Source organism: Salvelinus alpinus, chromosome 7 (genome assembly GCF_045679555.1).
Source record: "Salvelinus alpinus chromosome 7, SLU_Salpinus.1, whole genome shotgun sequence".
NCBI classification, from domain to species: Eukaryota; Metazoa; Chordata; class Actinopteri; order Salmoniformes; family Salmonidae; genus Salvelinus; species Salvelinus alpinus.
This window is the reverse complement of record NC_092092.1, coordinates 10,442,316-10,503,263: the sequence shown is the minus strand read 5'-3', so window position 1 is coordinate 10,503,263 and position 60,948 is coordinate 10,442,316. Positions and strand designations below refer to the sequence as shown.

The following is a 60,948-nucleotide window of genomic DNA, read 5'->3' as shown; positions in this document are numbered from 1 at the left end:
TAAAGAACATAGTGTACTTTTTACCCCATACATTTTCCCTGACACCCAAAAGTACTCATTCTATTTTGAATGCTTAGAAGGACAGGAAATTGGTCCAATTCACACACTTATCAAGAGAACATCCCTGGTCATCCCTACTGCCGCTGATCTGGCGGACTCACTAAACACATATGCTTAGTTTGTAAATTAGGACTTTTTGGAGTGTGCCCCTGGCTTAAGAATAAGAAAATGGTGCTGTCTGGTTTGCTTAAGATAAGGAATTTGAAATTATTTATACTTTTACTTTTGATACTTAAGTGTATTTGAGCAATTACATTATATTTTTTATACTTATGTATATTTAAAACCAAATGCTCTTAGACTTTTACTCCAGTAGTGTTTTACTGGGTGACTTTTACTTTTACTTGAGTCATTTTCAATTAAGGTATCTTTACTTTTACACAAGTATAGCAATTGTGTACTTTTTCCACAACTGGTTATTGACATGCACAAATTAGCATCTCCAAGACGTACACATGTCTGTGATGCCCCTTCACTTCACAACAAGATAGAAAAGTGTCTTATTAACAGCCTTCCTCTCAGGGGAAGACAAATATAGAGACACAAATACATTGCTGAGTTGTTACACTGATGGATGACCTTTTTTGTAAGATCAATGCTATTTTTATCTTACCAAAAGCCAGTTGTTGGAAAGTTGTTAACGATTGTGAGGCAATCAACCAGAGACCACTTCAAACTCAATCAAATATGATTTTGTGCAATTGAAGGGCTACAAAAAGGCATTAACCCTGACTTGAGCTTTTTTTGACTCTTTGTTCACACCCTAAGAGTTACACACGGTTGACTGTGTCTATAGGGAGACATCCCATGCTTATATAGTGCAGTATATTGATTGATCAGTATACACTGTTCAGTACACTGACTGGCCGGCAGAACAGATGTTTGCTAGAAGATTCCTCGATTTTTCAACAGGTCCCAGCAATAGAATACCACTCAGAGGCCTTTTTGGTGCTAATAGATTACTGGACTTGCCCTCTCCATTAATTTGCGACAGTGCATTTGTGGCCAAGGTAAAGATAGAGCCTGCGATACCTCTGGGTACAGCCAGCTGTGAGATGTAGGTATAAAATAAGAGACAGTAGGTTACGTTGAAATACTCAAACAGGTAGTTAAAGATGATCTTTCTCCTCATATGTCTTGGTGTGTGGTGAAATACTACTAAATATCCTCCCACTGGGACTCAACAATGGCATACTTTTGTATGAGTTGCCCTCAAGCCTATAAAAACAATACCATATATGACCATCAATGGTATTGCTGCAGAAAGGCTTTGAGCACTTTGTTTCTTTTGCATCAAAAATGTGAATACTTTGTTCATGAATTATGTATTAGTACGATTAGCAGTGGCATATATACAGTACCTCATTCCAATTACCAGGCTTCTGGGCAACGGCAACGGTTGAAATGTCTCTGAATTGCTCTCATTTTTCTTATTATACAATTCAGAGACTTTTCAACCATTAAAGAGCCCTGTGTGTTGTGACAGTTACCTGATTTCCTTCCCTGATCATGGGGAGATTCTCAATCGGTTTTGCTAACTCCTCCGTCCTGATCATGGTGATTGCTTTATCTTTCTCCTCAGAGGGAGGCTCCCTGCCTTCCTGGTAATGACCTGCTGCTGACCTGCTCCATAGCCTTTATTGACTTGTTGACAGGTAACTGTCACGACACACAGGGTTTTATTGATCACTTAAGTATGGAAAGTCTTTATATCAATTACCCACCAGCCACCACCCTGGCCAAACGGCTACTAGTGTTATGTTGATGATCAAATATACAGAATGATAGTTACTTGAGGCACTAAAACTAAATACATGTTTCAAACACTGTGGTTTATGAATGGAGCAACGGTTGGAATGAGTGACATCATGTTGGTGCCTGGCAGATTTCTTTGAATAGGAACCACAAATAATTGTGTTTTCTTTCCACCATTCCTGTTTGGCCGCATGGTCAAAAGTTACAATACGATCTGTCCATTCCTTTTATGAATCCAAATTGAACAGATTCTCAATCTAATGGAGGGAGCTGGTACCATGACTCTTGCCTTGGGAGATACTGCCATCTTCTGGGTAGAATATAGAACATCATATTGGAAAATTGTATCTCTCGTGGTCAGACTACACATTTGACTGATTACGTGATATTTTAGTTCTGGATTACCCGAGATGACTGACAATTAAACATTACATCTTTACTGATCGGACAGTTGGATTACCATTTGAACATAAAACAGCAGTTTGTTATGTTGTATGTCATTCTAAATACTACAAATATATCACTAATTACTAAATAATGAATGGTCATTGGAAAGTAATATCCACATTAATATGTGATACATTTTTGTCACTGTGAATGATCACCGAAATACATCTTGGGTGATCAGATCATCTTGATATATCTTAATCTATGTATTCCATGCATTTTGCTAGTAATGCATTCATACAAACAGAGGTGTCACCAGAGACGGAAGAGGAAGCGAGACATCCTACTCCCAAATGTTTTCTGATTCATATACAGCCACCCCGTTAAGCAGACCGGAACTGATCTTTTTTAATGGTAAACGGCCTGAGTGGGACATCTTAATTCATCCACCATCTTTGGTGTCACTCACTTAAACCACTTCCTGAATGTCTTGCATGCCATTTGCTACACGAGGCCAGGGATTGGCCGGCCTGTGTAGGCTTGTTCCTCCCCATCAGCAGAACCATTCCTGCCCCTCCTCAAACAGGAGACTCCTCCTCCGCCCTCATCGACCCCTCTCATCTGCTGCCCGTATGTGTACTATGTGCTCCGAGTTGTTCCACTGGGCGACATTCCCTCTTCTCTGCCTGTGACTGACTGCAGAGGGATGAGGCTCCCTCAGTACCAAGGCCCAATGCAGCACACCCAACAGACCCCAACCCAGCCAGGCAAGATCTGGAGTTACTGAGTCAGTCTGAGCCCATCTGAAACAAGCCAAGCAGTGTGCTGCTGCTATTGTTGCTCTGCCTGAGGTAAGTCAGCACTATTTTCATCAGAGTCCAGACAGACAGTCCAGTGGTTCATTTAGTACTAGTGTATAATGTTAATTAGTCTATGTTCAGTGAACATTCTACAAGAGAACACAGAAGGGAGGATGTTACAGTGTAGAGTACATATCTCAGGGAGGATGTTATAGAATATAATATATCTCTCAGGCAGGATCTTACAGTGTAGAGTACATATCTCAGGGAGAATGTTATAATGTAGATTATATCTCTCAGGGAGAATGTTACAGTATAGAATATATATCTCAGGGAGAATGTTATAATGTAGATTATATCTCTCAGGGAGGATGTTATAGTATAGAGTACATATCTCAGGGAGGATGTTACAGAGTGTAGAGGACATATCTCAGGCCATGTGTAACTGGTAGACAGGGAGGGTGCCGCAGGAAATCAGAGTCATATGATAGTGCAGCACTGACTGGCAAATCAGCAGGAAAACAGCAGAAACGTTACTGACACTGTCCGTGGACACAATGGACTCCACAGTCCTGGTTCCTGCTTGCTTCTGAAAATATAAGAAGGCTGTTCCCCCTGTAGAATTGGGAAATGGAATAGGCAAGTTAATAGAATCTGTATGGTTCCACGGAACAATGTTCAGCTTATTTAGTTAATGGATCCAAGACCAACATATTTATAATCATATTGCTCGGCTTTATTACATTGTTTATCTCTCTCCATGAGCTCATGACATGCTGTGTTATGGTCCAGATTCAAAACTAAGGACAATAAAGTGCACATTATACTGCGTCAGAATATTCCTGTTTTATGTTGGTTTGTGACCAACTGACACTGTGTGGGCCTCAGTTGGCCCTCGGGCACATAAATCAGTTATTTCCCCTTCAATTTTGTGATTTTGGTTTTGCATGAATTCTAATTTACATTTATTTGTGTAACACTTCGACTTCTCTCCTCTCTTACTGCCCAACTAAATAGTTTTGTCCAGGTCCCAGGACCATCTTGGGTTGAAGTGATCTTCACCATGTATTCCCCTCAGAGTTTACATCGCTGGGGCATCACTCATACTGAGAGCATGGAGCGACTTGCATACAGTCAAGGTAAACAAAGCAGATAGCCTATAATTTCTTCTCAATCATATTGTGGTACAATTGGCTGCAACACTCTTTTATAACTGAGTATTACAGATACAGACTTGGAAAAACTGGAATCCTACTGAAAGGCTCCATTGAATTATGAAAACTATAAATTTCAGATCATTTATTAACTTTAGAGGGACATGCATCAAGTTTATCTAGTGACCATTTTTTTATTCATTACTTAGTAAGATTATTCATTTCTGTGAACTTTTAATGACAAGAAATATTAATGTCTGATCAACACTTCTATTTTCTCGAAACACTTTATAGAGCTAGGCAAGTATACTAATTGTTTTATTAATATTTAATTACTTAAATCATATTTTATTTTACTCCGTTTAAATAATTGATACCATATCATTATAGTATACAGTACTCCAAATTGTATGCAGAAACAACTTGATTTCTTCCAGCCCGCGGTAGAGGGTAGCAGAATCCCAAGTATCTCACGCCATTACGTAGTGTGTTTTTGACGCCACCCATACGAACCTTAGGGATTCGGCTTCATAGGATCTTTACACTCTGCGGCGAATAAGGGATAATAATTTGTCATTGATGACTGTGAAAGCGGCGTTCACACTTAGAATGTAGACGAAATGTGATAGGCATTATAGTGTTGGGATTGGATGATTTAGCAATGCTATCCCAGACATTTCTGCAACAATGGTCGCCAGGTGAATTGTCCGTATGATATTTCGACGATGGCGACACCTGCAGAGCACGACCTTGCATTAGCTGAAGCAGAGAGCAACAAAGAGAAGTCTCAAGTATTCGGAATCCTTAGGTTTCAGGAAGAAAAATCGGCCGGTGAGAAAGCTAGCACCACCACGTCCACGACCATGAGAGCCGGGGACGGGAGATGGCAGGCACCCATATTTGCACTAGCCAGGAAAGCATCAGAGACCTTTTCAGGAAGCAGCAGTCATGTTTTGGCGAAGGTAGCGGAACCCACATCTTTTGTAAACGAATGGAGTGCCCAAGGTAATTTGGAGTTATGTGCTCATCTTGTTTTGTTGTTTGATTTTGCATAGATCAACACAGCTGTCATGTCATCCCGTTCCTGCTCCATACATGTTGCTACAGTATCAAATGCATATATCTCGGTCATTGTTGATTGTGCGACATGAATCTATTTTTCTGCGTGAGCTTACGCATCGGCCGACGAATCTGTTTGGAATTATTCTCTTATCAATTCAACTCATTCACTGTCAAATGGTGATAACCTTATGTTTTTGTGTGATTAACCAATAGCTAGTTAGAACCACACCCCGAGCTCAAATCGTGATGCGATGCTTGCTGCAGTTACTTTGGGTGATTCAGACCAGCTGCATCCCATGTGGAGTGGGAATAGGCCTGTAACGCACAGATCGCACATTAATAGATCTCTCACCTACTGATTACTCTGATCTGAAGCAAAATAGCAACATGATAGATTGCATCATTTGCCCCATGTGTCAGTTGCATATTTACAGCTAAAGGCCGGTGCAAAACTGTTTCTGATCAAAGTTTTCTTCTGGTTCAGAAATAGTAATGAAACACTCGTCACAAATTTAGTTGATCAGAAAAGGTTATTTATTAGACAGGATGAAACCCAATAACGTGCCTGCATACGGTGTCATGTCTGTACAACACATATCGCAGAGAACTATGAAATGGAACTATGAAATGGAACTATGAAATGGAACTATGAAATGTGAGATGATGAATTGATGACTGTTTATTGACATAATGTAGATGGGCATTACAGATGTCAACATGTGCTGTATGTATGTATGTATGTATGTTTGTGTACACCACTATGCAAAACATAATGGCATGGCTCTTTGTTGACATACTATAGGTAGTGTTTGAATTGACCACTCCCAAATGTGGTTCTGTTTCCTTCCCTCTCCAGCTCTGCGGGACCCTATGGCGATGGAGAGAGCCAACCTGCTGAATATGGCCAAGCTCAGCATCAAAGGCCTGATCGAGTCGGCCCTCAGTTTTGGACGCACCCTGGACTCCGACTACCCCCCACTCCAGCAGTTCTTTGTTGTCATGGAGCACTGCCTCAAACATGGTCTCAGAGGTATTCACTTATCATCGTTACCATGGTGCAGAACTAGTTGAATCCCATTCATAATGTTGACACTATCAGCTCATGGACACATTTTTATTACATAATGATTTGTTATGTTCATTAATCAACACATACTGTATCATCCTCAATGCCCGCTGTTGGCAGGACGTGCCGGGATATATAAATATGCAATAATCTCCCCTTTCCCATTATTTTCTTGATAGTTAAATGCAACAACATATTTTCTCGACTGTGTTGTGTAACATTACCCATGAGATAAGGCTCAATGTTTATTCTTGCACCCGCAGTGAAGAAGTCATTTCTTGGATACAACAAGTCTCTGTGGGGTCCTCTGGAGATGGTGGAGAAGTTGTGTCCCGAGGCAGGAGAGATCGCAGCCAGCGTCAGGGACCTACCAGGACTAAAGTATGGTACCAGAAGAGAGAGAGATGACTGTAGCTGACATTTCTATGTAGAAAAATGGAGAGATTAACTTCTTGATTAGGGCTTGATTCAATCCGTATCGCTGAAGTTCAGCGATGTAGCACGCTTGAAGTTTTAAGGTAATTTCAGATTGAGCCGACATATGCAGCATTTACCTTGAATGCAGTCTCCGCTAATGAGAGAACGTTGGCTTTAAATGTCAATCATGCTGTAAAGCTGATCTTCAGCGATACGGATTGAATCGAGCCTTAAAAAGCCTTTATTTTCGTGGCATTTAGTTAGAAATAGTTAAGAACAAGACAAACAGGCCAATGCATTTGGGCATGGTGTCAGGCTTCATCTTTACGCCCTGAAACAGGCTGACACCATGCCCAAACACGTTGGCTTTCGTTTGTCATGTTTTTCAGTTAACTAAGGGGGTTTACACATTTGAGCTCACCAGAACAGTGTCTTTTCTTCTCAGAAATGTATATTTTATGAACTTTGTGTTCACGTTGGTTTTGTTTACATTTGTAGGCCCTAATGACCACTACGGTTCACTGCAAGCAGAAAGTGTACTACAGGTTTAAAAGCACTAGGCCTAATTGGATCCCTGTGTTCACTGATTTGCTAAAGAGAAACTTGAGCCAGAACAAGGAAGTGCCTCAATGTATTTTTGTACTTTCACTTCGTGTTTTTCATTAAGACTGAAACTCTGGTGAAGCATAATTTCAGCCCAGATTGTAAAGGGAACCCCATATAGAAAGGTTAAGACATACAGTGCATTCGGAAAGTATTCAGACCCCACATTGTGTTACGTTACAGCCATTTTCTAAAATTGATTAAATGTGATCCCCCCCCCCCCCATCAGTCTACACACAGTAATGACAAAGCAAAAACAGGTATTTCATTTTTTTTGCTAATTAAAAAGCAACAATAATAATAATGAAATATGACATTTACACAAGTATTCAGAGCCTTTACTCAGTACTTAGTTGAAGCACCTTTGGCTGCGATTATTCTTGGGTATGACGCTACAAGCTTGGTACACCTGTATTTGAGGAGTTTCTCCCATTCTTCTCTGCAGATTCTCTCAAGCTCTGTCAGGTTGGATATGTAGGTCACTGCACAGCTATTTTCAGGTCTCTCCAGGGATGTTCGATCGGGTTCAAGTCCAAGCTCTGGTTGGGCCACTCAAGGACATTCAGGGACTTGTCCTGAAGCCACTCCTGCTTTGTCTTGGCTCTGTGGTTAGGGTTGTTGTCCTGTTGGAAGGTGAACCTTCGCCCCAGTCTGAGGTCCTGAGCTCTCTGGAGCAGGTTTTCATTTACATTACATTTACATTTAAGTCATTTAGCAGACGCTCTTATCCAGAGCGACTTACAAATTGGTGCATTCACCTTATGATATCCAGTGGAACAACCACTTTACAATAGTGCATCTAACTCTTTTAAGGGGGGGGGGGGGGTTAGAATGATTACTTTATCCTATCCTAGGTATTCCTTAAAGAGGTGGGGTTTCAGGTGTCTCCGGAAGGTGGTGATTGACTCCGCTGACCTGGCGTCGTGAGGGAGTTTGTTCCACCATTGGGGTGCCAGAGCAGCGAACAGTTTTGACTGGGCTGAGCGGGAACTGTACTTCCTCAGAGGTAGGGAGGCGAGCAGGCCAGAGGTGGATGAACGCAGTGCCCTTGTTTGGGTGTAGGGCCTGATCAGAGCCTGAAGGTACGGAGGTGCCGTTCCCCTCACAGCTCCGTAGGCAAGCACCATGGTCTTGTAGCGGATGCGAGCTTCAACTGGAAGCCAGTGGAGAGAGCGGAGGAGCGGGGTGACGTGAGAGAACTTGGGAAAGTTGAACACCAGACGGGCTGCGGCGTTCTGGATGAGTTGTAGGGGTTTAATGGCACAGGCAGGGAGCCCAGCCAACAGCGAGTTGCAGTAATCCAGACGGGAGATGACAAGTGCCTGGATTAGGACCTGCGCCGCTTCCTGCGTGAGGCAGGGTCGTACTCTGCGAATGTTGTAGAGCATGAACCTACAGGAACGGGTCACCGCCTTGATGTTAGTTGAGAACGACAGGGTGTTGTCCAGGATCACGCCAAGGTTCTTAGCACTCTGGGAGGAGGACACAATGGAGTTGTCAACCGTGATGGCGAGATCATGGAACGGGCAGTCCTTCCCCGGGAGGAAGAGCAGCTCCGTCTTGCCGAGGTTCAGCTTGAGGTGGTGATCCGTCATCCACACTGATATGTCTGCCAGACATGCAGAGATGCGATTCACCACCTGGTTATCAGAGGGGGGAAAGGAGAAGATTAATTGTGTGTCGTCTGCATAGCAATGATAGGAGAGACCATGTGAGGATATGACAGAGCCAAGTGACTTGGTGTATAGCGAGAATAGGAGAGGGCCTAGAACAGAGCCCTGGGGGACACCAGTGGTGAGAGCACGTGGTGCGGAGACAGATTCTCGCCACGCCACCTGGTAGGAGCGACCTGTCAGGTAGGACGCAATCCAAGCGTGGGCCGCGCCGGAGATGCCCAGCTCGGAGAGGGTGGAGAGGAGGATCTGATGGTTCACAGTATCAAAGGCAGCCGATAGGTCTAGAAGGATGAGAGCAGAGGAGAGAGAGTTAGCTTTAGCAGTGCGGAGCGCCTCCGTGACACAGAGAAGAGCAGTCTCAGTTGAATGACTAGTCTTGAAACCTGACTGATTTGGATCAAGAAGGTCATTCTGAGAGAGATAGCAGGAGAGCTGGCTGGTTTTCATCAAGGATCTCTCTGTACTTTCCCCCTTGTTCATCTGTCCCTTGATCCTGACTAGTCTCCTAGGTCCTACCGCTAAAAAACATCCCCACAGCATGATGCTGCCACCAACATGCTTCACCGTAGGGATGGTGTCCGGTTTCCTCCAGACGTGATGCTTGGCATTCAGGCAAAAGAGATCAATCTTGGTTTCATCAAACCAGAGAATCTTGTTTCTCATGGTCTAAGAGTCCTTTAGGTTCCTTTTGGCAAACTCCAAGCGGGCTGTCATGTGCCTTTTACTGAGGAGTCACTTCCGTCTGGCCACTTTACCATAAAGGCCTGATTGGTGGAGTGCTGCAGAGATGGATGCCTCCCATTTCCACAGAGGAACTCTGGAGCTCTGACAGTGACCATCCGGTTCTTGGTCACCTCCCTGACTACGGCCCTTCTCCCCGATTGCTCAGTTTGGCTGTGTGGCCAGCTCTAGGAAGAGTCTTGGTGGTTCCAAACTTCTTCCATTTAAAAATTATGGAGGCCACTGTGTTCAATGCTGCAGACATTTTTTGGTACCCTTCCCTAGATCTGTGTCTCAACACAATCCTGTCTCGGAGCTCTGCGGACAATTCCTTCGACCTCATGACTTGGTTTTTGCTCTGACATGCATTGTCAACTGTGGGACCTTTTATATAGACAGGTGTGTGCCTTTCCAAATCATGTGAAATTAGGGATGCGGTGGCTGTATTACCACCACACCAGCGGTCACGAGTCCTGAAGGTAGTCAAATTCCATGTGATCGTTTACTCACAGTAATTAGGCTTCTCCAAGCTCTGATGCTGCTGATGGTCATTAGTAGCCTACCAAACTTACTAACTGCCTGGTACTCAGCACTCTATTGTCCCTCTAATCACTCTGACGTCAATGCAAATGTAATCTAAAATCTAATCAAACACTTAATGAGAGCCCATAAGCTCGTGTTGCGCAACATTTGTATAGGCTATGCAATTGCGTGAGAACCGAGTGATGGCCTCTATTAAAAAGAGGAGGATCCCATCAGTTTTCTATAGGCTAGGCCTACTATATTTATTTCTCAACTTTCCTAATATTAAGCAAATATTAATCACATTGCTTATCTTTACAACAGAAGTATAGACTATCTAGCTGGCATGAAAATGAACCACAGGAAAAGCATCCTCCATTTGCTATTTACGTGCAGAGATGACGTATTTTTTCCCCGCCCCTGTTTCCCGACAGGTGCATGATAATGGTTCATTCTAAATCAAAACAAATTTCACACATATATCATTTAGTATATGTAAAGACAAGATTAAATCTAGAAATAGTGTGATCGGTGACAATATTAGCCTATCACTTGTGAATGATCCCCAGCTTAAGGCAAACAGCATATTCTTTTTTTTCTTTTCTACTTTTTCAAATAATAGTTGCACACCTCATGTAGCCTACCCCATAGGCCTATATGTTTTGATAAGGGTTGTAATCACAACTAAAGTGGCCAAATAACTTCTTTAAAATTAAGCACATTAATCTGCTTTACAACAGGTGTAGAGTCTAACTGGCATACATACTGTATGCAGCGCGTGAGTTTCAAGGTCTGGGAAGATAACTTTCACCATAAAAATGCACATTAATAATAAACGCATTACATGCATAATCACATTTGTGTTCACTTTTGATAATGGTGTTTACCCGTTAATAGAACAATATTTGCTATTATAGCCTACTGCCGTGTGCGCATCGCTGCGCTTATAATGTGAAGAAATATTCTGATCGTTTAGCTTAAAATGTTGATAAACTTTCTGATCTGTTATGTCAGCCTCATTGCATAAAATGTTTTTTTTTTGATTGCTAGTGGTTGTGTTCATTTGGGATCTATCGCATCCCGCAACTGTCCCAGACTATGTTTGGAATATTTATTTCTCGCACAGAATAGGTCAACTTTTGTACTATGGGGGATAGTAGATTGACATAGGCTAGTGCTTTTGCTGTTCGTTAGGTCTAAAACTAAATGTGGACAGTTCTTGCAATATCTTCAACATGCACCTCAGATTTGGATACGGACGCACGCAGTTGCGTCCCCGATGTGTCTATCTTCACTTGAAAGACATTATCAAGTGCTTATCAAATTGTGAATGAGAGACTGATGAAGTGTGTACAGCCTGCGCAAAAAAACAAAGCAGAGCTCATGCCTTTTCAAGCGACTTCTTTCAAATCATCATTAGTCACATCATGCAGCCTTACAATGTATTACAAATCAAAACATATAGCCCCACGTTTGTAGAACAACTAAAGTTACATTAATAACTCTAAATTTAAGCATATAGGAATACCTATTTCTTTAACGGGTCAACAAAGAATTGCGCACTCCCTCAAATAGTTTGGAGAAAACATCTTTCTTCAATTTTATTCTTCATACTATAAAATAATATAAAATGATGCCACAGAATTCTAAGCAAATCTTTTCTGCTAAATGAACTAGTGTAGCCCACAGCCATTTGGCATAGCTAGATGAGGACCAAACATAAGGACAACTCAGAGTATGCTATTCTGTTCTTCTGAAATAGACTACATTTTCTTCATATCATGCTTCTTTAGACCTGTCTAAAATAAATAATGGATTTATTGTGAAGGTGAAGGCTATATTACTTGGATTTATTAGACTTTTTAAAATGTAATGTTCCAAAGATCTGCATCAGTGGCTTGTAGGCTGTGTGTGGAAGACAGGAGATGCTAAATGTGTTTATGTTAATGAACGGTCAATTACCGTGAGACCGACAGTTATTTGCTTGACAATCACCGGCTGACACAATGTTGTGACCGCCACAGCCCTATGTCCAATCAATTGAATATATGACACAAGTGGGCTCCAATCAAGTTGTAGAAACAGCTTAAGGATGAGCAATGGAAACAGGATGCACCTGAGCTGAATTTATAATCTCAAAGGGTCTGAAGACTTACCTTTTTTGCAAAAATATATATATTTTTTAAAATTTGTCATTATTTGATGAGGGGGGAAAATGATTCAATCCATTTTAGAATAAGGCTGTAACTTAACAAAATGAGAAAAAGGGAAGGGGTCTGAATACTTTGCACTGTATATAACCTAGGAAAGCAAGCATACACATTTTCCTCTGTGTGCTATAAAGATGATGACTCAGCCGGGCTGTTAAACATGGAAACATCTTGCATGTCGATCATAAATCATGCACGCCACATCTAATGTCAACACACATACAGTACACAGTGTTTGGATATTTTTATATGACTCATCCACTAGTTAGTATTGTCCCCCACCCAATGGGCCGCTCTTCACTTTTAAATTAAATAGGAATATCATATATCAATATGTATTGTTGGACTAATGGCTGTAGTTTTTGTTCTGTTATTGTAGGACTCCGCTGGGCAGAGCTCGGGCCTGGCTGCGTCTAGCCCTGATGCAGAAGAGGCTGGCTGATTACCTCCGCCTTCTGATCACCAGAAAGGACCTGCTAAGGTACTGGAAGGACACCCAGTCTCAACTCACTCACACACTGGTTTTTCTCACACACATCTTCATCTCCATTCAAAGTCCTTGGGCCGGCAGACAGAGAGCCTCCTTGGTAGTGGTTCACCATCTGCTTCTCAGCAGACGAGACGCTAATACCTTCAGATGGGTAGAGGTGGTGTCAGTTATTTTCTATAAGAAAACTGTTAGAATAAGCAGTGATGGTATATACAGTGCCTATCATAAGTATTCACCCCCCTTGAAGCTTCACATTTTATTGTTACAAAAGTGAAATTTCATTTTTTAAATATGGTCAATGATCTACACAAAACACTGTCAAAGTGGAATGAAAATCCACAGCATCATTATTAACTTGACCGTGCTTAATTTGTTATTGTTACCCATCTACCAATCACTGCCCTTCTTTATGAGGCTTTCGCAAAGCTCCCTGGTCTTTGTAGTGGTATCTGTGTTTGAAATTCATTACTTGAATGAGAAACCTTACAGATGTTGTATGTATGGCGGACAGAGGACGAGGTAGTCATTCAAAAATCATGTCAACCCCTATTATTTCACAAATTGTGAGTCCATGTAACTTATTATGATTTAAGCCAAATTTGACTCCTGAACTAATTTATGCTTGCATAAACAAAGGGGGTGAATACTTATGCAACAACTATATTTTAGTTATTAATTTGTAAACATTGTATGTGATGATGATTTGATGTGAAATATGTTTCGCTGTGCGATTTGCACCCACAGTGATTTCTATGAGAATTCGGCTGTGATGGTAGAGGAGGAGGGTGCTGTCATCGTTGGCCTGCTGGTGGGACTCAATGTGATCGATGCCAACCTTTGTGTCAAGGGAGAAGACTTGGATACACAGGTGAGTCACCCCCCCCCCCCCCCCCCCCCACTTCAGTCATTGTTCTAAAATTCCCCATGACAGCCTTTAAAATAGGCAAGTGAGAGGACACCTCAATGTTATTCAGGGTCCTACCCGCAGACGCAGGATCGGCGTTCCTTTCACCTCGTGGAGAGCACTCGCATCCCAACAAACTAATCAAACTAGTATCTACAACTGTCAAAGCCCCCCAAAAAATGGTATAATCTAAACTGTTCAGCTGTGCTTCTAGTCTATTCAGATTGTAGCAGCAGACGTTTACACTCCAGTTGTCTCAGCCCAATTTGAGAAGGAATATACTGGTCAAAGTCTATGTAGAAATGTTCAACATACTGGCTGTGTGACATTTTACATTTCTTAGGTTGGGGTCATTGACTTCTCCATGTACTTGAAAAATGACATTGATGACTACAGAAGTGAAGAAAGGTAAAGTAGATACTCTTGTTACTTTAATGAGATGGAATATATCCATTAAAATATATCTACTACTACACATTGTCTTGGATACGCTGAGAAAGATACAAGTACAGTTGAAGTCGGAAGTTTACATACACTTAGGTTGGAGTCATTAAAACTCGTTTTTCAACCACTTCACAAATTTCTTGTTAACAAACTATAGTTTTGGCAAGTCGGTTAGGACATTTACTTTGTGCATGACACAAGTAATTTTTCCAACAATTGTTTACAGACAGATTATTTTACATAATTCACTGTATCACAATTCCAGTGGGTTAGAAGTTTACATACACTAAGTTGACTGCCTTTAAACAGCTGGGAAAATTCCAGAAAATTATGTCATGGCTTTAGAAGCTTCTGATAGGCTAATTGACATAATTTGAGTCAATTGGAGGTGTATCTGTGGATGTATTTCAAGGCCTACTTTCAAACCCAGTGCCTCTTTGCTTGACATCATAGAAGGCCTACAAACCTGACTCAGTTACATCAGCTCTGTCAGGAGGAATGGGCCAAAATTCACCCAACTTATTGTGGGAAGCTTGTGGAAGACTACCCAAAATGTTTGACCCAAGTTAAACAATTTAAAGGCAAATTATACCAAATGATGAAAGAAATAAAAGCTTAAAGAAATTATTCTCTACTATTATTCTGACATTTCACATTCTTAAAATAAAGTGGTGATCCTAACTGACCTAAGACAGAGAATTTCTACTACGATTAAGTGTCAGGAATTGTGAAAAACTGAGTTTAAATTTATTTGGCTAAGGTGTATTTAAACTTCCAACTTCAACTGTATGTCAAAATACTTAACACTTTCGAACATAAGTGTTCTCTTTTCTGATTTATCTTCCATGATTTGTTTTCCCAATAGAAATGGTCAAATAGCAGCCATCCTGGACCAGAAGAACTACGTTGAAGAATTAAACAGGCAGCTTAAGTAAGTATTTTAATATTTTTCTTTACCAAACTGTATCGTTGTGATTTCTTTATTTTTTGTGTGTGTGTGTGTGATAATCGCTCAACTGTGTTTTTTGCTGAGGAAGCTCTTATTTAGACCAAGTTTTTGGCACTGGTTACGTAAATAAAGATGTCTCTTCTCTTCTATAGTCTTACGCTCATTGCACAACCTCAACCTCTAAAGAACTCACGCTCACTAGTTCAACTGCAGGAAGTGTAATTCTAAAAGACAATGAAAGTACTCGTGTTTTGTGGGGACCTTTTTAAGTCTGTTTTAAACATGCGATACTTGAAGCAGTGTGCTTCTTCAAACACCTGTTGGGACTAAATATGAAATGGCACTAAATTAGCACTTGTATCTTTGGCACAGTTCTTCAGTACACGGCTTACAAGGGAGGGTCGATAACTTGGAGAAATCAAACTCTAAACTCATTGAGGAGGTATGGCAAAGTATCATTAGTACAGTACTAACATTATGAATCATTTACCATTTTATACATCTGATTTGGTATTCATTTGAACTTCTTTTCATTGTAGCTGGCGATTGCAAAAAACAACATAATCAAACTACAAGAGGAGAATCATCAGCTTAGAAATGAGAACACTATTATTCTCATGAAAGCTCAGCAGCAACTTGAGGTATGCCTTTTACAATGTCCTGTTCTCTCTCTGTGTCAGTCAAATGTAAAACCGTGTTCCTCATTTGTAGTGTTTGTGGTATTAGGAATTGTGGGTTTGGTCTAATCCACTAATGTCACCTCTGATGTGTCACTGTCTGTCAGGTGACCCAGGTGGACGTGGACGTGGAGCTGAACACCTACAAGAAGTCGAGGCAGGGCCTGGACGAGATGTACAACGAGGCCAGGAGGCAGCTCAGGGAGGAGTGTCAACTACGCCAGGTCTGTCATCATCCAGCATTTCCTCTTGATCATTTTTCTATATGGGGCACATCTTCAGTTGAAACCCATTTAAGCCAATGTTTTTTTTCTAGGCAGAGGAAGCAGCTAATGTAGAAAGGGGAGACTATCTCACTTTTACAAAAGAGGAAACATTGCCAACATAAGCCAATGCAGAATTCTGAAATGGTCATATTTGGTTGTAAGGAGCATTCAGTAGCATGGTCTGTGTGAGAAAGGTCAGTGCTTTACAGTTGAGCAGAATTTGCAGGATTTGGGGTGACGGACAGCTGTTCTCCTTGTCCCCCGCTGTAGGATGTGGAGAATGAGTTGGTGGTGCAGGTGAGCATGAAGCAGGAGATGGATCTGGCCATGAAACTGTTGGAGAAGGACATCCACGAAAAGCAGGACACACTGATCGGCCTCCGCCACCAGCTGGACGAAGTCAAGGCCATCAACGTGGAAATGTACTCAAAAATGCAGGTGCCGTGGAACTTTTTGTGTGGCGGATTTTGCTGGTGCTTTTGTGCATAGAGTAGGCTATGTTGTTTATGTTATCAGGTTTTGTTCCAGTGACTATACTGATCTGATGGCTTTGCTGTGTTGTCGACCAGACTTCCGATGACGGCATGAAACAGAAGAACGACATGATCACTCGTTTGGAGGAGAAGACCAATCAAATCACAGCAACCATGAAACAGCTGGAACAAAGGTAAGGGAGTTGACTTAAAATATCCTCTTAAATTATTTGAAGGTAATATTTAAGGCCCGGTTTCCTGGACACAGAGTAAACCTTTCCCTGGACTAAAAAGTACTTTCAATGGAGATTTGTGGTCTGGGACTAGGCTTAATCTGTGTGCGGGAAACCGGCCCAGTGGCATGCAAAGTATTTTCTCTTTTTGCATGTAGGTGTATTGTTATGAATGTATGTTTTACCATATTACAAATCCATTTTGGAGCATTGACTTGGCTGTAGTCTAGTTGTGTGATGTGATGTGACCGTAGCTTTGTCATGTCTCAGTCAACATGGACCATCCCTCCCTTTCTCTTCCATTCGTTTAAAGCCATCTTCTTTGTGATATTTCTATGAGAATACTTTGCTTAACAATTTCTTATTTATTTTGGTCAAATGGAAGTTCCCTGATTTTGACTTCCTATTTCTCTTTTCTTTTCCTTGTCTTTTATTGCTTCCATCTTTTACCCTCATATGTTTAATTTCATACATATTTCTACATCGATACACTTCCTGTTTTGTCTACTTGGTCTCAATAGTGATAAAGATTTGCTAAGCCAGACGCGAACGCTCGCCATGTCATTTGTAAAATGTGCCAGCGCAGACACTGAGCACCAATACAAGCTTGTTAAAGACATCTCTTTCTGAGCATTCAAACACAACCACTAACTCTCAGCAAACACTAGGCAGAGGATTTGTTTATATGCAGTATCGTAAAGTAATGGGTTGACGGTTCTTAAAAGGTTTCTTGGTTTTTTAATCAGTCTAATGTTAAGACGAGCTTCTTTCACTAAAGGAAGTTTTGTAGTGCATCCTGTTATTGTGGTACTGTAATAACTAATACACTCAAACATATCTGTAAGAGCAAATACTCTACTCATTATAGCCAATAAAAAGTATAATAATTGTCTTTTATCACATGAAACAATAAAGTTAGATGTTTTGAAATTGTGGTCGTGGAATGAATCTTTTAAAATAATTGCCAGCGTTAAATCACCTCCCTGATTGTGTCCATAGAAATGTTAAACTGTCCTGCCACTGTCTGACCATCTTCTCTTCAGAATGGTCTGCCTGTAGATGTCTGGCCATCTTCTCTTCAGAATGGTCTGCCTGTAGATGTCTGGCCATCTTCTCTTCAGAATGGTCTGCCTGTAGATGTCTGGCCATCTTCTCTTCAGAATGGTCTGCCTGTAGATGTCTGGCCATCTTCTCTTTAGAATGGTCTGCCTGTAGATGTCTGGCCATCTTCTCTTTAGAATGGTCTGCCTGTAGATGTCTGGCCATCTTCTCTTTAGAATGGTCTGCCTGTAGATGTCTGGCCATCTTCTCTTCAGAATGGCCTGCCTGTAGATGTCTGGCCATCTTCTCTTCAGAATGGTCTGCCTGTAGATGTTTGGCCATCTTCTCTTCAGAATGGTCTGCCTGTAGATGTCTGGCCATCTTCTCTTTAGAATGGTCTGCCTGTAGATGTCTGGCCATCTTCTCTTCAGAATGGCCTGCCTGTAGATGTTTGGCCATCTTCTCTTCAGAATGGTCTGCCTGTAGATGTTTGGCCATCTTCTCTTCAGAATGGTCTGCCTGTAGATGTCTGGCCATCTTCTCTTCAGAATGGTCTGCCTGTAGATGTCTGGCAATCTTCTCTTCAGAATGGTCTGCCTGTAGATGTTTGGCCATCTTCTCTTCAGAATGGTCTGCCTGTAGATGTCTGGCCATCTTCTCTTCAGAATGGCCTGCCTGTAGATGTCTGGCTATCTTCACTTCAGAATGGTCTGCCTGTAGATGTTTGGCCTCCCCCTTTTCTTTTGCCAGTTTGTCCCATTGCATCCCAACCCCCTGCACCCCTTTTTCCTTGTGATTGGAGCCTCAGTTTTACCCAGTTGGTTTGAATTACACCAGATTACAGGAGGTTGATCGGGACCGCTGGGTCGCAGAAGATGGAGCGCACAAATTCAAGCAGGACTTTGTCAACAAAGCCGACAGCCTCCAAAAGCAGATAGCCCAGAGAGAGAAGCAGAGGTAAGTACACATCCATACGGTACATTTACAGCAGCTCTTAGCACTCGTTCCTTCTATATAATAAATATATTGTTTGTCTCTGTACCAAAATGAAGATTTGGGGCTCTATTCATTCCGTATCGCGGAAATTCAGCGCTACAGTGTGATTTGAAATTCAAAGGCAGTGTTCCCGTGCTAGCAGAGAGTGCCTTCATGGAAAACGCTACAAAATGTCGACTCAGTTGGAAATTACTTTTAAATGTTTAGCGCCAATCTTCAGCGATACAGACTGAATAGAGTTATCCGGGATGTTGTTCCTATTGTAGGTTGCAGCTGGAGACAGACCTAAAGATTGAGAAGGAGTGGCAGCAGACCTTACAAAACAACCTGGAGAGGGAACGAGACATCGTCGCCCAGCTCAGTGCTGAAGCCCAGCAAATAAATGGACTTAAAAAGGTTTGTGAGGGTTCCTCGTAGGGCTTTTTGTGACAGTGGCATTTAAAAAGTATTATGTTCAAGTTCAACATATTTTCCATTTTACGTTGTGTCACAGGGATAGAGTATATTTACACACAGTGGACTGATGTATTTGCCATGTTTTTCTCCAGGAGTTCCACAGGCTGCAGGATGAGAACAGCCAGCTGACTGGAATATGTGACGAACAGGAACAGGCCCTGGAGGAGCTGGGATGCAAACTTAGCGAGTACTTGTCTATTTTAAACTCCTCGTTTGATGTGTTTTTATTTAACACGGTCTGTCTTTCAAAAAGGAATGCACCCTCTTACTCTCATCAGTTAGAGCAATCTCAACGTACCTTTTCAGAAAGGAGTGGAAAGGAGCAACATGCTTTTATGTTGTGGAGGAGGGACTATAATCACATCCATGATACTTTTACATGCCTCTTGGCCTTAGTTAGTGCACATACTGTTGCAAAGTTCCAGTTAGGAATTTTGCATGAGTAAATTGAGAGACGTGAACTCTAAACTGATGCCTGGCTTTTCTTATTCTTAACACAGATCAAAACTTAAAATCGAGGACATAAAAGAGGCAAATGAAGCTCTTCAGGTAAGTGTCTCTCGAGTTCTACGTTGTTATTCAAGTGAAAGTTCAGTCCAATCAGACAATTTTTTTGTTCTTATGAAAACAACTGATCTACTAACATGCATGTTGACCTTGGCACATGCTGTTTCATGAGTCGCCTATCTAACAATCAAATATTCCAGGGGGGCCAGATCTGGCTGAAGGACAAAGACGCCAACATCTGTAAACTGTGTGAGAAGGAGTTCTCCATCTCTCGGAGAAAGGTTAGGTTAAACTCATTACATTTTTTTGTGTGAAATTAATTGGGACAGTGCTTAACCAGCATGCAACACAAAAAGATGTGACATAGTTGCCATTCTAATTGTAAAACTATGCAAACCATAACACATATCTTTTCCTTGTGGTGTACTTCTTGCCTAGGTTAGCTGATTTTATTTTCCATGCGTCTCATTTCTCTAGCACCACTGTAGAAACTGTGGGGAGATCTTCTGCAATGCCTGCTCTGACAACGAGCTGCCCCTCCCTGCTTCGCCAAAACCAGTGAGGGTCTGTGATACGTGCCACGCCCTTCTTCTCCAACGCTGTTCCTCAAATGCCACATGAGATGCCTCCTTTCAGCCCCATCCACAGCTTTAACTCAGCCCCCCCCCCCCTGCTGTTCAGACTACCAGGAAACCGCAGAGTTTGTGTGACTGTTATCAGGTATCAAGCATTTATGTTCTCCTAGGTGTTGTCCTTTGTGTAACATAAGATTTGAGATGTTATATCTGTGACACTTATGACACTAAGGCTGCGTTTAGATAGGCAGCCCAATTCTGATGATTTTTTTTCAACTTTTGACCAATCATATCAGATATTTTGCCAATAATTGGGCAGAAGATCAGAATTGGGCTGCCTGTCTCCACAATAGACTAAAACCATGTGGGCAGCTGAGCATATCATTCCAAATCTGCAGTAAGAATATCAAGAGACGATGCAAAGTATGTTTCTCTACGGACGGAGGAATACAGTGGTTGAGCCTGTTGTGATAAGCCGTGGAGTCATTGGACATAATCATATTTTGGTTTTGTTGTGTTATTTCTCTTGAATGTGGATGGTGTTACCTGTTGTAATTCACACGTGCCTCTAATAAGCCAAAATACTGACTGAGTACCTTTCACAGATTTGTTTCTGTATGATAGAATGCAGGCACATTTCAGAATTATGTTTACCAAAAGCACTAATGTTCCCAATGCTGCCTTGGTTATGAAGAAGAAGAAACTACATGAAACAGCACAGCAAATGTATATGTTGTACTTTTGATTACTGACTGAAAAACACAATATTAACTTAAGTAGGTCTAATTCATTATTAACTTAACAATAACTATTATTATCATTAAAATATACTGTAGCTACCTAACGTAGCAAATGCTTACGTTTGGAAACATACCTATCTTGTATTTATTTTTATAAAGTGGAAAAAATATTTCATTTCAGAGTATTTGTTATTTTTCTGCACATTTTATTTGAATATTTGTCATACAAGTTTAAAATCTTGTATCACAAAGTGACAAATAATTTAAGATGTACTGTACATTAATTTGTGTTTACCAAATTATACACTTGCTGTATATTTTATTTTGTATTCAATCAGCAAAACAGTGTGTTTCAATGTATAATTTTACAAAACTGGAATTAATACTTTTCATTAAAAATAAATGGATATGGTACATCTCACATAATCAAAATATGCTGTGTGCCGTATCAGTTTTCAATATATTATCTTGTTCACTAGATGCCAGTTACTTTGCAGTGCATCAAAGTTGTCCAGGTCCTGAGGCAGCAAAGCATCCCACTACCACCAGCATGCTTGACCGTTGGTATGAGGTTCTTACTGTGTTTGTTTTTGGCCAGACATAATGGGACCCATTTCATCCAAAAAGTTGACTTAAGTTTGCCAAGAAGCACCTGGATGATCATCAAGACTCTTGGAAGAATGTTCTATGGACAGATGATTCAGAAGTTTAACTTTTTGGATGACATGTGGTCCCATTATGCAAGCAGGGTGGTGGTAGTGTGATGGTTTGGGGATGCTTTGCTGCCTCAGGGCCTGAATGACTTGCCTTAATAGAAGGAACCATGAATTCTGCTCCGTATCAGAAAATTCTACAGGAGAATGTCAGGACATCCGTCTGTGAGCAGAAGCGCAGTTGGGTCATGCAGCAAGACAATGATCCAAAACACAAGCAAGTTTACATGAAAATGGCTAAAAAGCCACAAATTTGAAGTTTTGGAATGGCCTAGTCAAAGTCCAGACCTAATCAATTGAGATATGGCAGGACTTGAAACGAGCGATTAATGCTTGAAAACCCACAAATGTTGCTGGGTTAAAGCAGTTCAAATCAAATTTGACTTGTCACATGCGCCAAATATAACCTTACAGTAAAGTGCTTACAAGCCCTTAACCAACAATGCAGTTTTAAGAAAAATAAGTGTTAAGAAAGTATTTACTAAAATATATATTTTTTAAATAAATAAATAAGCAAAATGCATGCAAGTGGGCCAAAATTCCTCCACAGCGATGTGAAAGACTGATCAACAACTGCAGGAAGCATTTGGTTGCTGTCATTGCAGCTAAAGGTGAAACAACCAGTTATTGAGTGTAAGGGTTCAATTTATTTTTCACACAGGGGAATTGGGTGATGCATAACTTTGTTAATTAAAATGTATTTTATTTTTTTGTAAATTCAGGTTCCCTTTTATCTAATATTAGGTTTTGGTTGAAGATCTGATAACATTCAATATAAAAAAAATATGCAAAAATAGAGAATCTGAAAGGGGGCAAATACTTTTTCACGGCACTGTATGATATGGTCATTAGAGTGGACTTGGCTTGTAAATTCAAGGTAGATTTTCAATGAAAATATTACACAATACACACTGCACCATTCTACGACATCAATCACCTGAATAGGGCCTGCCACACACATCTTGTGTCTGATTTGCTCTTGCAAATGTCTGGGGGAAATACTTTAGGGCAGGGAGAGGTGGGGAGGGCTACGTGATCTCTAATCATGTACAGTTTTACACTTTGGACTCTTCTCTGACAACCCCCCCGCAACTCGAACATTGACCCCATGTGCTAGCAATGACTCAAGTATTTTCTTTAAGCTTAATGTTTTCATTAAGCCCCACTTTAAGCTGTTTGACCACAGTTGTGAATTCTGTGAATGTATTGTAATGTTTTTAAAATTGCATAACTGCCTTAATTTTGCCGGACCCCAGGAAGAGTAGCTGCTGCCAAGGGGATCCATAATAAATACAAATACAAAAGACCAGCAACACTTCCTTTGACCTAGCTTTTTGTTCAAACTCCTCTGTTTTGTATTCTAGGGACTCTAGTGAGTAGACTGGACCCTGGTTTTACAGACACAATTTATAGTTTTTTTCTGTACAGTGCTATACTTTTATGTGATGTATACAGTAGGCTACTTAAGTATCAAAAGTAAATGTAATTGCTAAAATATACTTAAGTATCAAAAGTAAAAGTATACATTTCAAATGCCTTATATAAAGCAAAGTAGACGGCACCATTTTCTGTTTTTTTATTTATTTACAGAGAGCCAGGGGCAGACTCCAACACTCAGGCGTCCTTTACAAATGAAGCATGTGTGTTTAGTGAATCCGCCAGATCAGAGGCAGTAGGGATGACCGGGGATGTTATCTTGATAAGTGTGTGAATTGGACAATTTCCCTGTCCTCCTAAGCATTCAAAATGTAAGGAGTAATTTTGGATGTCAGGGAAAATGTATGGAGTAAAAAGTACATTTTTATTTTTTTATTTTAAATGTGACGTAAAAGTTGTCCAAAATATACATAGTAAAGTACAGATACCCCCCCCCCCCCCCCCCAAAAAAGTAGTACTTTAAAGTATTTTTACTTAAGTACTTTACACCACTGGAAATATGCCTACCCTGAAAATGTAAATATTTCCTCAATTTGGTACTTGAAAAGTCCTTGTAATTATTGTAGCCAATTTACAAGTTCTCCTGCTGCCTTATAATGATGCATGATTTAATTTTTGATCTGTTTTTGTGAGAGATGTGGCCACTTTCCTTTGTTTCCTGCCGCTTCAATTGGAGGGTGTTGTGCTACTCTGTTGCGGTAAAACCACGTGCGGTTATTATGAGGACAACATGTTGGCTTCAACTTGGCTTTCCATACAAATCCTTCCATTACAAAAGGAACCCATTTTTGTTCGCTTTTTCATTATAAAAACAGCAATGGTGAGATTAATACTACGGCTATTCATGGATGTATTATCTGTGCCTGCTTCGGCCACAATAGGCTTCAGAAAATCGACATGCATGCATCCAATTTATTTAGTCAGGCACGTCCACATTATTCTATGTTAGGCCCTATTTCTACAAATATCCCTAGTGAATTGATGTTGATCATCTGTTGTCTGCTTGATTGACATTGATATTATTATTTGACCCTGCTGGTCATCTATGAACATTTGAACATCTTGGCCGTGTTCTGTTATAATCTCCATCCGGCACAGCCAAAAGAGGACTGGCCACCCCTCATAGCCTGGTTCCTCTTTAGGTTTCTTCCTAGGTTCTGGCCTTTCTAGGGGGAATTCCTAGCCACTGTGCTTCTACACCTGCATTGTTTGCTGTTTGGGGTTTTAGGCTGGGTTTCTGTACAGCACATTGTGACATCAGCTGATGTAAGAAGGGCTTTATAAATACATTTGATTGATTAATTGATTGATTGACAGCAAGGCCTCCTTAGATTTAAGAGAGAAAGCATCAAGGTAATGAGTTCATGTTTTCTATTTATTTAGTCAGGTATGTCCACATTATTCTATAAATGATACAATTGTATATCATTGAGGTCCTTGAAAATTGTATTTTTTTTTTAATGCTTAAAGGATGTATAATCCTAGGCCTATTTTGTTGTATAGGTAGAGTTATGGGCCAATTTGCATATATTCCTCTAAGTACATGTGGAACTGCATAAAAATACTTTTTATTTTGGTTTCAAACCATTTTGAAATGTTGATCCCGATGTCACACATTGGCCCCATTGTTTATAGAAAGACCCATACATTGCACTGTACACAATTATCTGTACAAAACAGATGAGTTTGAACAAAAAGCTAGCTCATATGAAGTGCTGCTGGACTTCTACGGTGGTCAAACAGTTTAATGTGGGGTGCTTGGACACGGTACAGGAAAAACAATCGATTGTGTGTCCATAAAACCAGGGTCCAGTCTACTCACTAGAATCCCTAAACTACAAAACAGATGAGTTTGAACAAAAAGCTAGGTCATAGGAAGTGTTGCTAGACTTTTACTGTGGTCAAATAGGTTTGTGTGTGGCCCCTGGACATATAGCACTGTACAGGAAAAACTATTGATTGTTTGTGTCCATAAAACATGGGTCCAGTCTGCACTTTTGTGCTGTCGCTTTAACTATTTTAGCTTACTCTTTGTTTGCTTCCAGTGTGAAATAAAATGCCATTCTATGCCAGACTTGCACTGTTGGCTTTGCCCTATAACTGAGGTGACAAATTCTGACTATTAGCAGGTGATTAGGTGAGAAGCTAACTGCTTCAGCAAAAACAATGGAAACAATGTGATCAGTAAATGGAGTGTTAACTGTCTGGCATACCTGGAAATTACCTACATTATCCTAATGATGAGAAGGCTGCAGACTTCACACATTTAAATCAGCCAGCCTTACGTGCGAAAATATGCACTAGGTTAAGTGTTTGGCGAGACAAATCAAATATATATTTTTGAGGCAGTATCCTAGTGAGATCAGGTTAATATCCCTCCAATTATCACATGTATATTTTTCTTAAAATGACATGGAAACAATGTTGATTCAACCAGTTTGTGCCCAGTGGGCTGACTATGAAGAGGATCTTGCATAGAATTAGAAAATTCTGTTTTACTGATGATACATTTCATGAATAGTATTTCATTAATTAACTTCATTGTGATATTTATGAATTAAGTATGCTTTTTAACCAAATTGCATCTCTTGACTTTTGAATAAATACGGTTGAGGACAGAAGTTTACATACACCTTAGCCAAATACATTTAAACTCAGTTAATCCTAGTAAAAATGCCCTGTTTTAGGTCAGTTACGATCACCACTTTATTTTAAGAATGTGAAATGTCAGAATAATAGTAGAGAGAATGATTTATTTCAGCTTTTATTTCTTTCATCACATTCCCAGTGGGTCAGAAGTTAACATACACTCAATTAGTATTTGGTAGCATTGCCTTTAAATTGTTTAACTTGGGTCAAATGTTTCAGGTAGCCTTCCACAATCTTCCCACAATAAGTTGGTTGAATTCTGGCCCATTCCTCCTGACAGAGCTGGTGTAACTGAGTCAGGTTTGTAGGCCTCCTTGCTCGCACACGCTTTTTCAGTTCTGCCCACATATTTTCTATGGGATTGAGGTCAGGGCTTTGTGATGGCCACTCAAATACCTTGACTTTGTTGTCCATAAGCCATTTTGCATTATGGCCAAACAGTTCCATTTTTGTTTCATCAGACCAGAGGACATTTTTCCAAAAAAGTACGATCTTTGTCCCCATGTGCAGTTGCAAACCGTAGTCTGGCTTTTTTATGGCAGTTCTGGAGCAGTGGCATCTTCCTTGCTGAGGTTATTTCGATATAGGAGTCGTTTTACTGTGGATATAGATACTTTTGTACCTGTTTCCTCCAGCATCTTCACAAGGTCCTTTGCTGTTGTTCTGGGATTGATTTGCATATTCACACCAAAGTACGTTCATCTCTAGGAGACAGAACACGTCTCCTTCCTGAGCGGTATGGCGGCTGTGTGGTCCCACGGTGTTTATACTTGCGTACTATTGTTTGTACAGATGAATGTGGTACCTTCAGGCATTTGAAATTGCTCCCAAGGATGAACCAGACTTTACGGAGGTCTACAATTTTTTTTCTGAGGTCTTAACTGATTTCTTTTGATTTTCCCATGATGTCAAGCAAAGAGGTACTGAGTTTGAAGGTAGGCCTTGAAATACATCCACAGGTACACCTCCAATTGACTCAAATTATGTCAATTAGCCTATCAGAAGCTTCTAAAGCCATGACATCATTTTCTGGAATCTTCCAAACTGTTTAAAGGCGCAGTCAACTTAGTGTATGTAAACTTCTGACCCACTGGAATTGTGATACAGTGAATTATATTTGAAATAATCTGTCTGTAAACAATTGTTGGAAAAATGTATTGTGTCATGCACAAAGTAGATGTCCTAACCGACTTGCCAAAACTATAGTTTGTTAATTAACAAGAAATGTGTGGAGTGGTTGAAAAACGAGTTTTAATGACTCCAACCTAAGTGTATGTAAACTTCCAACTTCAACTGTATATTGTTTGTTTGTAGAATAAGTGATGTTCCTCAGAGTGTAAACTGTGGATTTGGAAACTAGAAGTGCTCTTGAGTAGAATCGACGTACAGATAATTTTGTATGGTGCAATATGTATGTCCAATATGAAAATATTGGATTTAACTTGATGGTCCGACCCTACTGTCCGGTGTTTCTGATGGTCCTGGCAGGGTTTCCAGGCCTGTTCAGAAATCTTGTGTTCATGAATGTGCAGTTTCAAAGGACACTGATAATGAATAAAGTTGACTTCATTGCTTTTATTGGTAAGGTTATCAATACGACTTGGGTTGTGGAAAGCAGAAATGGTAGGTTGAAGGTTATTGTGGAGATGACAAAGGAGATATTGGAGTAATTTTTTTAATTTTTTTTATTTAACTAGGCAAGTCAGTTAAGAACAAATTCTTATTTACAATGACGCCTACAGATGTTGCTGTTGAAATGATTGTTGACATGCTGAACAATCTGAAGGGTGGAGTGTTTCAGCATGATATATAACGTTTAATGGGGTTGGGAAAGGGGGTTTGGGGGGAGGGTGTGTTAGAAGTTAGGGATTTATTTGGTTTTGAATTTTATCTTCATGGTAGTATAGAATTGGGGAGATCATGATTGATCGTACGTTCCAGCACAGTAGGTGGCGGCATGCACATAAACGATTTTTTGCGGACCACCATGATACCATAGAAGCAGCAGCAACATTGTGTCCGACCGTAACTAGCGAATCTTGCTGCAAAAACAACAATTTCTCAATCTCATTCCTTTCTTCCCTAACATGTATAAACTACAGCTGCTTAATCTGTTTCTCAACGAAAAATTAATCGCAGTTCCTTTGGAGATATCCGTGGCAGTTAAAAAAACGATAGCAGAGCACCAGGAAGAAATCTGCCGTTTGAGACGGGCGAATGAACGTTTACGAAGAATCCTGGATTTGGTTTTCAAACCAGAGATAAAGTTGCATAGATTAGCAGGTTTGTGACTATATCTCTCTATTTGCCTTTCATTTGACATTTAGCACAATTTTAGAGGCTTTGCGTACCACATATTAGCCATATACTGACAGTGGGAGAATCTCAAATGTTTTGCTCAATTCCTCGCGTCTCCTCCGCAGGGTTGCCAGGTGTAGCTACATTTTCGAGACAAATGACGATTCAAAGCCCCCCCAAAAGGCCTGAACCTAGGCTAATTTGATTTCACACCCTAATTAAACTTGCCAATTTTTTTCCCATCAATGTATGTCGATCTAACTCGTATGATTAAGTCACAAGGGAGTATGGTATATGGCCAGTATACCATGGCTAAGGGCTGTTATTTCATGACGCAACAAGGTGTGCTCGGATACAGCCATTGGCCATATACCAAAAATCACAAAGGTGCATTATTGCTATTATAAACTGGTTACCAATGTAATTAGAACCGTAAAAAGTTTTTTTGTCATACCTGTGGTATATGGTCTGATTTTACTTTGGCTTTCAGCCAAGCAGCATTCAGGGCTGAACCAGGTTTATAATTGTAAATAAAACCCGTTTGCCCATGTGCATAACTATAGATAAATCTGACAGGAGAGTTTGAGTGATGAAAGTTGGACAGAGGATCTCAGTCTGAGCAAGAAACACTTGGATGAACATAAACTAATGTTAGGCTATTTTCTTGCAATTGTGCTCTTATGTGCCAGATGTTGAGACTAAAAACCATTATAAATGGTATCCTATAGCCCCTGATAGGCCAACATCTAATTTTAGTAGCCTAGACAAGATGTAGGCCTGATGTAAGTTGAATGATCTAGCAGCTTGCTTAGTTCAAATTAACAGACTCATTTATTCCACATGAATAGCGAGGCGATTTCGAGGTAAGAAGTGCTTGTGTTTCCCAATAGCCTGCTGGAATAGGCTACTGAGGATGGGGGTCATAATTTCAATCTCTGAATTAAATATTAATAATATGTTGCTACCACGTTGTTGTGTTGCTACCATGCTGTGATGTTGTCTTAGGTCTCTCTTTATGTAGTGTTGTCTCTCTTGTCGTGATGTGGTTTTGTCCTATATTTATATATATATATATATATATATATATTTTATCCCGTCCCCGCAGGAGGCCATTTGCCTTTTGGTAGGCCGTCATTGTAAATAAGAATTTGTTCTTAACTGACTTGCCTGGTTAAGTAAATATGAAGTGAATATACTTTTATTTATTTTTCTCCCTGTAGCCTAATCTGACTACTGTTACCATCAATCTAATGCGTTCTAGCAACTGATCGGCAGTTGCGATAGAACTTTGATAACTTCCAATTTAATTAATTAAACGTCCATAAAAATTTGCATAATAACATAAGGCTACAACAACAATAAACTGAAGTTATAGGCTATTTATTCAATTGGTATGCCAGCTCCTATAGGCTACACAAGTGGCACAAATTGATTTGCAATGAAGCCATTGATATCGTCATTTCAACATATTTATTGTATCAAATGGTAGCCTACAATGGCATATACATTAATAGTTTACTTGATGGCCAACAAAGGCACATTTTAATGTCAGTTTCAATGAGGACTTAACAAATAAAAAGAACCACACGAGGGAGTCTCATAACTTCCATTTCAGATTTCCACTCGTGCAGCCCCCAAGAACTAAGCATGCATAAAACATTTAGCTCTTTAATTACTTGTTCTTTTTTTATTTCTTATTATTTGTATTTTTAAACGGCATTGTTGGTTAGGGCCTTGTAAGCAAGCATTTCACTGTAAGGTACCTGTTGTATTCTGCGCATGTGACTAATAAAATTTGATACCCTTTTCTAGTAATGTCAACATTCGACTGCAGTTTAAACCACCTCCAAGCGAATGTATATAATAAGCTCTAGTGCGCCCAAAGTCGTTTTCCAGTGCTTTGTCTGCACTATTTCTTGATGTGCATCAGTTCTAGCGTATTAATATGATTTACGGAAAACGGGTTTAAAATAGATGTCTCCGTAATGACAATCTAAATAGTCTATTTACAACTGGTAAAAAGTTGTCATGAGGTGCGCGCATTCTCCTCATGCTCACGTGACTCAGCCAATAGCTGTAGTTCCCTCTCAACAGACACACACCCCTCTGGGCCTCCCCATCACTCACTCACACCTGACAGTAAGCTGCAGGTCACAGTGAAATATATATATATATTTTAAAGAGAAATGCCATGGCAGCCGCGGTGCAACTTAGAAATAGCCCAAAAACCAGCAACCCGCGACCAATACATTTTCATGACATCCTTTTTAAAGTAACCCAATTTGCGGGAAAACCAAGAATATGGCAACACTTCTCTGCTGTGGTTGTCTCCTCTTTTTGAAAAAGGTCAAAGGTAACTACATCAACTAAAATTGTGGCTCTTGTTTGAGCTCTTTTAAAAGTAATTTTGAAAATCAAGATTCCATGCGCTCTAAGTTTGTCTAAATTCAGAAAGTGGCCTACTTTGTCTGTCCATATAATTATTCCATTGCTGACGAAGTCTGTCATAATGTCGTGATCCAAGCCCATGTTTGCTATTATTATTTATTCTCACCCAGGCATGTTTACTAAACAACAGATCATTAGAACATAAAATTACAAATGTAATTACCTTCATCTAAATATGTGTCTGGATAAATGCGGTTAGAATTAAACTACCTTCATCTAAATATGTGTCTGGATAAATGCGGTTAGAATTAAACTACCTTCATCTAAATCGGTGTCTGGAATAAATGCGGTTAGAATTAAACTACCTTCATCTAAATCGGTGTCTGGAATAAATGCGGTTAGAATTAAACTACCTTCATCTAAATCGGTGTCTGGAATAAAATCAGGCAGTAGTAGCCAGCCATGCATTAGGCTGTTTTGTTCAGTGGTGACTCGTCATTCAGGGCAGGTGGGGCAGAACCACACCAGTTTTGAGTCCCACCTGTTTAGCTAAAAAAAATATATGTACACACACACACACACACACACACATTGCCTTCGGAAAGTATTCAGACCCCTTGAATTTTTCTATATTTTGTTACATTACAGCCTTATTCTAAAATTTATTAAATAAATGTTTTTCCTCAGCCATCTACACACAACACCCAATAATGACAAAGAGAAAACGAGTGTTTAGTGATGTTTGCAAATGTATTCAAATAAAAAAACTGAAATACCTTATTTACAAAGTATTCAGACCCTTTGCTATGAGACTTTGAAATTGAGCTCCGGTGCATCCTGTTTCCATTGATCATCCTTGAGATATTTCTACAACTTGATTGGAGTCCACCTGTAGTAAATTCAATTGATTGGACATCATTTGGAAAGGCACACACCTCTCTTTATAAGGTCCCACAGTTGACCGTGCATGTCAGAGGAAAAACCAAGCCATGAGGTCGAAGGACTTGCTCGTCGATCTCAGAGACAGGATTGTGTCGAGGCATAGATCTGGAGAAGGGTACAAAAAAATGTCTGCAGCATTGAAGGTCCCGAAGAACACAGTGGCCTCCATTATTCTTAAATGGAATAAGTTTGGAACTACCAAGACTCTTCCTAGAGCTGGCCGCCTGGCCAAACTGAGCAATCGGGGGAGAAGGGCCTTGGCCAGGGAGGTGACCAAGAGAACCCGATGGTCACTCTTGACAGAGCTCCAGAGTTCCTCTGAACCTTCAAGAAAGACAACCATCTCTGCACCACTCCACCAAATCAGGCCTTTATGGTAGTGGCCAGACGGAAGCCACTCCTCAGTAAAAGGCACATGACAGCCCACTTGGAATTTTCAAAGACATTAGACTCTCAGACCTTGAGTAACAAGATTCTCTGGTCTGATGAAACCAAGATTGAACTCTTTGGCCTGAATGCCAAGCGTTACGTCTGGAGGAAACCTGGCAACATCCCTACGGTGAAGCATGTTGGTGGCGTCATACCCAAGAAGACTCGAGGCTGTTATCGCTGCCAAAGGTGCTTCAACAAAGTAGTGAGTAAATGCTTATGCAAAATGTTTTTGGTTTGTAATAAATTTGCAAACATTTCTAAAAACCTGTTCTCTTCCTTTGTCATTATGGGGTATTGTGTGTAGATTGAGGTAAAAAAATAGTTTTACTACATTTTAGAATAAGGCTGTAACATGACAAAGTTTGGAAAAAGTCAAGGGGTCTGAATACTTTCCGAATGCTTTGTATACAGTGTTGGGGGAGGTACTCTGAAATATATAGTTTAACAAGCTACCAATTACATCACACTGGAAGACGTTAAAACTACAGTAAAGCAATCCTTAAGAGGAATACACTGTATTTTGTTACTGTTTAAGTTACTTTGAAAAAGTAGTTCACTACATCATAACCTACGTCATAAAAATATTGTCATATCTATATCTGAAATGTCATAATACAAAGTTAAGAAACATGAGTACAAGAACAGATGGTAACAGTGTAATAAGATCTGTGTGAGACAGAAAGTGAGTGTGTTATTCCAGGTGAAGCTGGTTGAGAGAATGCCAAGAGTATGCAAAGCTGTCAAAGGGTGGCTACTTTGAAGAATCTCAAATATATTTTGATTTGTTTAACACTTTGTTTTTGGTTCCTACATGATTCCATAGTTAATTCATAGTTTTGATGTCTTCACTATTATTCTACAATGTAGAAAATAGTAAAAATAAAGAAAAACCCTGGACTTGACTGATACTGTACAGTTTGGGATTCCTCCTCTGTAAACGTCATGTGCCCGATGACCTATGAGTGGAGAAGGAGAATCTCATTTCATACAAGCACATTTCTTTCCACTTCTCGCCTCCTCTCCTTGACTACCTTTTACCTTTTTGAAAAAGAGGCAAGGAGAGGATGGAGGACGAGACGTGAGGAGTCAAGCAACCAACTGAGAATCTCCCTTATATTTTGGAATTCCTCTTCTGTAAACGTAATTTGCCTGATAGACAAAGCTTTGCTAGTCTTTGCTAGTGGACAAAGAGAGTCTCATTTCATACAAGCCCATTTGTTTCCACTGGACCAATTCCTTCGACCTCATGGCTTAGTTTTTGCTCTGACATGCACTGTCAACTTGGGACTTTATTGTATAGACAGGTGTGTGCCTTTCCATATCATGTCCGTTCAATTGAATTTACCACAGGTGGACTCCAATCAAGTTGTAGAAACAGCTCAAGGATGATCAATGGAAACAGGATGCACCTGAGCTCAATTTCAAAGTCTCATAGCAAAGGGTCTGAATACTTATGTAAATAAGGTATTTCTGTTTATGTTTAAGTTTGTAAACATTTATAAAAACTTGTTTTCGCTTTGTCATTATGGGGTATATTGTGTGTAGATTTATGAGAAAAACAAATATTTAATCAATTTTAGAATAAGGCTGTAACGTAACAAAATGTGGAAAAAGTCAAGGGGTCTGAATACTTTGCCTATACTTACAGTGCATTCGGAATCTATATCAAACCTCCAGCGGCATAGCTAAGCTGGTTAACTTATTTTCAACCAACCCTCTACTTGGCAATACTTTCTACATTTTGGATTCGGAAGGCACTGGGTGTCTTATACACACCTGTTTCGAGTTGCAGGTGGAACTCCGATAACCAGAGAATATTCATAACAATATTTAAACCACTTTTTGTGTGAGGAGTTCCCTCGCCAACTTAGATGCCGGACAACTCGCATTTCCCAACGTCTTTGCAGGAGCTATTCATTTCTAAGTGACACGGCCACATGTAGAAGATGATTCCGGGTGCGTTCATAAATTCACTCTGGCTATCTACTCCGATTTCAGAGCACTCTCGTCTGAGTGTGCTAGAGGCTACCAATTTCACAGCAAAAACTGTTATTCATAATCTATATTTTAGGCCATTTTGTATTAAATTGTATCTAATCCGTGTCTGAAAGAGTAAGCCTATTATATTTTACTGGGATGCATGGTGTGTTCAGTCCAATAATCAGTCAAAGGTAGGTAGTAGCCCCATTTCTTGTCACTTTTCAGTGTTTTAATTTTGCTCTTTCATCCTTTCTTCCCTCCAGACCTCCAGCAACTCACTCTTTCTGAAGAGGAGGTTAACTGTGGCCAGCAGCACTGTGAGCAGGAATGGAGCGCCAATCTGGAGCCGGTGGACTCTGATGCCGTAGAGTCTATATGGGACTCGATCAACATCAGAACGGTAGAGAACCAAACAGAATCAGAAGACGAGAGCAACAGAGAGTCCCAATCAACCAGTGACTATCAGCCCCACTCTGATGTAAACCCAGACAGTGACAATGGAAAAGTGGATGGAGTGGTGAGCAGAATACCACCGTCAAGGTCAAAGAGGGGAAGAGGACGGCCAAGGAAACACACCGGTGAGTCGCCTGATCTGAAATTTGGCGTGTGCGGGAAATTCTCGGCGACAGCAGCGAATCTGAAAAGACATCAACACAATCATCACAGTGAAGAGAGACCAAGAAAAGAAACCAGTGGATTGCCTGATCTAAAATGTGACGTGTGTGGAAAATGCTTTACGGCAGCACGTAGTCTGATGAGGCATCGGCGGAATCGGCACAGTGATGAGAGACCATACATGTGCGACACATGTGGACAATGTTTCACCCTGAACGGCTACCTGACCCGGCACATGAAGCGTCACACGGAGGAGAGACAATATTGCTGCACCGAATGTGGCAAATGTTTCTTTCACAAAGAGAACCTGGAAAATCATATGGGTGTTCATAGAGGGGGGGCTTTTAAATGTGACGTGTGTGGAAGATGCTTGACGACTAAAGGGGGTCTGAAATTTCATCAGAAAAAGCACACGGAACAGAAATCGCATCGGTGTAAAGAATGTAGCAAAGCCTTTTTCTGCAGGTCAAACCTGAAAAAGCATATGAGGATTCACACTGGGGAGAAACCATTTTGGTGCAAAGAATGTGGCAAATGCTTTGGTGAGAATGGAAGCCTGTCAAAGCATATGATGACTCACACCGAGGAGAAACCTCATCGCTGTAATGAATGTGGCAGATGCTTCGGTCTGAAGGGAAACCTGACAGTTCATATGAGGACTCATAGAGGTGAGGGAGTACAATGTCAGTTGTGTGGAACTCACTTGAAGTTAGCATCAAGTCTGAAAAGACATCTGCGAACTCACAGAAAGAATATTCATAATGACTGAGAACATGTAAAAATCCTTTGTGTAAAATGTGTTAGTTGAAAGATACAATATTAAGAGGACATACCCCTCAGGTCACTGCTCGTGGTTAAAGGTACTGTCTGAAATCTGGGAATCTGTTCAATGGTAAATTCCATTGATATAGTCGCCTATTAAGGCGTCAATCATGAGCTAAGCACAAATGTTTTACTTTATTTTGTACATGGTTACTTTTTGAAAATAAATTGGGTAGAGCCCAGAGAAAGGATGTTTATCCATTGTTCTTTGTCAGGTAGCGATGTAGCCCACATAATATACACTTATTATTTTAACTTCTATGGCACTTTTCATGACCGAAAAAAGTCTGGGTAGCCTAATTGCAGTTGAGGCAGTGGTGTGGTCAATTCTAGGGATGGGCATTTGAAAGAAAGTATTTTCTTGGAGTTCTCTTATGAAAATTGAGTACTCGAATGTTTGTGTGAAACTGGGCTGAAGGCAACAACAAAAAAAGCCTGCAGTATGCTATCGGTTGTTCCAAATACTGGATGTTCTGACAATTGAAAATTACATTTTAACATATTTTCATTGCACTTGACATAATTTCAGGAAATTGAAATTGCTTTTGGAAAGTCAGTTGGTATGGAATGCCTCGAAGTGACTGAATTTAAGTGGAATTGATCCCAACCCGAGTCATAGTAAGGTGTGTAGCACCCACGGCGATACTATATACTTGAATACTTATTACATTTCTGTTCAATTGTTATCATTTAATTATATGGAAGCACCACTTGAGCCAGGAGTCTAAAGACACAATGGAAACGTCATTACCTCTGTTTCTCACTTATCCCATAACACCAGGATTGTCCTCTCCACAGGAGAGACTATGGGGACTTTTATGACCAGCATCCAGACAGACAGATTAGCTAATCGAATACTTACCCATACTTTAACAAAAGCCTTTACCAAACCCTTAACCCTATTCATTTACAAAGTTCTCTTCCAGAAATGACATTTTTTGTTTAAACTGACCGGTTTTGTATTATAGGGACTGTAGTGAGTGGACTGGACCCTGGTTTTATGGACGCACAAACTGATGCGTTCTAACTGCAGGTGATATTGGGAGAGTATGTACATTATCCTGTGCTTACTACATGGCTGCATGTACTCTTAAATCTCTACCTGGCCACCAATCGGAGCCTGGTTCCTCTCTAGGTTTCTTTCTAGGTTCCTGCCTTTTAGGGAGTTTTTTCTCACTACTTTGCTTCTGCCTCGGCATTTCTTGCTCTGTGGGGTTTAGGCTAGGTAACTACTGTAACTGTAAAGCACTTTGACAACTGCTGATGTACATTTACATATACAGTACATTTGAGTAGAATTTGAGTAGGATGGCTTACCCACCACTACCTATGTGTTTTTATTCTTAGATTTGTTTTAAATTAGTTTTTATTTTTAGATATTCTGATCTGTGCACTTTAAGATCCTATTCTGGATGTTTTATTTTCTTACCTTTGATATTGAACAGTGCATTGTTGAGGAAGAGCTTTTAAGTAAGCATTTCGCTGGATTGTTTCAGAATTTACACCGGTTATATCCTGTGCAACAGTCAAAATAAACTTTGATTTGATGTTCCAGGAGGAAGCCAAGAGCTTCGTCACCCAGGAGAACCATGACTAGCGTATTATGGAATCCCTGGACAACCCTAAGAACTATAACTTTGCAATTGACACAGATGGCCACGTGGTGAAGAGGACTGTGCTGCAGCGAGGGAGACTGCAGTGAGGTAGACACTGCAGCACAGTCATCTTCACCACATGGCCATTTTTGTAGAGGGATGGCTTCTTCTTCTATGAGGTTTAACGGCGGTTGGCATCCAATTTGTTGCATTACCGCCACCTACTAGACTGGAGTATAACTCCCTTATACTTTACTTGAAAAATAAAAATTTACTAAATAAATACCCTACCATCTAACACTATCCTCACTAATTTCAAAATTATATAAAATTTTATTAACACCCCCCTACTCCACTAATTAAATGTATTTATTCCTACCTCATGCCATCACCCTGAAAGGATGGAACATCATCACTTAACACATTCTGTAATGCTTCTGCTGTCAAGTCTCGCACACCCAAATACCTCTGCAGCTGCCACCACAACCTCAATTTCCTGAGACTTCTGATCCATTCCTGCAGTACGATTGATAACCATTGCTAAATATGCAAAAAATCCGATCTTACTGAAACTTATTTCACTTTTTGGCCTATCCCTCTATACATATATCTCTACTACTCTCACCACTCCTCCCCCTTCACCCATCTAACTCTACTTTCTTCACTGCCTCAGCATTTGACAACTTCTGCTCTACTCTAACCCTGGAAACGTCAACCTGCCTCTCTCACAAGTGACATTTCTGATCCCCAGCACCATGGGCACCGCTACAATTAACACATTCCACTACTTTCCCCAATACTACACATTCCTTTGTCTCATGCCCTTCTGCACATTTCTCACACATTGGACCCTCCCTCCTACACACTGCTGCCACATGCCCATAAACTTGACACCTGTAACATCTTAATATATTCGGCACATACGCTCGTACAGGATAACTTATATATCTTTGTCAGGCAAAGACTCAACTTTAAAACTCAAAATAACAGACAATGACTCTTCTGTTTCCCCACTCTCGCCACCCTGTCTGCGTCGCATCAAACGATGAGCATCACATATGTAACCGGTGTGAAATGGCTAGCTAGTTAGCGGGGTGCGCACTAATAACGTTTCAATTGGTGACGTCACTCGCTCTGAGACTTGAAGTAGTTGTTCTCCTTGCTCTGCAAGGGCTACGACTTTTGTGGGGCGATGGATAACGGTGCTTCAAGGGTGACTGTTGTCGATGTGTGCAGAGGGTCCCTGGTTCGAGACCAGGTAGGAGAGGGACGGAAGCAATACTGTTATACATACACCGGGAATCTTTGCCCTCAGCTGGTCAACGTTTATATCTACTGTTACCCCAGTTATCACTCCTTTCATTGGTGCCCTTTTCTTGAGAACGAAACAATTCACTTTTCTTGCCCCCATTTATTTTACTTCGAACTCATTCTTCCTCTGCCCAACAGAAACACAAACAATTATCACTAGACAACTTCTAGTTACCCTCACCGATTCCACATGACCCAACTCTTTTTTTTCACCCCCCAAAAAAACACAAATGGATCAGCCAAAAGGCAAGAGTCCACTTTTTCCATAAACTTCACTCCTACTGTCACAGACTCTTCTTCAACCTGATCCTCTGTGCATACCTCAGTCTCCGATGACTTTACCGCACCTATCAAATCAAATCTTATTTGTCACATACACATGGTTAGCAGATGTTAATGCGAGTGTAGCGAAATGCTTGTGCTTCTAGTTCCGACAATGCAGTAATAACCAACGAGTAATCTAACCTAACAATTCCACAACTACTACCTTATACATACAAGTGTAAAGGGATAAAGAATATGTACATAAAGATATATGAATGAGTGATGGTACAGAACGGCATAGGCAAGATGCAGTAGATGGTATCGAGTACAGTATATACATATGAGATGAGTAATGTAGGGTATGTAAACATAAAAGTGCATAGTTTAAAGTGGCTAGTGATACATGTATTACATAAAGATGGCAAGATGCAGTAGATGATAGAGTACAGTATATACATATACATTATATTAAGTGGCATTGTTTAAAGTGGCTAGTGATAGATTTTTGATCAATTTCCATCAATTTCCATTATTAAAGTGAGCTGGAGTTGAGTCAGTATGTTGGCAGCAGTCACTTGATGTTAATGGTGGCTGTTTAACAGTCTGATGGCCTTGAGATAGAAGCTCTTTTTCAGTCTCTCGGTCCCTGCTTTGATGCACCTGTACTGACCTCTCCTTCTGGATGATAGCGGGGTGAACAGGCAGTGGCTCGGGTGGTTGTTGTCCTTGATGATCTTTATGGCCTTCCTGTGACATCGGGTGGTGTAGGTGTCCTGGAGGGCAGGTAGTTTGCCCCCAGTGATGCGTTGTGCAGACCTCACTACCCTCTGGAGAGCCTTATGGTTGTGGGCGGAGCAGTTGCCGTACCAGGCGGTGATACAGCCCGACAGGATGCTCTCGATTGTGCATCTGTAGAAGTTTGAGTGTTTTCGGTGACAAGCCAAATTTCTTCAGCCTTCTGAGGTTGAAGAGGCACTGTTGCACCTTCTTCACCACGCTGTCTGTGTGGGTGGACCATTTCAGTTTGTTCGTGATGTGTACGCTGAGGAACTTAACTTTCTACCTTCTCCACTACTGTCCCGTCGATGTGGATAGGGTGGTGCTCCCTCTGCTGTTTCCTGAAGTCCACGATCGTCTCCTTTGTTTTATTGACGTTGAGTGTGAGGTTATTTTCCTGACACCACACTCCGAGGGCCCTCACCTCCTCCCTGTAGGCCGTCTCGTCGTTGTTGGTAATCAAGCCTACCACTAGTGTCGTCTGCAAACTTGATGATTGAGTTGGAGGCATGCATGGCCACGCAGTCATGGGTGAACAGGGAGTACAGGAGAGGGCTGAGAACGCACCCTTGTGGGGCCCCAGTGTTGAGAATCAGTGGGGTGGAGATGTTGTTTCCTATCCTCACCACCTGGGGGCGGCCCGTCAAAGTCCAGGACCCAGTGGCACAGGGCAGGGTCAAGACCCAGGGTCTCGAGCTTAATGACGAGTTTGGAGGGTACTATGGTGTTAAATGCTGAGCTGCAGTCAATTAACAGTATTCTTACATAGGTATGCGTCTTGCTCAGATGGGTTAGGTTAGTGTGCAGTGTGATTGCGTTGTCTGTGGACCTATTGGGGCGGTAGGCAAATTGGAGTGGGTCTAGGGTATCAGGTAGGGTGGAGGTGATATGATCCTTGACTAGTCTCTCAAAGCACTTCATGATGACAGAAGTGAGTGCTACGGGGCGATAGTCGTTTAGCTCAGTTACCTTAACTTTCTGGGGAACAGGAACAATGGTGGCCCTCTTGAAGCATGTGGGCACAGCAGACTGGGATAGGGATTGATATAATATGTCTGTAAACACACCAGCCAGCTGGTCTGCGCATGCTCTGAGGACGCGGCTAGGGATGCCGTCTGGGCCAGCAGCTTTGCGAGGGTTAACATGTTTAAATGTTTTACTCACGTTGGCCACGGTGAAGGAGAGCCCACAGGTTTTGGTAGCGGGCCGTGTCAGTGGCACTGTATTGTCCTCAAAGCGAGCAAAGAAGTTGTTTAATTTGTCTGGGAGCAAGACGTCGGTGTCTGCGACGGGGCTGTTTTTTTTTTTTTTGTAATCCGTGATTGTCTGTAGACCCTGCCACATACATCTCGTGTTTGAGCTGTTGAATTGCGACTCTGTCTCTATACCGACGCTTGGCTTGTTTGATTGCCTTGCGGAGGGAATAGCTACACTGTTTGTATTCAGTCATGTTTCCGGTCACCTTGCCATGATTAAAAGCAGTGGTTCGCCTTGTTTTCAGATTAGCTTTGTTAAAATCCCCAGCTACAATAAATGCAGCCTCAGGATATATGGTTTCCAGTTTACATAGAGTCCAGTGACGTTCTTTCAGGGCCGTCAAGGTATCTGCAATGTAGTCGGGCAGGAACGCAACCCGTATAAGTTTTACAGCCCACCGCACAGGGTAATGTCCTGACGGGATACAGCTTTGGTCAAATTGACATCAAAAGTTTCTTTTTTTGAATTTTAGCTAACCCTAACTCTTTCCCTAACCTTAGGAAACCCTCTCCCAATTGACTACATTAAAATGGTGATAGTCCTCAATGGTGCTACCCATACTAAAATTGCATTTTGGCCACTAGAGGTTTCTATCATTCTCTATGGTGGTGATCTTGGTTGGGACGGTGTCGCCTAATTCTCCTAACCTGATAAGAATAAGTCACCGGAAGTGGCGTTAAAAGTGTTTCTCGATCAAGGTTGAACATAAATTAGCGTCACAGCAGCAACATTAAGACTTCCGGTTTTGGGATTTTGCACCGTAACACTGTAAGAATGCTGTTAATTGACGGTATCATACAAAATCTATTTTTTGCAGCTTTGCATAATGTTATTATGTTAAAAAAAATTATAACCACATGGGGGAAAATCTCAACTAAAGAGAATTACTGATTTAAATGTGTAAAAGGTGCAACTGGCTCATCATCATTAGGTTAATCTAGGTTGTTAACAGGTCTGCCAGTTCACTGTTTACGTTGTGTTGTTGAAGTAACTAATCACCTATAGGCCTGCATTGCAGTGAATAGAGTGGGTGGAGTAGAAAGTATTGCTGGGCATTTAGACCTCACTCCCCTATGAAATAACACTATGTAGAGATTCCACAGACCCTAGTGAGCAATCCCAACTCCACTTACTTCGGCACCTAGAATAGTTCTCTCTATAAGCCTATATGTATTTTATATACACTATGTTGCATTGGGGGCATTTATTTGACTTTGGAACATGTTTTAAAACCCAAATGTAATTCCAATGTCACTTAAATATGAACGAATATGAATCATTGTTAATGTTTAGATAATCATTTTTCATATTTTATGAATAAATACAGGTTGACACTTCTATTGCGTGCGGGGCTTATAATTAGAACGTTTCTGAAATTCTGTGACCCGGAAGTACTTTTTTGTGTGTTACTGACGAGACGCTGGTTATTTTTTCGACCTGTTAGGTCGTGATCTGAGAGCTGGTACGTCTAGCTAGTAGCCACAGTTTTTATTGTTTTCTGATTACGTTTTTATAAATCCGTAGGTTACTAACGTCAGAAAGAGTTGTAGATCCATATGGTCAAGAAAGGAGTGTGAATTGTTGAATTAGTTGTAAAAGTTATTTTACTGCATTCTGACTGATGCAACAACATGTCAACACATGTCAATCGTCCGCTCTTCTGGATAATCAGGAGGTACACTGGGGAATATCTCCGAAAATGTTACATTTTGAACGAGCGAACACTAGGACGAGTTTCCGGTGCTTCTGTCGGTTACAAACAGCACTCAACGGGAGACGCAAACACCTGTCATGTCAACAATGTTCCGATCATTTGGAGCGCAGGAGGCGACAGGGGCAGTGGCTCAGAGCGGACTACTTTCCTCAAGTCAGTTGCTGTTGGGTTGGGACTCGGTAGTGCAGCAGTTCTGCATTTCAGAGGGGACGAGGAAAACAACGTTTGTGAGAGGAGAGGTCTACTTTGTGATTCGTTCCTAGAACGTGTCTTGCCAACAGCCCACTGTGCCTCTCCTTTTAAACCCGACAGTCCACGATTCAAGTTCAACTTCATTGCGGATGTGGTGGAAAAAGCTACGCCCGCTGTCGTGTATATTGAAATCGTCGGCCGGTAAGATCACATGACCGCTTTGATAGGCTAGTTTGTTTTGATAACAAAATACAATAGTGACAGTCCCGTTTGTGCTATCGTACCAACTCATTGTCACTGATTATCATGTCATGTTTGGATTGGCAATGTTGGCAAGAGCACATACAGATCTGAGACCAAGTTGATGATAAACCCTGACCGACAATTGCTCTCCATCCAGGGACTCCGCACTGCAGCTGACCCTGTGACTTTCAATGTGTGTGTGTATCTAGGGGTGTTGCGAAATGGCGTTCTAAATGTCCATTATAACCAATGAACAATAACGTAACATATAATGTTCACCTATGATACTGACAGGCACCCGTTCTCCGGTCGGGAAGTCCCCATCTCCAACGGTTCTGGGTTCATTGTCAGCAGTGATGGGCTCATAGTCACCAATGCCCATGTAGTGGCCAATAAGAGAGGAGTCCGGGTCAAGCTAACCAATGGGGAGACGTATAACGCCACTGTGCAAGACGTCGATCAGGTGGCGGACATAGCCACTATAAAAATCAATGCCCAGGTAAGAGGTTATGATGGAGACCTGACACTCACCCTACCCTCTCGGTCTGTCTCTCTCCTCTCTGTAGCACCCTCTCCTCTGTAGCACCCTCTCCTCTCCGTCTCTCTCCTCTGTAGCACCCTTTCCTCTCTGTAGCACCCTCTCCGTCTCTCTCCTCTCTGTAGCACCCTCTCCGTCTCTCTCCTCTCTGTATCTCCGTCTCTCTCTCCTCTCTGTATCTCCGTCTCTCTCTCCTCTCTGTATCTCCGTCTCTCTCTCCTCTCTGTATCTCCGTCTCTCTCTCTCCTCTCTGTAGCACCCTTTCTGTCTCCTCTGTATCACCCTCTGCAGCACCCTCTCCGTCTCTCTCTCCTCTCTGTAGCACTCTCCGTCTCTCTCTCCTCTCTGTAGCACCCTCTCCGTCTCTCTCTCCTCTCTGTAGCACCCTCTCCGTCTCTCTCTCCTCTCCGTACCTCTCTCCTCTTTGTATCACCCTCTCCTCTCTGTAGCACCCTCTCCGTCTCTCTCTCCTCTCCGTACCTCTCTCCTCTTTGTATCACCCTCTCCTCTCTGTAGCACCCTCTCCGTCTGTCGTCTCTGTAGCCCCCTCTCCCTACCCTCTAACTGTGTCTCTCTCTTCTCTGTAGCACCCTCTCCCTACCCTATCTCTGGGGCTGTCGTCGGATGTGCGTCAGGGGGAGTTTGTGGTTGCCATGGGCAGCCCGTTTGCCCTGAGGAACACCATCACGTCAGGTATCGTCTCTTCAGTCCAGCGGGGCAGCAAGGAGCTGGGTCTGTCCAAACCCAACATGGACTATATCCAGACAGACGCTGCCATCGATGTGAGTACCCTGGTCTGTTTACAGTAACCCTAACCTGCTAGTAAAGCATTGACAGTAACCCTAACCTGCTAGTAAAGCATTGACAGTGACCCTAACCTGCTAGTAAAGCATTGACAGTAACCCTAACCTGCTAGTAAAGCATTGACAGTGACCCTAACCTGCTAGTAAAGCATTGATAGTGACCCTAACCTGCTAGTAAAGCATTGACAGTGACCCTAACCTGCTAGTAAATCATTGACAGTGACACTAACCTGCTTGTAAAGCATTGACAGTGACCCTAACCTGCTAGTAAATCATTGACAGTGACACTAACCTGCTTGTAAAGCATTGACAGTGACCCTAACCTGCTAGTAAAGCATTGACAGTGACACTAACCTGCTTGTAAAGCATTGACAGTGACCCTAACCTGCTAGTAAATCATTGACAGTGACACTAACCTGCTTGTAAAGCATTGACAGTGACCCTAACCTGCTAGTAAATCATTGACAGTGACCCTAACCTGCTAGTAAAGCATTGACAGTGACACTAACCTGCTTGTAAAGCTTTGCGGTCCACAGCCGTCGACGTAACTCCACTGGTCTGGTCATGGATGTGAACTAATTGCCAGTAGTAATTTAGTAGACACTCTTATCCAGATAAATGTACAATCGGTGCGTCCAGCTTGTAAGGAACAAGTTGTATGAACAACCACACATCACAAGCCCCTCTCTGCAAAACCAGGGCTAGTAAGAGTAAAGCCTTATGTTCTCCAAATGTATGACATGATCAATAATGCTTCTGGATTGTTCTGTCTTGCAGTTTGGGAATTCTGGAGGGCCTCTGATTAATCTGGACGGTGAGGTGATCGGCATCAACACCATGAAGGTGACGGCAGGGATCTCCTTCGCGATCCCCTCGGATCATGTCAAACACTTCCTGAACCAAGCCTCCGACAAGAAGAGTGAGTTACTTTACCGTGCTGACAAAGGGCCATAGCCTGGTCCCAGATCTGTTTGTCAGAGCTAGTAAGAGCCAATTCCCTATGTTTGCTCTTATGGTCATTGTGTGACAATAGGACTAGGTCAGACACCACCAACAGGTCTGAGACCAGGTTAATAAGACCATACCTTTAAGTTATTTGCACTTTTTGGAAGTGTAAGGTTTTTGTGATTGTCTCTCCTAGAGTCTCAGTTGGGGGTGTTGGACACCAAGCGGAGATACATCGGCGTCATGATGCTGACCCTGACTCCAAGGTAAAGGTCATATGACAGCTATTGCGCTGCACCTGAGTTAACAGGAAAGCTATCACCTACCTGGGGTAGGATGAATGACAGTGGAGGATTTAGTCATAGTTGGATGTCTATTCTGTTGCAGTATCATTGCCGAGTTGAAGCTGAGGGACCCCTCCTTCCCTGATGTCACTTACGGGATCATGATCCACCGGGTCATCATGGGCTCTCCAGCCAACAGGTGAGCACCGTGTAATGTCCGTGTATAAGGTCTCCATATTCAATTCAACTGTGATGTGTACATTGTTTATTCTTTCTTCATGCGTCAGTGAAATACACTTAAGAATGAACGAATGTGGAATGCACTGTAAAGGTATGAAGGGCAGGTATGAAGCTAGGTGAGTGTCGTTATAACCCTCCACAGGGCAGGTATGACGTTAGGTGATGGTGTCGTTATAACCCTCCACAGAGCAGGCATGACGTTAGGTGATGGTGTCGTTATAACCCTCCACAGGGCAGGTATGACGTTAGGTGATGGTGTCGTTATAACCCTCCACAGGGCAGGCATGACGTTAGGTGACAGTGTTGTTATAACCCTCCACAGGGCAGGTATGAAGCTAGGTGAGTGTCGTTATAACCCTCCACAGGGCAGGCATGACGTTAGGTGACGGTGTCGTTATAACCCTCCACAGGGCAGGCATGACGTTAGGTGACAGTGTTGTTATAACCCTCCACAGGGCAGGTATGAAGCTAGGTGACAGTGTCGTTATAACCCTCCACAGGGCAGGTATGACGTTAGGTGATGGTGTCGTTATAACCCTCCACAGGGCAGGTATGACGTTAGGTGATGGTGTCGTTATAACCCTCCACAGGGCAGGCATGACGTTAGGTGACAGTGTTGTTATAACCCTCCACAGGGCAGGTATGAAGCCAGGTGACATAGTGCTGGAGATCAACGGCACCAAGGTGAACACGTCAGAGGAGATTTACAATGCCGTGAGGACCAGCGACAGCATCACCATGGTGATCAGAAGGGGTCAGGACCTACTCAGACTACACATGACCCCAGAGTTCACAGAGTGATGTCATCAAACGTTGCCAGTTAGTGGAGCTGCATGATATAGAGGAAGTGTACGAAGAAGAGGACAGTTGGTACACTGAAGAGGACGGGGATACTGAATGATCACACCCACAACATGCTTAGAGACAGACTATCACATCACTGTCTGTGTGGTTCTACACATTAAATATACCACAGGACAGAAGTCATGTAAGATATAAGATGGCCTATAAACACATAGCAGCCGACTTTAAAGCCAAGTCCAGTCTGACTGATATACAAATCACCTTGTATCATAAATAACTACTACAATATTATTTGTAGATCCATCAGTCACAATTTACACGATACATCACAGTTTTGATGCTCTCGAACACTGCCTACCATGGGTTTACAGTCGTGAGATAAGATGGGCTATGATAAACACAGTATTAGTCAGATACTGTAACTGAAGGCTGAAGGAAGTGACAGTTGGTTGTGACTGATTGGGTTCAAACCAAGACACTGCGCCCTCAACAGACCATGTGATTGATAATGAAGCAGATACTTATACTGAAATACTGAGCTATAAGTCTCTGCACTGAAGTATTTACAGTTATGACATCAATATACAGTACATCTACCAATTGACTTGTATTGTTTGGGGATTTAATTGTAACTAAGAAGGGGTGTGATTCAATCCGATCTGTGGTAGATCCGCATTATAGCATGCTTGACATTTTTAAAGATAATTTTTAATACAGCCAACATATGAAACATTTACCATTAATGCCATCTCTGCAAATGCGTTGAAATTGTCTTTAAAAGTTGCATTGTCTACAAGCGCGATCAGATTAAATCCCGGCCAAGGTTGTAAGGCACAGCTATTAGGGTTTTCACTATAATACACTGTATCAGTCGTGTGCACGATATTTTTACTGAAAGTCACTACAATAAACTATTTAAAAATGTTGATATTTCTAAGTCAGATACAGTCCTACCAATCTCAGCATCCCAGAACAGAAAACCTCACATATGTTAGTCTCTCTGAGAGATTACTGTCCAACACACTTTACTTGTTTGTTTTTGGTAAAGCAGGTAGTAAGTAGGTTAGCATATTTCCCTTTCTACTTCCTGCCTGTGTCTTAAAGACAGGCTCAGGTTGGGTTGTAATACTGTGGTTCTAAAGGTTCAGGTTGGGTTGTGAGAAGTAGGTATTGGTCTGAAGCCAAAAAAGTAAATTAACATGAGCACCACAATGCCTAACTTCAGTGATGCTCTACCAAAGGGTTCCAGCAGACAGCTTTGACCTACTACAGTAGCTATGTTGGTCTATTGTACTTCAAACAACATATAGACAGGTTACTTAGGATTCAAAACTACTGTAGTAGGTCAAAGCTGTGTGCTGGATAACCTTATTAGAGCATTGGTGAAGTAGGCATTGTGGTGCTCATGTGACTTTCCTTTATTTTTTGGGCCACACACATGCCTGCGTTTCACTGAAAATGTTGTTTAATTTCCATGTTTTTTTTTATACCGAAAGTAATTATACAACATTTCCAATTTCTTTTTTTTTGTAATTTGCACTTCAAATGATGTTCTAAAAATTGAAGTGTTGGAGCTGAAAATGTGGACTCAATTGTAAACAAATTTGTCAGAGATGGAGAAGTATGAACTCTGGAAAGATATGGATATGTCACCAACCCAGATTTAGCCACTCGAGGGGTGTGACAGCCACAGACTCAAAAATAACAAATGCAAATACATATTACCTTACAGTCAATGTCTCTAGTCTCATTCTTCAGATGCAGTTGGAACTGAGTTGATAGCCTATAGCATTGAAAAGTGAGAGCTAGAGGTCTGTTACCGGTGGCCATCTTAGGTTGTACCGGTATGTCAGATTAGCTAAATTGCCAATTTCTCAGCCTCTGAGTACCAAAGAAACACTTTGAATGAATAACAGACATGTTCATAACAAGTGGCTATGGATAAAGATCAAAATATCTGTTCAAAAACAAGATTTAACTACACGTTAAAATATGATTATTTTAGGGAATTTAAACTATTTCTTACGAAAGGTTAATAAAATAAGTGTTACTGCTTGACAGTGTCTCTTTGCAATCATTAAAAATCTGGGTTAAAAATGACCCTCGTTGGGGCTTTTAAGCTAAAACTATGTTGCCAATTTTTGGGATTAGCACAATTCCTGAAAGTGACTCTCAAAGTACTGAATAATTTAACTGAGTGGATATTAGGAAATAAATATCTAAACATTTCTGGGGGAATCGCCCCCTCCCCAGTTTACTTGTTAATGGCTACTACATATTTCCAGGTAGTAACTTGACATTTGATCAGTCAGTGCAAATTTGGATTATAATGTCAAGAAGGCAGGAGAGAGGCTAGAATTTATTTGGGATGTTTGAAATAGCGATGCTGTCAGTCTGGTAAATTGGCTGCATATTAGCACACTGTAGTGCACAACCCGAGGCTCTGTTTACATGTGCGTTTGGGGTTCAACCAATGACTGTATACGGTTCAACATAGCTAGCGAACTGCTTTTTGTTTTCTTGGCTATTGTTTGTGTTGAGGGAATGAAACGTTAGCATAGCTAGTTGCAGTGTAAACAATGTTTGTCCCATCTCAAATCTGGCTACCTCGAGTAGCCTAGCTAGTTTTGCAATGCCCTTTGTTTGCATTGTGACAGGTTCAAAGCAACACCAAACTTTGGGAAACTATCTAGTGCATGAACTGGCCATACATATTTATTTTATTTAACTAGGCAAGTACGTTAAGAACAAATTCTTATTTACAATGACGGCCTACCCCGGCCAAACCCAGACAACGCTGGACCAATTGTGTGCCGCCCTATGGGACTCCCAATCATGGCCAGATGTGATGCAGCCTGGATTCGAACATAACATAAGCTAATGTTACATAGCTAGCTAACTTAGTTAACTGGCTATCATAGCAGCCAAGGACATTTGCCAACTTATTTGTGGATATTTGTTTGTGCTCTTACACACAAGTTTCTGTGTAACAGCAGTTTACACTGACGACTTAAGCCTTATGAAAAACCTTCCTTAGCAAAATATAGCTAGGTTTCCTCGCTTGTTGGTTAGCTAGCAAGCCAACGTTAGCGCTCATCTGACTGGTATAACTTTGTTTTAGCTAGCTAGCTGATCAAAACACAACCACATTCATTGGCTTATCAAATCAGAAACAGCTCACTGATAACAACCCATTTTCTCATGTTGGATAATTATCTGTATGCATTTTATTAAATGAAGGGTGGCTACTTTGAAGAATCTCAAATATATTTTGATTTGTTTAACACTTTTTTTGGTTACTACATGATTCCATATGTGTTATTTCATAGTGTTGATGTCTTCACTATTATTCTACATCGTAGAAAAAATTAAGAAAACCCCTGGAAGGAGTAGGTGTGTCCAAAATTGACTGGTACTGGTATATATCATTTTTTTTTACACCACTCATTGAGAGTAAGTAGAGAGTAGAAGTAGGTACTTTTCATGAACGTAAAAACATTCAATCTTCAAGGTTTAGTTAACTCTGTTTTAGAACATCCCGCTCAGTCCACTCCCTCTTGAGCCCATGCCTCTTGAGTTACCATAGAAACCACCACCACCATGGCCTAAAACCAAAAAATAAAGAAATCCAGAAATTAAAAACATTGATTCAACCATTGTCATCTGCGTGTTTTCTGAAATACAGGCAGATGATGGTATCAGAGGAGATGAATGAAAGTATTTACCCAAAAAAACTTTAAATGATTTATGTAATGGTTCTCATTGAAAGGGGTTATCATAACGGGGCAATAGTTAAGAGACTTAGAGATCCACATACGCATGTGATTCTTGTCCTTTGACCTGGCTGAAACGGCATCTTCATGAGACAAACTCAACATCGGCCTGGCCTGTGGATTTTCCATTGGGTCCAACGTCGATATGAACTCCCACAGGAATCAATAGTGAGAAGAACTAAACCAAAAGGCGCACACACACCAAAGAATAAGGGCCTGATACGAACATGATGATTGTACAAATTAGAGTTACATAATTGTACTGTGAATATGATCTTTTAAGGTGTTGACATCATTGGAAAAAGGAATGGGAGTGATTATGGGTGCTAGAGAAACGTGATTCTTACATTGGCTATGTCTCCCTCAGTGGCACGGAAAGGCAGGCCCCTCACGTACAAAATGGTTGCTGTGGGAGCTAGTGTCACCTGCACCACCGTTGCCATGGCCACCTATAGCTGCAATCACAGCGATAAAGGAGTTAATGTATCTGAGAAAGAATTGCAGGCACACTATCAGTCTGACATTACAAAGAAAGGAGCATATCTAACCTTTTCCTCTATCGAGCATATTTTACCTCTTCCTCTATCGCCCCTAATTCGGTCATCAAATAACGTTATTCCATTAGAAAACAGTAATTACTGAAGCCATTGTAGTTGTCAAATCCGCCATAGCCTATGTGAACAGACAGAGAGAGAATGGGGAATCAATGATCAGCTTGTCAGTCCATTAGCCATTCTCAATCCAGTCCATTCTCAAACACTAAATTGACTTCACTAACCAAAACTACTGAACATACATACCCCCAGCGTAGCAGCCGCCTCCAAGGATATGGTCCAAAAGAGCACCCCCTCAGGCTGGCCCAGGAAGAACCCACCTCGCCTGTCATGGGTCTGTCGCAGGGACTGGGTCTCTGCCCCATCATCCTTCTGGGGAGCTCATAGTAAGCCTGGATTTCATTCCGGCTGCTCTTAAAGATTTATATGTACCTGAATGGATGTAAATCCAGTGGGGTAACAGCCATATGGAGAACATCAGCAGACAAGACACTGCATGATTTCAAATTGGCAACTTTATCTAAGCCAAATAGTTGGGGTCAAACAGATGCCTTAATTATAGATTTAGAGGGGAAAGGAATAATAAAATGTATTTAAACAATCGCAGTAAAAATATGGCGCAGCTTTCCCATAATCTGCTAATATTACAGCAGGTTTAGTTTTGCACTTTCATCATGATGCAGTATTAAAAGGCTGTTAACATATAGAGGTGTGGTACTCTTGACAAAAATAGAGTTTGCGTTGTAGAGCGATAGTGGCGATACAACACACCATCCCAGCGGATGGTGGCTGTATTATTACATCCAGTCAGAGGTTCCTGTCTGTCTAGATGGCGATGTATTTATTGGACGTGTCGGTGCTCTATATATAATCAGTATCCTATAACGATGTTTATCATCAGCGCTGTTTGTAACACATTTACCTTTAGATTAGACGACCGGAGTTCCAATGGCAGACAGCATCATGATTCATGAAATCTCATTCTAACCAATAATGGAGTGTGCTCGTTATAAATACATTGTGATTTAGTATCGGTATCAGACTAACTTTTCTTATAATTTTGTTTTCAGAGCATACAGGCTGGCAGTTTATCGACAGATCACTCTATGGGCACGAGAGTTGGACAAGGTGTACGGCGTCTCATCCCTGCGTGTGTTGTTTCTTCCATAAAGCGCATAGCTAGAAGCAAAGGCAATGAATAAACGTTTGAATAAAACCAGTTAATTTAATTTATCTAGCCTAAGACATAGACCTAATGCCTGCGCCTTATGTGAAAGTAGTATTAGTTAGCTTGTTCCCTATAACAACAGGTTCAAGTGTAACCTGATAAACTTGCTTTGAAGATAAAACTACTTTCAGTGTGTGCTAATCCCGTGTCCCTGTGGCTAGAGTATCGACTTCAACTAGCTTTGGCTACCATCTATTGGAAAGGAATGGTAACTACACTGGGCAGCTCGTTGTCAGAGTCAAAGTGGACTTTAATAATATATGCCATTTAGCAGAGGCCTTTATCCAGAGCGAACTGGGTACATGGTAGTGGAAACAGATCATAGAAACAGGATTACAATGTTGATATCATGGATGGTCAGTCCTTGCATCTATAGCTCTGTCTATGAATTTGAGAGTGGTTATATTTCTCCAGGCCCATCCGTCAGCTTTTTACCAAAAGAGGAGCAGGGAGACCCTTTGTTATTGTTTCTGCTGCTGATTGCCACTAAGAAGTTAAGATGCAAATTAAATACACACCAAAATATGTTACAGATACTATAAAAATGTCCCATCACTCAGTTAGTGAATACACAGCATCCAGCACAGCAAACATATTTGACAAAAGCCCATTTTACATCAAAATAATAACCACAGTGTTTATAGAGGGTGCAACAGTTCAACACCTCAGGAGCAAATGTCAGTTGGCTTTTCATAGCTGAGTATTAATAGGCTGACAGAGAGTCGAAACAGCAGAACAGGGACATGGTAGCACATCCATTGAAACGTAAATTTTTTTAAACAGTCAAAACAATTTCACTCCGATTCCTTTTATGGATGGGTGTATCTTTGAATTTGCTGTTGACTGGCATGCTCCTTCTCCATTTTCAGAACACCATCCCACTCCGCCAAAGTGATCGATAGCATATCTTGGTTCGCACTGTGATGATTGTGATTGAGCTCTCAGGTTCATACAGCGAGTTATGGTCTTCACTGATCTCACTCTCCGTCAGTTCCATCTGTGGCGTATAGGGGCAGGACTCGGTTGTATACTGATGGTCGTGAGCGCAATCTAGCTGAGCCCTGAGCTCTTTAGTGATGGTCCCTGTGGACCTCTTCTCCACCGCAGCACAGGAACACTCTGGCACCAAGGGGCCAGTTTGGCATGCTGCACTAACTGTTCTTTCCTGTTGGTGGAAAATAATTAAGGCATCTATTAGGCTATAGTTATATTCAAGAATCACTGCATATACTTGAAATAAACAGCCTTAGAAATAACATGGATTTGTATGTAGTCTCCTCCAGGATGAAAACATTTTCAGGGATGAAGATGTCCTCCTGAAAAGAAACGGAACCCCAAAATATCAGTTGGCATTAACAAGCTACCTGTTGTATGCTTTGTCAACACACACACACACACAGAGAAAATACAGGGACATATATTTTTCAGCAAACATTAGTTAGCTATGTCAACTTTAGTCTAGATAAATGAGGTGGAGCTAACAAAACATTACAAAAACAAATGTCAACACAATGTATTACAGTACTTGACTGAGGTGGAAGCTAGCTACAGTAACTAACGTTAACCAATAACGGGTACACGGATAAACTGTGTTGCAATTTTAGTTGCAGTTGAGTTGCTTGCTAACGTTATTTGCTTGGGGGTGTTACACAAAACACTTCAGACGCAATTAGCTAGTTACCTTCAACTAGAGTTGCAACTAAGTTGCACAGTGTCTAACGCTAACAACAGTCATGACCGGTTAATGATGGTTGGTCGCTACACCATAACCCTCGAAATGTCAAATGGAGGTGCAAGCAGAGAGGGCTTCAACGTAGGCCTATGACTCCTTTCCATTCGGAAACTCCCGGTTGCCGCATCGAAAGTGCCCTTCATCACGAAGTCTGCCTCCGCAAAATGCTGTCTGGAGATCCTGCTAGCTCGAGCTGGCACATCCTTCCTCTTCAGGACATGGAGCCACTTCTTCAAAAGTTGTAGGTCCTTGGGCAGCCGATGGTAGTTTACCGAGGGATTTGTTTGGAGCTAATTCATACAGCCTGGCGCTATACAGTTCATGATTGAATGACTACTTGCTGTTGCCATCTTCATTGCCCACCCCTAACCTCCCATTCTCCTCGATTCACTCTCCGCGCGAAAACTCAATACTTTTTAAAATTGTATTATTATTTTTTAATATTTTTTTTAATTAACAACAAATCAATACAGAAAGTACATAAGTGAACACAAGTATATATAGATTATATATAATGGACAATCGAGCTAGGTTTTTTTTAAACCCTCTTTTGTTTTCAACTCCACGAAAGCTTCCCCACTGGACCTTCCTTCCTTTGGAAAACGTGAAGTACACTCCATTCACTTTCCCCAGGACGTTACAATCTGCAAGAGATGCACAGGATTAATTTAATTGGTAGTATTTGATACACTGCCGATTTTGCAGGTTTTCCTACTTACAAAGCATGTAGAGGTCTGTAATTTTTTTTATCATAGGTACACTTCAACTGTGAGAGACAGAATCTAAAACAAAAATCCAGAAAATCACATTGTATGATTTTTAAGTAATTAATTAGCATTTTATTGCATGACATAAGTATTTGATACATCAGAAAAGCAGAACTTAATATTTGGTACAGAAACCTTTGTTTGCAATTACAGAGATCATACGTTTCCTGTAGTTCTTGACCAAGTTTGCACACACTGCAGCAGGGATTTTGTCCCACTCCTCCATACAGACCTTCTCCAGATCCTTCAGGTTTCGGGGCTGTCGCTGGGCAATACGGACTTTCAGCTCCCTCCAAAGATTTTCTATTGGGTTCAGGTCTGGAGACTGGCTAGGCCACTCCAGGACCTTGAGATGCTTCTTACGGAGCCACTCCTTAGTTGCCCTGGCTGTGTGTTTCGAGTCGTTGTCATGCTGGAAGACCCAGCCACGACCCATCTTCAATGCTCTTACTGAGGGAAGGAGGTTGTTGGCCAAGATCTTGCGATACATGGCCCCATCCATCCTCCCCTCAATACGGTGCAGTCGTCCTGTCTCCTTTGCAGAAAAGCATCCCCAAAGAATTATGTTTCCACCTCCATGCTTCACGGTTGGGATGGTTCTTCTTCTTCCTCCTCCAAACACGGCGAGTGGAGTTTAGACCAAAAAGCTCTATTTTTGTCTCATCAGACCACATGACCTTCTCCCATTCCTCCTCTGGATCATCCAGATGGTCATTGGCAAACTTCAGACGGGCCTGGACATGCTTGAGCAGGGGGACCTTGCGTGCGCTGCAGGATTTTAATCCATGACGGCGTAGTGTGTTACTAATGGTTTTCTTTGAGACTGTGGTCCCAGCTCTCTTCAGGTCATTGACCAGGTCCTGCCGTGTAGTTCTGGGCTGATCCCTCACCTTCCTCATGATCATTGATGCCCCACGAGTTGAGATCTTGCATGGAGCCCCAGACCGAGGTTGATTGACCATCATCTTGAACTTCTTCCATTTTCTGATAATTGCGCCAACAGTTGTTGCCTTCTCACCAAGCTGCTTGCCTATTGTCCTGTAGCCCATCCCAACCTTGTGCAGGTCTACAATTTTATCCCTGATGTCCTTACACAGCTCTCTGGTCTTGGCCATTGTGGAGAGGTTGGAGTCTGTTTGATTGAGTGTGTGGACAGGTGTCTTTTATACAGGTAACGAGTTCAAACAGGTGCAGTTAATACAGGTAATGAGTGGAGAACAGGAGGGCTTCTTAAAGAAAAACTAACAGGTCTGTGAGAGCCGGAATTCTTACTGGTTGGTAGGTGATCAAATACTTATGTCATGCAATAAAATGCAAATGAATTACTAAAAAATCATACAATGTGATTTTCTGGATTTTTGTTTTAGATTCCATCTCTCACAGTTGAAGTGTACCTATGATAAAAATTACAGACCTTTACATGCTTTGTAAGTAGGAAAACCTGCAAAATCGTCAGTGTGTCAAATACTTGTTCTCCCCACTGTACATAGTCCCTTCGTCTGGACCATGTTTGAAAAGGGCAAGAAAAGTCTTCATTAGCAATATCATGCATATACCTTATAAACTTATTTGCTAGGCCTGATGTGGAATTCAATTTCCAGATACTTACTAGTAGCTAGTTAAACCATTTACTAGTTAGCTAGCTAGTTATTTGCCTCAAGGTCGATTGCATCTTCCTCTGTGGCAAACCTTGTATATATTGACTAGTTTAATTTAGCGAAGTTAGCTACAAGCAGTGTTTACATGAACATTGTACAAAACAATATATAGATATCACACACAACAAAAATAAATCCAGAGACATAAAAAGTATTACGATATAGACAAGTTACATTTTGACAAATACTGTAGGAGACACTTTGATAATTTGGTATCTATGCATTTAAAAAAACAAGCAGTTCTTAATTTTAAGCCTCTCTGTTTTGGACTGTTTTGGTGTGTGTTCTAAGTCTAGGTTTAAGGGCTTTTCCAAGCTTAAAAGGATAAACATTCAACATCATGGGTCATTAAAAGGTTAAATACATTGGCCATGCTGTCAATTCTAGCATGACTTCTGCTACGTTCAAACAACTGGGAAATCTCATACTTCAGTGAGTTCAAGACAACTGGGAACTCGGGGGGGGGGGGAGCACCGACTGGAAAATACGGTCATCCAACTCGGAATTCCAAGTCGGGACCTCGGGCCTTTTTCTAGAGCTCCGACCTGAAGATCACTGACATCATGATTCGACCTTGTTTTTTCCGAGTTCCCAGTTGTCTTGAAAGCACCATAAATCCAGAGAATTCCAGACTTTGTCAAAGTTTGATGACAAAATTTGCCCAAAAAAGAACACCACGCCACCTTCCTGTTCAAGTGAGCATAGCACAAAAGGAGTCCAACAATATCTTGTATGCTGCTGCATAATTTATGTAATATGCCAGGGAGATATGTATACTGTAGCTAAGAAAGTAATACTAAGTGTACATTGTGTAGTAAGCGCTATAGCCTGCTACCATATTGTATGAAGATGAATATTGTTTTGTTACACACACACACACAAACAATACAGATGTATGTGTGTAAAGACTGACCAACATTGAGTGACAGGCCATAAAAGCTGTGGTCAATCTGGAGAGGGGAGGGGTGCATATCTCCAGGCCAACCAGGGAGGTTAGGACACTGGACAATACCATATAAGGAACTGTTTGAGTGTAGCGGCACAAGACGGATCTAATCTACCCAACAACCAGATGCGGACAGAGGAGAGCACTAAGGGACTTGGACAAGTCCGAGTGCCAGCATAGGCTGAGCAAAGTTTAAACCGCGCTCAGCCTCTACTGTGATAGGCCAACAGACGCGTTGGAACTACATCATCACGGTATAAGAACAGCTGTTTACGTACTTCCTGCCAGTTCCCTGTTCTACCCTGCGCGGAGATACAGCGAACCCGTATATACGAAAATTGCATTTGCCATTTATTGTTTGCGTTAATTAAACATAATTTTAAAAAGTTAGCAGACCTTGCTTTTTATTTATCCTGATACCGGATTTGAATAACGCAGCGCTCACAGCAGTGTCAGTCTGGGGTGCGTTTCGTTCGATAAAACTTTGTGCAACGTTTTATTCAACTGACAGATACTGTACTAAATGACTATTTGAATAACGATGTGATTATGGTAGCCCAGATGGAGATTATGTATGGTGTGTGCTGCACGAGTTATGTGTTTTCAAATGTTCACACCCATATTGATCAGGCCACACTACAACGTACACACTAAACTGTTGTAGAACAATGCAGTTTTGGGGAGACGTGTCGTTCAGTACAAACAGTCACAATGCAACAAACGTTGAATCGAACAGAATACGCCCGTTTTAAACCGGGCTTTCTACTTTGAGTTTGAAACGCAGACGCCCTCAACCGTCGCGCTAGCTACTTTCCCTCGAGTTATCACCGTCGAAACCGGATGCAGTTAGATTGCCCTCTTAATTGGAGGTCCAATTCACAAACGTTATCCACCCCAGCCCTCGATTTTACAACCAATTTAGCTCGAGGGAGCAAGTAAAGAACTGTAATCACTTGTGGGGTTGATATGACCCACAATTCAATGCAAACTATAGTCACGTGTCAAACTCCGGTGTACAGGAAGTCTCAAATGTAATCAACATGACTGCGTTTTCGGCATGTCAGACAAAATTACAAAACTAGCTTTAAAAAAAACCATATATATATAAAACGTAGCTAGTTTCATAAACATATTTTTTGGAATTCTGACATTTATTGGAATAAATGCCCAAACTATAAAACTAGCTAGCTAGCTACCTGACAGTTACGTTAGTTTTAGCTAGCTATGTTCGCTTGCTAGGTACATTAATACGTTTTTAAGCTCAATATTTCCACCAAGGAGGTTGCCTCTCCGATCATCACTCTCACTCGCTTGGGCAAGGGACATAAGGTATACTCGGATTTGACGATGTAAAACGTAATTCGAGGGTTTAGGACCGAGGGTTGTCTAGTTTGGACTGCTGCCTATAAATGATCAAAATAGTCTAGGTGGGTTTCTCTCCTTGTCTCCTCTTTACAATGATTTTAAAATACACATTTACCCTGGGTAGATGCCTACCTACAGTTTCTATCAAATCAATGAAATAAAGATAGCTAGGAGACCAGAGTTACCTAACCTTTTTCACCTGCACTGGTCTGAAAGCGCAATATGTTGGGCGTATTCTATGGGGAGATTGTCTAGCCAAGCCAGCCCTATCAAGTCGGTGCAGACGAAGAAAATGAAAGGAAGCAATGGACTTTAGACTTTTGGAATGATACACCCTCTGGTTAAAGTTTATTTGGAGGCGTGCAGCTGTTAAACTAATTAATTTCTCTCTGTAAAATCAGCACAGGCCTACTCTAGTAAGTAATGGAGATTCCAGTATTCACTGTTGATGCGTTTACCAACTTACCTTTCAAAGGAAATCCTGCAGCAGTTTGTCTGCTTTTACATGTAAGTATACTTTTTTCTACTTGGGCAAATAATACATGATTACATGTCATTGCATATGCTCATGTATTGCTGAATAATCAACATGCTTTAAGTTATCTTACCACAGGTATACTTAAATATTACCAATGTAATCATGCAAAAAAAATACTGTTGACTGTTCTCAACCAAAGGAATTGCAGGATGATATGTACCAGAACATTGCTGCTGAGATGAACCTGTCAGAGACTGCCTTCATCATACGGCTGAATTCAAAAGATGACTTCAGCTCAGGTATCTTTTTTTGGACATTCTGAAATAGAGTTGAAACTTACAAATGTATTCGATATAAAAAGCCATGCCACTTTTACAATTTTCTGTGCAGAAGTTTGCAAATCTGCCATCTGGTGGTAATCTGTTTTATTGCAATTAACTAAGAGGGGGTGACTGCTGCCAATGAGAGTAAATGGGGATTGAGGAAAGAAAATGTAAATCAACTCACCACAACTTCCTAAAATGACTGACATGGGAACTTGTATGTGTTGTATTGAAGGAGCACGCTTCCGTTTGCGTTGGTTCACCCCCACCACTGAGGTTCCTCTGTGTGGCCATGCCACCCTGGCTTCAGCTGCAGTACTGTTTTACAAAAAAAGTAAGAATGACAGTGACGACATTAAACAATAAGGCAACAGGGGGTGGTATGTCAACACGGAGTGCCTGGATACAGCCCTTAGCCGTGGTATATTGGCCATATACCACAAACCCACGAGGTGTATTATTGCTATTATAAACTGGTTACAAACATAATTAGAACAGTACAAATAAATGTTTTGTCATATCCATGGTATATGGTCTCATATACCACTGCTTTCAGCCAATCGGCATTCAGGGCTCGAACCACCCAGTTTATAATACAGTATCTCACATGTAAGCGAGTGAATTGTAACAAGTACACACTTTCTGTATAGACTGCAATTCAATTAACTGTTTCTATCCCACGACCCCCTTCCTTCAGAAAATGTCAACTCAACAGTGGTATTTGAGACACTGAGTGGAGAGCTGTATGTGCGACAACAAGGGGAATCTATAGTGATGAATTTCCCCCTGAACAAACCTACTCCTGTGGTAGGTGATGGAATCAATGTGGTACATTCATGTTCAGCATGTTATATACACTGAGTATACCAAACATTAGGAACACCTACCTAATATTGTAGGCCGTCATTGTGATTAAGAATTTGTTCTTAACTGACTTGCCTAGTTAAATAAAGGTTAAATAACACGTGACCTCAATAAGGGATTATAGCTTTCACCTGGTCAGTCTGTTATGGAAAGAGCAGGTGTTCTTAATGTTTTGTGCACTCAGTGCACATGCTATTATAAATATTGCATAAAAGCCTTCGCATATCAATGTAACTTTTTAAATGTTCTAATTGAAGCTTAATATCCGCAGGGTCTTAAAGAATTTAAAGACATAGTTAAAGTAAGTGCATCGTCCTTCTTATCACTGTTTCTATAATTTATGGTGAAGAATAAGACTTGATGTGACAGTCTTAATGTGTATGTGCAGGCTGCTGTGGGAGACCAGCCAGTTCAAGAAGTGTGCCTCTGTGCCACCACCAAAATGCTAATGGTGCGCCTTGCTGACAGTTGTGACAGGTAACATTAAAATATATAATAAAAGCACTCATTATTCATTATCCCTGAGCTGTTGGGAAACGGAGAGGATGGAAGGGCAACTTAACCTGAAAGGGATTGAAACAGTGAGTCTTGGGTTATAGGTCAGTGCTCACGTCCCTGCAGCCAGACCCAGCAGTTCTGCTCCGTGTAGACACTGGCGGGAGGGTTAGGGGTCTGCTTGTCACCATGATCGGAGACCCTGGCTGTCAGTCTGGCTATGACTTCTACTCCAGAAACTTCTTCCCCTGGTTCGGGGTTCCTGAGGACCCTGTGACTGGTAAGAACAGAGGACATTGGCCTGTCTTATTCTGTAGGCCTTTAGAACCTTTAATTCAA

At 41.3% G+C, this 60,948-nt stretch overlaps 4 protein-coding genes, 1 long non-coding RNA gene and 1 pseudogene across 11 annotated transcripts in view; 4 read left to right on the top strand and 2 right to left on the bottom strand.

Annotated features, from left to right (window-relative positions):
• Positions 1-2,831: 2,831 nt before the first annotated feature.
• Positions 2,832-23,209, top strand: LOC139580417 (RUN and FYVE domain-containing protein 2-like). 3 transcript variants are annotated; one of them, XM_071409069.1, is made up of 19 exons: positions 2,832-3,053; positions 4,020-4,141; positions 6,075-6,248; positions 6,548-6,665; positions 12,812-12,913; positions 13,667-13,790; positions 14,170-14,234; positions 15,136-15,201; positions 15,592-15,661; positions 15,759-15,860; positions 16,004-16,120; positions 16,433-16,600; positions 16,732-16,829; positions 18,747-18,866; positions 19,172-19,301; positions 19,454-19,548; positions 19,862-19,910; positions 20,069-20,149; positions 20,346-23,209. In XM_071409069.1, the coding sequence occupies exons 2-19, from the start codon at positions 4,066-4,068 to the stop codon at positions 20,487-20,489; spliced, it is 1,899 nt and encodes a 632-aa protein (XP_071265170.1). In that variant the 5' UTR covers positions 2,832-3,053; positions 4,020-4,065; the 3' UTR covers positions 20,490-23,209. The 3 variants fall into 3 exon arrangements, with proteins under 3 accessions (XP_071265170.1, XP_071265169.1, XP_071265172.1); XM_071409068.1 differs by lacking the exons at positions 2,832-3,053; positions 4,020-4,141 and adding an exon at positions 4,620-5,161; XM_071409071.1 differs by lacking the exons at positions 2,832-3,053; positions 4,020-4,141; positions 18,747-18,866; ... (3 more) ...; positions 20,069-20,149; positions 20,346-23,209 and adding exons at positions 4,620-5,161; positions 17,390-17,798.
• Positions 23,210-27,916: 4,707 nt separating this feature from the next.
• On the top strand, positions 27,917-35,650 carry LOC139580416 (gastrula zinc finger protein XlCGF57.1-like). Its single transcript, XM_071409067.1, has 2 exons — positions 27,917-28,265; positions 34,286-35,650. The coding sequence occupies exons 1-2, from the start codon at positions 28,070-28,072 to the stop codon at positions 35,404-35,406; spliced, it is 1,317 nt and encodes a 438-aa protein (XP_071265168.1). The 5' UTR covers positions 27,917-28,069; the 3' UTR covers positions 35,407-35,650.
• A 6,364-nt stretch (positions 35,651-42,014) lies between these two features.
• Positions 42,015-47,352, top strand: LOC139580413 (serine protease HTRA2, mitochondrial-like). Of its 2 annotated transcripts, none has more exons than XM_071409065.1 (7): positions 42,015-42,770; positions 43,107-43,311; positions 43,938-44,132; positions 44,931-45,072; positions 45,295-45,364; positions 45,486-45,581; positions 46,258-47,352. In XM_071409065.1, the coding sequence occupies exons 1-7, from the start codon at positions 42,295-42,297 to the stop codon at positions 46,421-46,423; spliced, it is 1,350 nt and encodes a 449-aa protein (XP_071265166.1). In that variant the 5' UTR covers positions 42,015-42,294; the 3' UTR covers positions 46,424-47,352. The 2 variants fall into 2 exon arrangements, with proteins under 2 accessions (XP_071265166.1, XP_071265167.1); XM_071409066.1 differs by lacking the exon at positions 46,258-47,352 and adding an exon at positions 45,722-46,240 and having other exon boundaries at positions 42,049-42,770.
• Positions 47,353-49,630: 2,278 nt separating this feature from the next.
• On the bottom strand, positions 49,631-51,429 carry LOC139580286 (heterogeneous nuclear ribonucleoprotein H3-like; annotated as a pseudogene).
• A 778-nt stretch (positions 51,430-52,207) lies between these two features.
• On the bottom strand, positions 52,208-54,279 carry LOC139580415 (uncharacterized). The gene is made up of 2 exons (XR_011676030.1): positions 53,663-54,279; positions 52,208-53,146 (listed from the first exon to the last, which is right to left on the bottom strand). It is a non-coding gene; the product is annotated as an uncharacterized lncRNA (long non-coding RNA).
• Positions 54,280-58,074: 3,795 nt separating this feature from the next.
• Positions 58,075-60,948, top strand: part of LOC139580412 (phenazine biosynthesis-like domain-containing protein) — a 3,321-nt gene continuing 447 nt past the window's right edge. Inside the window, exons 1-8 of one of the 4 annotated variants that reach the window (XM_071409061.1) lie at positions 58,075-58,511; positions 58,851-58,956; positions 59,127-59,226; positions 59,486-59,584; positions 59,948-60,057; positions 60,386-60,415; positions 60,503-60,591; positions 60,714-60,889. In XM_071409061.1, coding sequence (XP_071265162.1) covers positions 58,873-58,956; positions 59,127-59,226; positions 59,486-59,584; positions 59,948-60,057; positions 60,386-60,415; positions 60,503-60,591; positions 60,714-60,889 — 688 coding nt within the window. In that variant the 5' untranslated portion in view covers positions 58,075-58,511; positions 58,851-58,872. The remainder of the gene's footprint in view (positions 58,512-58,850; positions 58,957-59,126; positions 59,227-59,485; positions 59,585-59,947; positions 60,058-60,385; positions 60,416-60,502; positions 60,592-60,713; positions 60,890-60,948) is intronic. The other 3 variants (XM_071409062.1, XM_071409063.1, XM_071409064.1) reach the window with 3 other exon arrangements.

Bases quoted from the DNA above. Each gene is read 5' to 3' on its own strand.
- LOC139580413 (XM_071409065.1), top strand. From the start codon at position 42,295: ATGTCAACACATGTCAATCGTCCGCTCTTCTGGATAATCAGGAGGTAC. The intron at 44,133-44,930 runs GTGAGTACCCTG...TCTGTCTTGCAG, and splicing joins AGACAGACGCTGCCATCGAT to TTTGGGAATTCTGGAGGGCC. The intron at 45,582-46,257 runs GTGAGCACCGTG...AACCCTCCACAG, and splicing joins ATGGGCTCTCCAGCCAACAG to GGCAGGTATGAAGCCAGGTG.
- LOC139580417 (XM_071409068.1), top strand. From the start codon at position 4,882: ATGGCGACACCTGCAGAGCACGACCTTGCATTAGCTGAAGCAGAGAGC. The intron at 12,914-13,666 runs GTACTGGAAGGA...TTGCACCCACAG, and splicing joins ACCAGAAAGGACCTGCTAAG to TGATTTCTATGAGAATTCGG. The intron at 16,121-16,432 runs GTCTGTCATCAT...CCCCCGCTGTAG, and splicing joins AGGAGTGTCAACTACGCCAG to GATGTGGAGAATGAGTTGGT.
- LOC139580416 (XM_071409067.1), top strand. From the start codon at position 28,070: ATGTATAAACTACAGCTGCTTAATCTGTTTCTCAACGAAAAATTAATC. The intron at 28,266-34,285 runs GTTTGTGACTAT...TCTTCCCTCCAG, and splicing joins AAAGTTGCATAGATTAGCAG to ACCTCCAGCAACTCACTCTT.